The 69,429-nt window shown below is 30.4% G+C and overlaps 7 protein-coding genes and 2 non-coding genes across 13 annotated transcripts; 2 read left to right on the top strand and 7 right to left on the bottom strand.

Moving 5' to 3' along the window:
- The first annotated feature begins 9,450 nt into the window (after positions 1–9,450).
- MOR1 (ARM repeat superfamily protein) lies at positions 9,451–28,286 on the top strand. Of its 3 annotated transcripts, none has more exons than XM_028078819.2 (54): positions 9,452–9,833; positions 10,009–10,114; positions 10,228–10,351; positions 11,516–11,595; positions 11,678–11,855; positions 11,955–12,019; positions 12,685–12,767; positions 12,881–12,966; positions 13,083–13,196; positions 13,854–13,973; positions 14,434–14,536; positions 15,032–15,168; positions 15,507–15,572; positions 15,667–15,784; positions 15,964–16,004; positions 16,365–16,436; positions 16,535–16,642; positions 16,748–16,853; positions 16,942–17,054; positions 17,164–17,251; positions 17,337–17,437; positions 18,155–18,262; positions 18,353–18,458; positions 18,526–18,605; positions 18,683–18,832; positions 18,954–19,029; positions 19,124–19,248; positions 19,343–19,453; positions 19,526–19,675; positions 19,782–19,856; positions 19,943–20,024; positions 20,100–20,209; positions 20,288–20,386; positions 20,482–20,556; positions 20,643–20,738; positions 20,830–20,931; positions 21,038–21,139; positions 21,314–21,496; positions 21,570–21,681; positions 21,952–22,028; positions 22,105–22,184; positions 23,550–23,609; positions 23,749–23,851; positions 24,036–24,158; positions 24,236–24,313; positions 24,402–24,560; positions 24,665–24,823; positions 25,501–25,598; positions 25,685–25,841; positions 25,923–26,039; positions 26,812–26,907; positions 27,026–27,097; positions 27,209–27,491; positions 27,579–28,286. In XM_028078819.2, exons 1-54 carry the CDS (start codon positions 9,674–9,676, stop codon positions 27,851–27,853), a joined length of 6,048 nt encoding a protein of 2,015 aa, XP_027934620.1. In that variant the 5' UTR covers positions 9,452–9,673; the 3' UTR covers positions 27,854–28,286. The 3 variants fall into 3 exon arrangements, with proteins under 3 accessions (XP_027934618.1, XP_027934620.1, XP_027934619.1); XM_028078818.2 differs by having other exon boundaries at positions 23,725–23,851; XM_028078817.2 differs by having other exon boundaries at positions 9,451–9,833; positions 19,943–20,209; positions 23,725–23,851.
- Positions 28,287–29,207: 921 nt separating this feature from the next.
- On the bottom strand, positions 29,208–32,291 carry LOC114190383 (vacuolar acid trehalase). Its single transcript, XM_028079237.2, has 8 exons — positions 32,073–32,291; positions 31,734–31,807; positions 31,379–31,420; positions 30,896–30,937; positions 30,327–30,410; positions 29,819–29,906; positions 29,597–29,694; positions 29,208–29,515 (listed from the first exon to the last, which is right to left on the bottom strand). The coding sequence occupies exons 1-8, from the start codon at positions 32,227–32,229 to the stop codon at positions 29,498–29,500; spliced, it is 603 nt and encodes a 200-aa protein (XP_027935038.1). The 5' UTR covers positions 32,230–32,291; the 3' UTR covers positions 29,208–29,497.
- Positions 32,292–32,928: 637 nt separating this feature from the next.
- Positions 32,929–37,127, bottom strand: LOC114192073 (serine carboxypeptidase-like). Its single transcript, XM_028081647.2, has 9 exons — positions 36,794–37,127; positions 36,107–36,275; positions 35,888–36,007; positions 35,489–35,632; positions 35,238–35,391; positions 34,272–34,363; positions 33,695–33,953; positions 33,471–33,604; positions 32,929–33,287 (listed from the first exon to the last, which is right to left on the bottom strand). The coding sequence occupies exons 1-9, from the start codon at positions 37,084–37,086 to the stop codon at positions 33,159–33,161; spliced, it is 1,494 nt and encodes a 497-aa protein (XP_027937448.1). The 5' UTR covers positions 37,087–37,127; the 3' UTR covers positions 32,929–33,158.
- Positions 37,128–41,161: 4,034 nt separating this feature from the next.
- LOC114189735 (zinc finger protein) lies at positions 41,162–47,120 on the bottom strand. Of its 3 annotated transcripts, XM_028078404.2 has the most exons (6): positions 46,886–47,120; positions 44,924–45,000; positions 44,682–44,774; positions 44,105–44,192; positions 42,226–42,292; positions 41,162–41,426 (listed from the first exon to the last, which is right to left on the bottom strand). In XM_028078404.2, exons 2-6 carry the CDS (start codon positions 44,955–44,957, stop codon positions 41,331–41,333), a joined length of 378 nt encoding a protein of 125 aa, XP_027934205.1. In that variant the 5' UTR covers positions 44,958–45,000; positions 46,886–47,120; the 3' UTR covers positions 41,162–41,330. The 3 variants fall into 3 exon arrangements, with proteins under 3 accessions (XP_027934205.1, XP_085521243.1, XP_027934203.1); XM_085665117.1 differs by having other exon boundaries at positions 41,162–41,568; positions 44,682–45,000; positions 46,886–47,119; XM_028078402.2 differs by having other exon boundaries at positions 44,682–45,000; positions 46,886–47,115.
- Positions 47,121–51,062: 3,942 nt separating this feature from the next.
- On the bottom strand, positions 51,063–51,135 carry TRNAE-CUC (transfer RNA glutamic acid (anticodon CUC)). The gene has a single exon. It is a non-coding gene; the product is annotated as a tRNA-Glu (tRNA).
- A 578-nt stretch (positions 51,136–51,713) lies between these two features.
- Positions 51,714–51,786, top strand: TRNAE-CUC (transfer RNA glutamic acid (anticodon CUC)). Its single transcript has one exon. It is a non-coding gene; the product is annotated as a tRNA-Glu (tRNA).
- An 86-nt stretch (positions 51,787–51,872) lies between these two features.
- Positions 51,873–54,078, bottom strand: LOC114190430 (Papain family cysteine protease). Its single transcript, XM_028079308.2, has 4 exons — positions 53,470–54,078; positions 52,921–53,040; positions 52,460–52,703; positions 51,873–52,373 (listed from the first exon to the last, which is right to left on the bottom strand). Exons 1-4 carry the CDS (start codon positions 54,061–54,063, stop codon positions 52,072–52,074), a joined length of 1,260 nt encoding a protein of 419 aa, XP_027935109.1. The 5' UTR covers positions 54,064–54,078; the 3' UTR covers positions 51,873–52,071.
- Positions 54,079–57,398: 3,320 nt separating this feature from the next.
- Positions 57,399–58,502, bottom strand: LOC114192214 (uncharacterized). Its single transcript, XM_028081858.2, has 2 exons — positions 57,789–58,502; positions 57,399–57,617 (listed from the first exon to the last, which is right to left on the bottom strand). The coding sequence occupies exon 1, from the start codon at positions 58,445–58,447 to the stop codon at positions 57,815–57,817; it is 633 nt and encodes a 210-aa protein (XP_027937659.1). The 5' UTR covers positions 58,448–58,502; the 3' UTR covers positions 57,399–57,617; positions 57,789–57,814.
- A 7,587-nt stretch (positions 58,503–66,089) lies between these two features.
- LOC114192215 (uncharacterized) lies at positions 66,090–67,064 on the bottom strand. The gene is made up of 2 exons (XM_085675461.1): positions 66,462–67,064; positions 66,090–66,338 (listed from the first exon to the last, which is right to left on the bottom strand). The coding sequence occupies exon 1, from the start codon at positions 67,023–67,025 to the stop codon at positions 66,480–66,482; it is 546 nt and encodes a 181-aa protein (XP_085531587.1). The 5' UTR covers positions 67,026–67,064; the 3' UTR covers positions 66,090–66,338; positions 66,462–66,479.
- Positions 67,065–69,429: the final 2,365 nt, after the last annotated feature.

Raw genomic sequence — 69,429 nt, 5'->3', positions numbered from 1 at the left:
CATATATACTATCTGCTTTGTTTGATTACAATATAACATTTTATTGAGTGGTGTACAAACTATTAAATGGGATGTTACAATATTAAACATGAATTATTATAGGACTAAAAGAGAGTTCTCAAATAAAGTGAATTTTAGTTAAAAATATATAACATTAATTATATAGTATGTAATTTTTATCTTTGTTTTAATTTCAAATAAAAAAATATTTTGAAAAGCAAATTTCTTCATTCAGTGAGACATGTATGTACTACATCTTTTCGAAACTTCTACATTTGTTGCCATGTAATTTGTTGTGCAATCTTCTCATGCAAATTTTATGAAGAAACCAGAAAAGGTTAGTTGATGTTGTATCGTTTCCTGCAATGATAAAACTCGAGGAAATGTCTCTAAGGTACTTACTTAGGATCACTTTCTTTCAATTCTACAACGTTGACAAGTTTGTTGTGAAGGAACTTTCCCAAAAAAACCCATTAACTAATGCAAAATGTTTGTTGTGTTAACTAGTGATTATGAAACTTTTTCAGAAATTAATTAATGATAGGGAGAATGACAACGTCCTTGTTGTACACTGCATCAGTGAAAAACTTTTCTACATTTTGATCGGTCTAAAATTGTTCGGTTTAGACCAAACCTCTGAAACATTTTTAAATCATACTATTTTAAAAGGGACAATAATATTTTCCTCTCTTATTTTAAAATATTAACTAAATATTTTTTTATAAAATAAAATCATAATTGATAAAACATCATGTTATAAAGTATTTAATGTTAGAAATATAATGTTTTTTTCATTTTATTTTTCTCATGTTAAATATCCGTAAAGGGATTGTATGTAATTATGTACTTCATAAATATATCATGAAATTAAGGATAAAAAATAAGAGTTAATATACATCTTTTAGATTATTTGATAACTAAATACATGTTAGTAATATAAAACGAAAAAAGGTACGAGAACACGGAGACGATATTAAAACTGTATTAAAATTAGATTGGATAGTCATCCTTATTTTGAATTAATAAAATCAAATTTTACTAATACTCATACATATATTAAGTTAAAATCAATATAAAAATTTCCCGTGTCAAAATTATGACGAGTTCAAAAAATAAGTTTAAATACTTGATAAGTTTAAATAAAATATTTAATGCATAAAATCGAATAAAGTAAAAATATTGTTACCTTTTCAAGTTACGTGATTATATCTAATTATAGAAATTTAATACACAAGTATTCATGATTTTATTGGCTGTTTTCAAATAACAATGCAAGAGATAATTGCAATTCCTTAAAATGAGTCTTTATAGTTAATTTTAATATATTAATGTTAATATTTTACCTATACAGTATAAAAAAATTAAATAAATCGGTGAATTAGTTTATCACTCTCCTAATGGATAGATGAGCAAATTTGGATTGTTCCTTTACTCTTTCTTTATAACATATTAATTAGCACTAAATTTGATATTTTGAAATATATTAAAAAAATATTTAAAGTATTAACATTCAAAAATTCAATAAAAAATCTGGATTCGTAGATGAGCCACATTGAACTGAACAAACTAGATTATTGAATTTGCTGCGGAGTAAACAAGGTCGACCAATTGTATTATATTTAACTTGAATTTTTATGTATTTGTATTCCTTTTGTTGGATATCTTATTTTCTCTCCTAATTATTGTCATGATTATTTAACAGTCCAGCCTGAGTTTTTCTATTGATCTACTTGTCTTTTCTTCTTTTCAAAGTCTTCCTTTATTTCTCTCTTCTATATTTTATGACAATTTATATTTTAAAATACAAAAAAATAGAGTATGTCATAAATATGCAGGTCCCTTTATCATTGAATAATAGGAGAAAGTAATATTTTAAAAGCAATTATTATACTCATAAAACAGGTGAAAAATAAGTTAAAAAATACACAATAGAAAAGAAAACAACTATTAAATATCACATGATTAAACTGTTTTGGATTTTCAAATACATTTAATTTTATAAACCATTTAATAAAAAAACGATACTTTAACATTTAAACAATATTTTTGTGTATAGTAGTGAAATTTTGATATCTTGTACTTGATTATGTTTCTTTTAGTTTCTTGATTCGTGTCAATTCTTTATTGTGATATCTTTTCCTTTTTATATTCTATGTATTTATTCAATTTATGTATTAGCGACAGCGGTATAATAAATGTGAGAAGTAACAATACAATAATACACCTAAGGAATAAAGAGCACAAACAAATTAAGGATTGCATGCTTCTTATATACCAGTTAGTTACAACAAATTAAAAGTATCATGCCATTTTGTTTAACTTTTAACAGTGTAAAACGTTTTACGCTAACAGATATTTTTGGTTAGAGTGTGTTTGATTGCTAAAACCCATCGTTAATAACATTTATACATATTTCTATAAAGTAAAGGGTAATATATTATTTTTATTAAACTATTCAATTTGTTATGATATCGAATAATCCCATATCAAGAAACATAATTTCTAGTTACAATTATAATATGTTTGACTGATAAAAAATCATGGAGTTTTTAACATTTATGATTAAACGATTAGTTAGAACAGTGTGTGTGTGTGTGTAAGTTTAAATTTTGGAAGTAGGTATGGGATAGCTTTTTGAAACAGGGGAAAGGGTTGCTTTCTCGTGAGAAGATAACACTAGGTTTTCAAACTGACAGCTCCAGGTGACAAAAAGGAAACTACAAAACACAAACACATTACCATCATCTTATCACATCATATTCTTTATAAATTATTATCATTAAATATCACCATTTTCTGTATACATTTTAACATGAACTAGCGTAACACAAGCGCTATCACGCCTGTGTGTATATATTTTTTAAATATACGTGATATTATATTAGTAGGTGATAATATGATAATGTTATTAAGTTAATATATATATATATATATATATATTAGAATTATATTTATTAAAAATAAAGTGAAATATATCAGAACAGATAAAAGAATAACCATTAATAAATAAAGAAGAAGCAGAGACATCTGATTTTATAAAATTTTTGTAAAAGTAACGGTCAATTTTAAAAAATTTAAAAAATTGTTATATTTAAAGGGTAAAATCGGTATTTTAAAAAGTGGACACAAAAAGGGGAATCCCCTTTATATATTGTTATAGATATTAATCAAATATTCCATCTTATGATAATATAATAATACACGGAGGAGACGGAATATTACTGGTGCATGATGATAATTCAGCATTTTTGGTGTAGTCTCTTCATTTTAAAAAAAAATTCCATTCATGGGATCTAGTTTAGGGGATATTTGAAAGAAGTTAAGTAATGATTATTATTAAAATAATAAAATGATTTAAAACAAGTTTGGTGTCTCTCTCGGCGCTCCATAATATAGACCCGTTGGCGACCCTTTCACTCACTCACTAACTCCATCCAAATGTAAATTTCATAAAACCGGCCCAACTAAAGTACCACCAAAATCATTCATACCCTTTCTCGTCCCACGCTCCTTCTTTTGCGAGTACACTCACGTCATCCACCACTCCCTCCAAAACTTTATCTACCGCTAATTAAATTATTTTTTATATTATTTTTATTTTAAATATATGTTTCTTATTTTTTGTCCTGTCACTGTCAGCTACCTTGCATAGTTTTATTTTATCTTTTGTTATTGACATTTTTATGTGTTTTTATTAAAATCATTAAATGTTGTTTTGGTTTCTATTTTTGTCATTTTTTCATTATTTTATTTTAATATTTTTAATTTTTGTTAATTAGTTTTTTTTTTCTGATGACATCTAAATAGTTATAATATTTGAAAGTATATGTCACATGTCAATGTCACGTACTAGTTTATATATATATATATATATATATTTTTTTTTTAAATAAAAAATTTATTCATATGTCAAGTTAACATCATATCATTGTATAACTGTGTCATTATTTTTTGTTCAATTTAGTCATATATTCTTTATTTTTATTCAATTCAATCATATTTTTTGTTAAAATAAAACAATTTTGTCTCTTCCAATATTTTTGTTAAAATTGACATTTTTATTAAATATTTTTTAAATTAAATTATTAATTATTAGACTTAATTATAAAATCAATATAATTATTGGATTCAATTATTAAATAAAATATAATTATTATAATATTAATAAAATATGACTATTAAATGTTTTCTTCTAATAATTGTATTCTAAATGTAAAGACTTGGAAAATTACTTTTCAGAAGTCAGTATGGTTTAAAAATGGTGAAATCGATTATTTTAATATAAGAATATGAAAAGGTCGTAGTAGAAAATATAATTCTTATATAAGAGTTTCATTATTTTAAAAATATTATCTATCTACAAACCCACTCTTATAGAGTTATTTGACTTCTCTCTAAGAGTTATTTCTCTTTGGCTAATAATCTGATTGAAGAACCGAGATCATAAGAGTGATCATCGCGACGAGCTCTTCAATTTGGATCAATTAGTTTCTCAGTTCATGTAAGTTAGTTTTCTACCTTTTTATCATTCCAAAATGTTTTGCCCTTGCATGCAGCCTTTTTTTCGGTTGCATGTCATGTTTAAATCATTAATATGAGTCTTGATCGTATCTTATGTAGTTTCTATGTGTGGATATTTTTATGTGTAGATAGAGCATGTCGTGAAGTCATAGGTGTTTTACATTTATAAAATTGTCTAAGCTAGATAATATGTAAGGGAAACTAATTGCACTGCTTTTAAGTTATAAACATATTTGAATTGCTAATTGCATGATTGTACTATGATTTGTTGGCATGATTGAATTATGTAATGAGTTTTACTTGTTGAATTGATGCTTAAATCCTTAAATTTACATGATTTGGGTTGTATGATTAGTACTACAAATAAGATAAATTGAGTTGATAAATGTTGTGAAATTTTATCTGGTATATTTTAGCATCCATGAAAGTTCATAAGTTGTTTAAACTTAATTGCGAATGCATAATTATGTAGAATCGTGTTATGCAAAATTATGTAGACTAGCTGGTCGAGGGATAGCTCGCTCAGCCCCAAAGTCAAAGGCTTAATAACTTGGGAGTCACTAAGCAAGGTTTCACTCGCTGAGCGAACATAAAGTCAATGACTAACTAATTTACCATCATTGACTATTTAAACGTCATTAACAAAAAATCTGAAATTGACGATAATTATAATTTAAGTAAACACCGAAATAAATGAAATCAAATTAAACAAACATAACAAAAATAGAGAAGAAAATAATATTTAAACCTTATTAAAAACATCTATAGTTTGACCTTTTAAATTTAACGAAATGTTGAAAGAAAAAACATTTTTATTCTAATAAACTAATCGAACTTAAAATTATACTCATATTTTTTTTAAGAAATAGTGTAATTGTTCGACAAAACTAAAGATTTTTAAAAAACTACATAAGCAAGTTTTAAATATTAAAGATAACTAAGTTGTTTTTCAAAAAATTGATTTATAGTTTTATACAAAAGTGACGTTTTTTTCTGCTAACTTCTCACTTTATTTATTATATATATATAATTTATATATGGCTTAAATAGTCATTTGGTCATAGTTTTGGACGACTTTTTTCACATTGATCCTATTTTTGAAAAAGTTTTCAGTTTGGTCCTACCTTTCTTAATTTGTTTTCAATCAACTCTTTTTCGTTAACTCCGTCTAAATCGTTAACGGAACAGTGTCAGCGTGGTGATTTTGTGTGACGTGGATACTGTTCAGTGACGTGTCCGTTTGCACTGTGCTGACCATTTAATTGAAATTGCAGATTCATTTTAGGGTTTAAGTTGGATTAAATTGGGTTTAGGGTTGTTTATGTCGAATTGGGGATTTGGGGTCGAATTGAGGATTTTGTCGTCGCGCTTTGAAATTCTGGAATTTTGCCTTTGAGATCAATTTCTGGCATCCAATTTCGCCAGTCATCTTTGTACAATCGTTGCGGAGGGAAAAAACGTTTTCATCGCGGAGGTATGTCCTGCTTTAGGATTTTATTTTTGCTCAGTATTGATTGGGTTTAGTGTTAATGATTAGGGTTTTGTTTATGCATCCCAACACATCTTCACCACATCTCTGCAACACAAAAAAACCATGAAGATGAAAGTAAAACACTGGAAGTGAAAGAAACACCCAAAGCCGAACACTGGGAAACAAACCTTAAAGTTCGCACAACCCCAAAATTATTTACCCCAGTTCTTTGTAGTTCTAGCTGTGTGCACCACTGCAATGTCTTCGCAATCGCAAATTGGGGGTGAGTCTGAAACCCTAAAACCACCATGGCAGGAATTGCAAGTTCGGTGAACCCAACTATTGCAAGAAGATGAAGATGCCCCACGGAACATTCGTTTTCAGCTGAACTTTAATGGAACCCTAAACCACAATGAACACAAACCCTAAATTTCAACTTAAAATCTGGGCTATGACAGTGCAAACGGACATGTCACTGAACAGTATCCACGTCACACAAAATCACCACGCTAGCACTGTTCCGTTAACGATTTAGACGAAATTCACGAGAAGGAGTTCATTGAAAACAAATTACGAAAGGTAGGACCAAACTGAAAACTTTTTCAAAAGTAGGATCAAAGTGAAAAAATCGTTCAAAACTAGGATCAAATGACTATTTAAGCCTTTATATATAATAGCTATCATATGTATTTTGTTGTGAATTCGTGATTTCGGCATCTCACTACAATGACAATGTGTTTCATGACAACAAAGGATAATGCAGAAACAAGAAAATAGCATAATCGAATGTGTGTATATATGGACATAAATGCACTGTGTTATTGTTTTTTCGTTGTTTTTTTTTTTTGAAAAACTATTTTAAAATGTCTTGTGTTTTGAATATTGCACATGTAATAATTATATATCTATTTAGAATTGTGTGTTTAATTAACCCATTTGATGACATTTTTTTATTATAATTTGATCATTACCGTATTTAATCAAGATACTACTGCTAGTCTATTGAATAGTAGGTGTTATATATAGAGATTATCAATTATGTAACGATAAAAATTTGGATCATTACACATTTTACTCCTACTAGCGAACATTCATATTTTTTAATTTTCAAAAAATTTAAATAAAGATCAATAATAAATATATAATTAATTTTAAAAATAGATATTAAATATAAAATCAAAAAATAGTACAAACAAAGTTTTTAAAATAATAATTTAGGACAATTTTATTTAAATAACAGTTAAAAATAAATTATTTATAAAATAATTAAAAATAAAATTGATATTATAAAATATAAATAAAAAAATAGAATTTTTTATGTTTTTGTGTAGACAATAAACTAGGTATGACACCGACAAGAATTAAAAAAAATGTTTTTCAAAAGAGGTTCATAATTAATTTATTATTCGTGTGTCCTCATATTTGGTCATATTTAAAAGTTTGTTACCTGCGATTACTTTTGAACAATTTTTTTTTCAACTCGACACATTTTTTCGTATGAACTTTCCCAAGATTTATTTAAATTTAAATATTTATATTTGTAACATTTTTATGGGACTGTGTTATAACAATAATTAATTACCAAAATAATATAGTTTAATTAAAAAGCACACTGATTATATTTTTTATTTCTTTGTACTATTTATGTCTATCTCTCTATATGCTATAAATTTTATTTCCCTTTCGTAACTTTTAAAGGCCAGACAATACAAATTATATAAAAAATTCAAACTGTGATGTTTTGTTTTCTTTCACGACGATTCTTTTCCCCTTCGCTTTTCAAACACAGTCCAAACCTCAGAATTTCAAAACGTTATAAACATAAATAAAACCTATGTGAAATAAACAAGTGTGACCGTATTTATTTAATAAAATTAAAAATTAAAAATATTTTGTTATAGGTCGAGACAAAAATTTTATTAATTAAGTTAAAACATTATAAATATTGTATTTATTATTTTAATTTATTTAACAAAAATAACAATTTCTCTATTTTTTTAAAGTTGTGATTTAATTCTTCACCTCTTTCAAAATATGATAACGTCTTAATGGTGCTGGCAAATAGTAAAAATAATATTCTTCTCATCGAATTTTGTTTAGAGAAAATTACTATTTACCCTTTTTGGAAGATATTGGTTAGACAATAAAAAAGTGCTTTTTATTGTTGAGTTTGCTAGAAAATAATAAAAGACAATTAATACTGATATCTTTAAATTTGTTAATAATTATTTAATATTTTTTTTGAATTTGGTGATAATTTAAATATTATCTAGACAAGAAAGTTAAAAGTAATTAAATTTGATTTTTTTTATTATCTCAAAATACATTTAAAAAATAAAGCAATTTAAAATAAGATAAATTCAAATTCAATGAATTTAAATATTTTTAAAATTGTGAATTTTTTTTATCCAAAGACAAAGTTAGGTTGTTGGCATGTGAGGAATTTGGATGTCTAAGTTGTATATGAGAAATAATAAATCTTTGTATGTGATTATAATAATATTTGTGATCTTTTACGTGTGTTTTGAATTTTCTATACTAATTTAGGATTTATCAAATGTTTAACATAGAGTAGTTATATTTCAATTAAGGAAAAATAGTTAAAATTGATAATAGATGGTATGCATAATGTCTTGATCACTATCATTTTTATGTAGGGAGATTGTATTTATGTAACATTGTTGGATAATTCTATGTTTAGTGTATATTACAAATAATTGATTTATAATTTTGTCATTTAAAAAATGCAGGGTAGTTGTCATTGTAATTTTTTGTTAATGAAAAAATTATTCAAATTGGTTTACATGTATTTATCTTGAGATCTTTCTACGGTAATAAAAATAAAAGTATAACGAAATATTGTTTTAGTTTTATTATTATAACAATTAATTATCAAAACATAAAAATAAAATTATAATAAAATATGTATAATAAATAATTATAAAATATTTTAATTAATTGAAACACTTTTAAGCTCTTATCTGACCTTTTATCACAGGAAAGGTGAAAAAAAATGTATACTAGAAACCGTTGCAAAAACCAATAGGTTATAAATAATTAATCTTATATATATATATATATATAAATTGATATATTAAAATATTATATTTGACTGTTGATTTGAGAAAATAAAGAAAATAAAACTCTTTTTAATGATTAATTATAGAGAACGGAATGAAAATATGAAAGAGGATGGTGATAAGATATAACTGCCAAAAATTTACTAATGCAGAACAACTAAAAACAAACTCTCCTTGTGTGATGCTGATGTGTGACTTGTGAGGGAGATCTCAATTCAAAATTGGCGTTGTGTCCACGCGCGCACGAAAGGAATGTGGGCAAGGAAAAACGTAAATACCAATATACCACCATCCCAGTCCCAAGTGCCCAAGGAAAATCAAATAAATAAATATATAAATAAGAAAAAAAATCCAAAACAAAAACCCCTCTTTCTCTCTCTGTTGTGTTTTTGAAGCAAATATACAAAAAAGCCTTTGCACGCTCATTCACCGTTTCTTCTACATTTCCCCCTTCCCTCTCGCCGGCATTCTCCAGAATCCAAAATACCACCGAAAACACACATAAACAATCACACACTCTATTCTTTCTTCTCTATAGGATTCGGCGGAGATCGATAGGTTTGAGACGTGCGTATTGTAGTTTGATAGGAGAGAAGCAACAATGTCGGAGGAAGAGAAGTTGTTGAAGGAGGCGAAGAAATTGCCGTGGGAGGATCGCCTCTTCCACAAGAATTGGAAGGTGCGCAACGAGGCGAACATCGATTTGGCGTCGCTCTGCGACTCCATCACCGATCCTAAAGACTCTCGCATCCGCGAATTCGGTAAGTGTTTTTTTTTCTCTTCAGATAGGGTTTTTAAGTTTTCGGATTCGTTTCTCGATCTCCCTATGGTGGATCTGGATGCGGTTCTCTGCCGAGTTGTTATTTGCTAAGGTGCATTCTCGTTTGGATCTTGATGCGTGGTTTATTTCCTTGTTTTTCTTTTTGAATTTGTCAGGACATTTTTTCAAGAAGACAGTGGCGGATTCAAATGCGCCGGTACAGGAGAAGGCGCTGGATGCGTTGATTGCGTACTTGAGAGCTGCGGATGCCGACGCCGGCAGGTGAGGATTTCGTTGCTTTTGGTTTTTGGATTTGTAATTTGTTTGCATGTTTTAGTTTAAAAGAAGTTATCGTTCCTATTTACATTTAAATTTGAATTTGAATTTCGGAGTAGGTACGGGAAGGAGGTCTGCGATGCGGTTGTGGCTAAATGTCTGACGGGGAGGCCAAAGACGGTGGAGAAGGCTCAGGCAGTGTTTATGTTATGGGTGGAATTGGAGGCCGTGGATGCGTTTCTGGTACCATTTATTTAGCTTCTTTGCTATTAAACTGCCTTCTCCTTTTTTGTTTGTGAGGGATGGGTTTTTCTTTTGTGTCAAGCCGAGTTGAGATTGGTCATACATTTTTGTTTCAGTAGTGACGTGTGTTCTGTTTATGTCATCATTAATTTAAACTTGTGTTGGCAATGATTGTGGACATGAAAAGAGTCTTCACGAAGTCCTAATCGCAGTGCCTATTTTTTTATGCTTTTTCCAGGTTTTTTGAATGCTGAATTTTATCTTGCTTGCTTTCTGTCAGTTATATTTTTCATGAGCGGACAATGTTTGAAGTTAATGGGTACAATATTGCCTCTCAGTTTGTTTGGTGATGAAGAGACCAAACTTTATGTGTTGACCTAAACAACTTTCTCCCTCTATCTCTCAGTAATTGGTTGTTTTTTGGTGCTGTTTTAACAGTAACCGATACCAGGGCTTTATAGTTAGAGTCTCCTTATTGAAATTGTATTCTTGATGTTTTCCTTTAGTGTTGATTGAATGAATGGTTTACATTCGCAAAATACGGTTTTCTGAATGTCATCATGTCTTATGAAGTAATATTTTGACTTTTACTGGTTAGTGTTATTTTTACTTTTATTAAGGGTTTTTTGGTGAATGGAAAAAATATCATCAACTAATAATTGAAAAAATCCTTTTGAAAAAAAAATGTTATTTAGGGGTCCATTTTCTTTTATATTTTCATGGTTTTATCCTTCAAACTATTTTTTAATTTCATTTAGCTTTGTTTTCCAATTTCTTTGTCACTAATTCTGAAAATGTTTTACATGGTGAATTCTGTTTGGATTTGACCAGTCAATAACATTGCATCTACTAATCATTTCTTCCTCTTAGCTGTTAGTAATTTCAGCGTACACTACGTTACATATGCCCCTCCAATTATTAGGATCTATTGAAATTTTAACTTATATAAAAATAAATTTAAGGTATGGTACGTTAAAAAAGTGAAAATTATTAGTAGTAGGAAAACCTTTTGTAATTTAATTATGTTCTATGGCTCCAAAGATACATTTTAACATTTGTTTTAATTCCAATGTGGTGAATTCTTTGGGGTTTACACATTAATAATAGGTCTACTTGTCATATTATTCCTTTCCAATAATATCTGAAGGCTTTTGGTAATTTTAGGATGCGATGGAGAAAGCAATCAAAAACAAAGTTGCTAAAGCAGTGGTACCTGCAATAGATGTTATGTTTCAAGCTTTAAGGTTTGGGATCTTTGTTGCAAAATTTATTATAGGGGTTTTCTTTTACAGATTTTATAGAATTAATTATTTTCTATGTTGTTAGTGAATTTGGAGCAAAAATTGTGCCTCCAAAAAGAATTTTGAAGATGCTTCCAGAACTCTTTGATCATCAAGATCAAAATGTTCGTGCATCCTCTAAAGGGTTGACCCTCGAGCTTTGCCGTTGGATTGGTAAAGATAGTGTAAAGTCAATTTTGTTTGAGAAAATGAGGGACACAATGGTAAGTTAGAATGGTTTTCTATATTTTGCAGTTTTTTTTTTTTTTATTATTTTCTCCTCCATAAAAAAATCATACACTACCTTTTTCCCATTCCTGTAGAAAAAAGAGCTAGAAGCAGAACTTGTAAATGTTACCGGAACAGCAAAGCCAACCCGTAAAATAAGGTGATGTTTGATTTTAATTCTTTTTGCTTTAAATTTCTTCATACTTACCGGGAGATACATGACTTATGCACATATTCTTTTTACTTCATTTTATTTTGTAATTGTTTTTTTCCTTGTTATGGACTTGTGTATTTGTGTGTTGTTTTAAGTTGCTTTTGGAAGTTTTATTACTAGGTATTGCTTTATTCAGGTGTTAGATTCCTCCAAGTTCCCATTTTTCTGATGTTTCATCAGAACCTTGAAACAGTTTCTAAATCTGAACTAGTTATTTTTTCTATTTGAGTGTGACAAGTGATGTGTTGGAGAGTGAATAATCGAAACTTAAATTCAGAGGGCATCTTACATAAATTTAGTACCACCAAAAAGTATGGAGCATTTTTTAGTTCTACAAAGCATTTTTGTTGGAGCATTTTGGTAATTTTCAAGCAAGAAATTTTGAAGTCAAATATGTGATATATTTCTAGGTCGTAGTTCCTTTACTTCATAAGATTTTACCAGCAACAGATGACATTAACCACTGGTGTATGACCAACTTTCATCAAACACAACATTTTTGGTTATACTACTGGTGTCGATGTTTTTTAGTTGAATATGTTGATGCGAAACATTTATTGGCTTAACCGTCTTAATGTCATCCTAATCAAATATTCCGTCATTGTTTTTAGATCTGAGCAAGACAAGGAACCCGAACAAGAAGCTGTGTCCGAGGTTGTCGGTCCTGGCCCCACTGAAGATTCTGGGAATGATGGTATGCAAAATTTTGTATCTGGGGTATGTTTTTCTTTTTTTTAGACATTGTTGTCTTTCCCCGGTAATACTGATTTATGCCTTTTTTTGGTTGTCAAATGCTTTCATAATCAGCTCCTCAAGAAATTGATGAATATGAACTTGTTGATCCGGTTGATATATTGACTCCTTTGGAGAAGTCAGGATTTTGGGATGGAGTGGTCAGTTATCTGCACTTTGTCTTAGATTGTGCTCAGTAACTACTGTACCTTTACTTTTGTTACATGCTTTGAATCTGCCTAACTTTGCTGTTTACTTTTGTCTCACTAATATTCAGAAAGCCACCAAATGGTCTGAAAGGAAGGAAGCTGTTGCTGAGCTAACAAAGCTTGCATCAACTAAAAGAATTTCTCCTGGTGATTTCTCTGAAGTTTGTCGGACCTTAAAGAAGGTATCTTGTACATGTTTGTGTGTTATAGAAATGATGCCCGTGGCCTTTTCAGTACAAAAGCTTTGACATTGTTTGGATCTATAATATGTTTTCACTCAAATATTTGTTTGTTTCCTAGAGACTTGGGATATCTCATGTGTTGATGAATAGTTGACTTAGAGAAGTTAAAATGATTGGGTCTTGATTTTAGTTTTGCCACTGACACAAATTTAAAAGTGTTGGGGCATAATTTTCAGTTAAAGTTCGTCTACTGAAGAGATACCACTTCTATTATTTTGTGCACTCTTTCAAACTTCTTTCTGTTTATTGCTGGGCAATTTCTTCCAGGTTTTGTGGAGGTTAGGAGTTGCTTATGTAAATGTAAGGTGCAATATTTTTAAACATTTTTGTGCTCAGAGAGGCATTTGCCTGTTTGTATTGTATCATATGACTATGATATGACTATATGGTAAAGGACAAAGGTTGCTTTATATTTGTGAAGTTGGTAATGGTGCATTTTGTAGTTTTCTTACTCTGACGTTTAATTGTTTATGTGAATCATGGCCATTTTTGTGACCAGGGACATAGTTGACTTGATATTGTTTTTTTTAATGTATTTTCTTTGTCACTGATGTATTTTTGGGTGCCAAAAGTTTAACTGGTCGTTTTTGCTTGCAGCTTATTACAGATGTGAATATCGCCGTTGCAGTTGAAGCTGTTCAGGCTATTGGCAATCTTGCTCGTGGATTAAGAACTCATTTTTCTGCCAGTTCTCGCTTTTTATTGCCTGTTTTGCTTGTAAGTACTATCCTACAGCCAAATGTACGAGGGGTTAACAATTGAATGCTTTTTACTTTGCGGTCTATTTTCTTTGTATTCTTCATTGGTTATTTGTTACATGTAGCAGCAGTAGTTAATCTGTATTCATTCCATTTAAATGCTATAAAGTCATTATCTGTTTTCTTTAAATTGGTTTATCTGCAGAAAGGGTTTTGAGAGTGTGATCTTTCTCATTCTGAACTGCTCATCACCTTACATTTCTGTTACTGCTGTGTCTTTTGAAGAAGTCATTGATTTTGGTTAGGAGAAGGTTGATTATCTTCTGTTTTGAATGCTGTTAGAGGTGTTAACATCAGAACTGTGCTTCTAGTTTGCAAGGAAATTCTTGTTAAAGTAAATAGTGAATTGTATTTATACACATATTAATAATGTACTCTTCAAATATTGCTTGTTTATTATGTTTCTTTGTGATGATCAGGAAAAGTTGAAGGAAAAAAAACCTGCTTTGGCTGAGGCTTTGATACAGACTCTTCAAGCGATGCAGAAAGCTGGATGCATCAGCCTCATAGATATCATTGAAGGCATGTTTCACATCCTTGATTTTTTATTCGACTATAGGTTAAATAATTTAGTTACTAGTTTTAAAGAATCTCATCTCTAGCATTCTTTTTTGTACATACTCCCAACTCCTGTGGCCTTACGCTACACTGTTTGGTGCTTTTCCTGGTGAAGTTTATTAGTTCGCAAACTGAAGATTATAATATCTATCTTGCATCACTAACCACAGATGTCAGAACAAAGGATTTGTGGTGTTATTTTCCTCTTAGATTCCGTATCCTCTGCAAGACTTGATGTAAAACACATTCAATATTTTCCTGTTGTTATTTATTTAGCTGTAGATTCATATTGCTTTTTTAACTACTTGTATTAAATACTCCATGATTTAGATTGGTATTTTGTGTATGTAGTTTGTAGTAAGTTATTTTTTGTATTTCTGTATGTTGACCTTAAATAATCTTGTCATTAGTGTTTTATGTTTGCTTCTTCTTGAATGTATTATGTGTAATCTGTTGCAGATGTTAAGACAGCCACAAAAAACAAAGTCCCTCTTGTGCGATCCTTATCCTTGACGTGGGTGACATTTTGTATTGAGACAAGTAACAAGGGTGTTATTACAAAGGTGCACAAGGATTATGTTCCAATCTGTATGGAGGTCAGTTTGCTCTTATCGTTTAATTTTATTTAGTGTGCTTGCTTTGTTTCGTGGTGGATTTTAAAGTGATTTTAGAGACTTCGGCTCAGCAGTTTTAGATATTTTTATTTAAATATCAATTTGATCCCCTTCTTTCCTTGGTTTAGGATCACTCAAAACATGATTTAATAAACTTCTTGACTAAAGTTGTGATTTTTTGGCTGGTGTTTAATTCTCAAGTTCTGAGCTGCTGTCTATTCTAGAATACAATTTATTTCAATTGTCTGTGAAAAATACACTGTAAATGTATGTCTTATATTTGTATATTTTTTGAAAATGCTAAAATTTGGATATTTCAGTGCCTAAATGATGGCACTCCTGAAGTCAGGGATGCTGCCTTTTCAGCATTGGCTGCAATAGCTAAGGTAAAACTCGTTTCAACTACATCTTTTTCTGTGCTTTAGAATATGCTTTTGCTGCTCAGGTTCTGAACGATATTTCCTTCACTCTGTTAAATAGTCTGTTGGCATGAGACCTTTGGAGAGGTCGTTGGAGAAACTTGATGATGTTAGAAGAAAGAAGCTTTCGGAAATGATTTCAGGTTCTGAGGATGCTGTGCCTGGTGGTTCTTCTGCAGGTTTGTAATTTTTATTTATTCTAGAAAAATAAAATTTAGATGTGAAGAGAAAATGCAAGTTTTGGGCTTTTTAAAGACTAGGGCTTTCCTAATTTGAGTCATTCTCTAATTTGTGTTTTTGTTGATGTTTAATGTGTACATACGTTTTTTTATGCTGACACTTGGTAATGACATTCCAGCTTCTGTGCATAATACCCGAGCAAGTGCATCTTCTGCGGAGGTGGGTTTCCTTTTTCTTTTATTTTGTTTTTAACTCAAGAAATATTGATTCAATTTCATTTCATTCATGAGCTGCTCCAAGATTTAGTTGGATTATATGTAGTTTGGAAGTTTTCCCTGCCCAGTTTCCCTTTAATGGATCAATCCATCTCCCTCCCATAGGCTTTGACAACCATTGAAAAAATGTAATTCCAGTTTTTACCTTAAATATCACATGGAATATGAATGCTAAGTTGATAAAATAGGTTTTGGACAGGAATTTGAGAACCATGTTAAATACAAACTTGTGAATGATTTAATTTTAAAGTTGAATGTATATATTGGAGGACGAACATTTATATGTCACTTGATTTGCTTACAGACCTCTGAAAGTGCATTTGTCAAAAGGTCAGCAGCCAGCATGCTTAGTGGAAAGAGGCCTGTTCAGTCAGCTGTAAGATTGTATCTTGCTATTTATTTAATATTTGATGATATTATTATTGTATTTCTGATGAATGCGAGTTGATTTGTTAAATATTTTGCACATTCTAGGCTGTCCCTAAGAAAGGAGCGGCTGTAAAGTCTGGCACAAACAAAAAAACTGATGGAGTTGCACAGGTGAAGGCTTCAAAATCAATTGAACAACCTGAGGATGTTGAGGTAAATTGATGTCTGTCTGTTATCTTTCTCTTTGATCTGAACATTCTTTCTGTTTCTTTGATAACTAATTATATTTATTTAATATGTGTGTCTAACATTATGCAGCCTACTGAGATGAGTCTTGAGGAGATTGAAAGTCGAATAGGTTCTCTTATACAGTCAGATACTATTGCTCTATTGAAAAGTGCTGTTTGGAAAGAGCGTCTAGAAGGTTGGCAGTCTGTTTTCCTTGTAATTGTATGCTGTTGCCTTTATGAAGTGCTTGATAAAATAAGGTCGCTGAAGTTAGATTTTTGCAGCCATTTCTTCACTGAAACAGCAGGTAGAAGGCTTACAGGACCTCAACCAATCAGTAGAAATTTTGATTCATTTACTCTGCACTTTACCTGGATGGGGCGAGAAAAATGTTCAGGTTCCAAAATACTTTCTTTGGAATTTAAAATGTTCTACTCTTGATGGTTTGTTGTGAAACATAGGGAGGAGATTTTAAGAGGGCCCTAAGCTTGTGTTTTCTTGTGCAGGTTCAGCAGCAGGTTATTGAAGTGGTCAATCATATAGGTTCAACTGCAGCTAAATTTCCAAAGAAATGTGCAGTACTTTGTCTTTCAGGTGGGTAGTTTAGCTATTACGGTTAATAAACTGTGTTTACTTTAGGAATGACTGTTCTAATTTGCGACTTGTTTTTCAATTTTAGGACTAAGTGAACGTGTGGCAGATATTAAGACACGTGCACATGCTATGAAATGCCTGAGTACTTTGTGTGAAGCTGTTGGTCCAGGATTCATTTTTGAAAGAGTAAGCATGGTTGCCCTTGATAAGCATATATTTTAGTTGTTAGGCATAAGTGTTCTCCTAGCCTGTAAACCCTTTAAACATGAGTTGTTAGGGCATAAGTGTGGTTTGTTTTTAATATGGTAAATAAAATTATGTTCTATTAGCAACTCCTTTTGTGTTATCACTGCTTTAAAGAATTGAACTGCCTTTTCACTGTTGACTGTCATTGTTTGCACTGTTGTCTGTGACTAGTGTTAACTGTATAAACATGAGGTGAATTTAGTCACTTAAGCGTGTTTTTGTGAAAGATGACTGGCTTAGTAAAATGATATCACATGTATATTTTTTTCCTTTACCAAATTTTGTACTATTTAGTTAATCAAGTTAAGTTATATATTTTATAGTTGAATCTCATAATTTCTAAGTAATCTTAAATAATATAATTTTTTTTAGAAAGAAGACAAAATTTAAGAGTTAAAAATGATGGTTGTGCATAGTTTTAAAATATTGTAAGTTTGTGACTGTAATACTAGTTAAATACCAGCAATTAGCCTGCAGTAGACCAGTCTTAGTGTTGCTGTTTAATTTTTGTAATTAATTCCTGTTATTAAGTTAATGTCCGTATCTGGATTCAATTGAATTTCAGTTTGTTCCCTTTTGGATGCATATTAGTGATTTTGTTTATCTTGCGTATTAAAACAAATGATGTTTGGAAAAATGTGATTTTTTCAATTGTAGCTTTACAAGATCATGAAGGAACATAAGAATCCTAAGGTTCTCAGTGAGGGAATTTTGTGGATGGTTTCTGCTGTCGAGGATTTTGGTGTCTCTCATATTAAGCTTAAGGTGCACTATAGATGTTTTATTTTTGTATTTTTTAGTGTGGAATGTTTTGTTTAAAGTTTATAACTTATTAATGCAAATCTTACTATGCAGGATTTAATTGATTTTCTTAAAGACACTGGGCTGCAGTCAAGTAATGCTGCTACTAGAAATGCATCAATTAAGCTCTTGGGTGTTCTGCATAGATTTGTTGGTCCAGGTAACTTTGTGTTTCATATTTTCTTCTCAATTATGTTTTCAAGGCTCTAAGCTTTTTCTTCTTGCAGACATTAAAGGGTTTCTTACTGATGTAAAGCCTGCACTGCTTAGTGCACTTGATACGGAATATGAGAAGAATCCTTTTGAGGTATGTTGTGTTTGGTGAGGTTAGTTGTGTTGTGTCTTGGTTTTCCTAGTAGTGTCATATAATTTCGACTGCTTCAGGGAGCATCTGTAGTTGCCAAGAGAACTGTCAGGACTTCGGATTCCTCTTCAACTGTTGCTGCTGGTGGACTTGATGGCTTGCCTCGTGAAGACATCAGTGGAAAGATCACTCAAACTCTTCTGAAGAGCTTGGAAAGCTCTGATTGGAAGGTTTGTTTGATAAGAGCTTGCAATTTGCTTTTAATTTTGTATTTATTGTTGTATTGGGATTTCAGTTATTAAATGTTGCACTATTGCTTCTAATTTTTCTGTGTATTTTTACTTACTATAGGTTCGTATGGAGTCTGTTGATGCTGTAAACAAAATATTGGAAGAGGCTAATAAGCGCATTCAAGCTACTGGAACTGGTATTTCACCGACCCTTACCCTATTAAATAAGATGTTCGCTATATTTTCGACTTTGCCAGTCCTTTTATTTGTTCTGAACTGTTTCTTTACCAGGTGAATTGTTTGGAGCTCTTAGGGGACGACTCGTTGATAGCAACAAAAACATCGTCATGGCTACTTTGACAACAATTGGCAATGTTGCATCTGCAATGGGGCAAGCTGTAGAGAAGGCAAGCAAGGTAAGAGGATTCTGTTATGCTTTCATATTTTTTTCCAGTTGGTATTTTTCTTTTGCTGTTTGCTATATTGACTTAATTGCAACGGTTTATCCAGGGTATTCTGTCTGATATATTGAAATGTCTTGGTGACAACAAGAAGCACATGAGAGAATGTGTACTGAATGCTTTAGATTCTTGGCTGGCTGCTGTTCATCTTGATAAAATGGTCTGTCCTTAGCCTATGTTCTGTTGTTCTGTGTCCGTAGTATCAATGTCCTGAGTATGGTTTTTACTTTAGGTTCCTTATATTGCAATTGCTTTGGTGGACTCTAAAATTGGTGCGGATGGGCGTAAGGATCTGTTTGATTGGGTATCTAAGCAACTTTCTGGGTTAAGTAATTTTGCTGAAGCTGCACAACTGCTGAAGCCTGCCTCTTCCGCAATGACAGTACAGTCTGGATACTCAGCTTTCTGATTTTGTGTTTATAACATTTCTCAAATAGTTCTAATTTGCCCTATTCTTTTGAACAAAATTTATGATGGCTTATTGTTAGGATAAATCTTCTGATGTTCGCAAGGCAGCAGAAGCTTGCATTAATGAGATACTGAGAGTTAGTGGACATGAAATGGTATTTGTTTTAAAAAACTGCTTTTTTCTTCCCTTGTTTCCTTAATATTGATGTGATACCCAAGCATCTTTAATTTGTTTTTTCAGATTGAAAAGATACTTAAAGACATTCATGGACCAGCACTCACTCTGGTTCTTGAGAAGTTGAAACCATATGGAGCTTTTCAAGGTATGTTCTCATTCTTCTTTGTTAATCATGGTGAAGTTCTTATTTTTATCTTACTTACACAGTTTTTGTTTTTAGAGTCATTTGCGGTGGCCAAATCGGTTTCAGTGGGTGCACCAGCAAAATTGAAGGGGGGGAAATCAACTGCTAATGGTGTTTCAAAACATGGAAATAGAGCTGCATCTTCGGTAGTTTCTTTTTCCTTTTTATTAAGTACTCTTAGATCTGTTTGGATTTTCTAACTATTTGTTTCATCATCTCAACAGAGAGCTGTGGCAACAAAAGGCACTAAATCTGAACCAATATCTGTTCAAGATATAGCGGTACAGTCTCAAGCTTTGTTAAATATCAAGGATTCAAATAAGGTAATGTTGTTTGGGGTTGGGTTTACAAAACTTTACTTGAGATCTTCAAAGTATGCATGACTGGAGTGTCATCTTCACGATTGTCATACATGCAGGAAGATAGGGAGAGAATGGTGGTTCGAAGGTTAAAGTTTGAGGACCCTCGTCCTGAGCAAATTCAAGATCTCGAGGTGGGACTGTTTATTGAGGAACAAGTATACATAACTCCAACTTTCTATAACTAATGAATTATATTAAAAGCGACTGTAATTTGCAGAATGATATGATGAAGTATTTCCGAGAGGATTTACATAGGAGACTCTTAAGTGCAGATTTTAAGAAGCAAGTTGATGGACTTCAAATGCTGCAGAAGGTGTTGTTCTATAACATTCTCAATAACTTCCATGCTTTTGAAGTGTTTTTTATTTACCGGAACTTGTACAAACTGCAATTGCACTTTTCAGGCCCTTCCTTCCATTGCTAAGGAAGTAATAGAAGTTTTGGACATTCTTCTGAGGTGGTTTGTGTTACAGTTCTGCAAATCAAACACAACATGTCTATTGAAGGTTTCTATTATTTTTGTTTTTGTTGTGATGCCAGTTTCCTTCTTTTCTTCCTTTAGTTTGCAGATGTATGGTGTCAGTTGTAACTTCATTCAATTTAATTGCTCAGGTGCTGGAATTTCTTCCAGAGCTGCTTGACACCTTGAAGGAGGAGGGTTACACTCTGACAGAATCTGAAGTGGCCATGTTTCTTCCATGCCTTGTAGAGAAGGTTAATATTAGCAACTATATTTGTAGAGTGTTATTATTCCCATGAATCTTTCTAATGGTTTAGTTGATTTCAGCTAACTTTTGTTTTAAAATAAGGTACTAGGTTATATTAGTGTGCTTACTTTGGTGTTACAGATGGCAAAGTAGACGTTCATTTCTTATTTTAATGTTGCAGTTAGGGCATAACATTGAGAAAGTACGAGAAAAAATGCGCGAGCTGACCAAACAATTTGTTGCCATATATTCAGCTTCTAAATGTTTACCCTATATATCAGAGGGTTTGCGCTCCAAGAATAACCGAACTCGAATTGAATGTGTTGATCTGGTTGGATTTATTATTGATCATCATGTTGCTGAGGTATTGTATCTATTTTTCTATTATTTTCTACTCTCACTGTTTTCCTTGAATACTACTGACATTATGTGGACAGGTTGGTGGGCAGCTAAAATTATTGCAACAGGTTGCTAGTTTGACAGCAGAACGGGATGGTGAAACTAGGAAAGCAGCATTAAATACACTAGCTACTTGTTATAAGATTCTTGGTATGCCACATCCTTTAGGACCATCTCTCTATTTTTCAACGTTCTTGGGAAATGTTGTGCCTTCTGCCTCGTGATGTAAAGCACATCTGTTGTATTTTGTTGGATTGGGGTGGGTTTTTCCACTAGTGTATAAATTGCATGAGCAGCATATCCTTCTCTATGTGTGAAGTGAACCACTTTTTGGCTCGCTCAACTTAGATGCTGAATTTTTATTCTTTTCTTCTCACCTCTTATAACTTGTGGAGTTATTTTCCAATTTTTGCTATGCAGGTAATGACATCTGGGAATTTGTTGGGACTCTTTCAAACACTCAACACAGCATGTTAGAGGATAGATTCAAGTGGAAGGTCAGTACATCCTTTAGTCATTTGTCTCCGTTTGTTATACGGAGTTCTTGACAATTTCGGTTGTGTACTTTACTAGGTACGGGAGATGGAAAAGAAGAAGGAAGGGAAGCCTGGGGAAGCAAGGGCCATTTTAAGACGTGCAGTAAGGGAAAATGGGTGTGTCCATTCTTTCCAATCTGTTCTGTCAATGCATTTTTTCCTTCTAATTTTTTCTATAATCTCTTGATCCTGATCATCATTTTGAAATGAAAATATAAACATGACTTAATTCCTTTTTGTGGTCATTGGCTTGCTGTTGATATCTATGCTAATTTTATCTATTAAATGAGGCTGGAATCCTATTTGGTGTAGCATAAATATTTTGGGGGAAGGTGCACTATCTCTGATTACGGCTGATGAGATTTTAGGATTTGATAAATTGTTTTGATAAAATCATTGAAAAGATATCTTATTTATATTGAAAATGTTATGATGGATATGCGTGATACAATTCCTTTCAAGGAAGTATAAATGAACATAGTAACTACACAATGACTTTCGCATAGGTCCTATCATGGTTGTTTGAGTTACCTCTTTCATGATTTTACAGTTCTAGTTAAGCAAAACAATTTAACTTTTGTACAAACTCTCAAGTCAATGTGTTTGAACTTAACTGTAAATTTTTCTCCCATTGATCGATCCCACATGTTATATACCTTGACTCAATTTGAAAAAGTTAACTCCTTTGTAAAATGTTTTCATTTTAATGAGAAATTATATATATATATATATATATATATATATATATATATATATATATATATATGTATATTGTACACTTATTTAGTTTGAGCTTATTTAGTACTAATCTACTGCACTTTATTATTCTGAATTTTCTTTTTTGCTTTATGGCTTCAAATGTTGAATTGTTTTATTATAGATATCCATAGTGCTTTTGCACCACGTGTAGGATTAAAAGTGCTTTTGAAAGAAGATTTTTGGAATACATGGATGGTTTGGTTGGTTCAAAGCTTTTCATTAGCGAATAAAATTCTAGTAGATGGGAGTTTTAAGTTGGCATGTTGGTATTGAAACAAGGCAACTTATACGAGCTATGTGGAAGTATAATTTATTTGTGATTTCTAAATGCGATAATTTCAAGATTATGAACTCTTATTTTATGAGAAACATGATGGGTGTATATGGGTGTTAAACTAGATTAACTTATCTTCTAATCAATTCTGGAAAAGCTTAAAGGCTGTTTCTTGTTGTACTTCTTTTTCAACTTGAGCCCTAGTTGTAGACTTTTATTTCTTCCCTTCATATGTCTTATGTAAGAACTCACGTGTGTATACACATACACAAACATGAATAAGCTGAGAGATAATTATGTCTTAAGCATCCTTTCTCATATTTTTCATTCTCAAGTGTGGGATTAGTTAACCTATTTCCTGACCTGGACTGAAGAGTTTCTTTTGCGTGGATTATTAAACAGTTAAATACTTGACAGTGAATATTTCCTGTTATTGATTCCATTACCAGGTCTGATGTTGCAGAGCAAAGTGGAGAGATGTCTAGATCTCTTGCTGGTCCTATATTGAGGTAGGGTAAAGGTTTTACTGATATTCATTCATTTTCTGTTCCTTATTAAGGGGAAATTAACCCTGCCCCAAATTATCCCTATTTTATTATTCCATATCACTCATGTTGATGTCAGAAAAAATTATGGTCAACCTGATAGTAACATAGAGAGACAGTTGATTTCCCGTTCTTCTGCTGTTGCTAATGGGCCCCCAGATTGGAACGAAGCACTTGATATAATTTCTTTTGGTTCTCCTGAACAGGTGAAATAAACTAAATAATTTGCTATACATACATGCATACATATATTATATATATATATATATATATATATATATATATATATAGACACTCACACACACACCCACATCTTTTGAGATCCCCCATTCGCTTTCTGTTCTTTTGAAATTGAAGATTGAACTCTGATTTTCGATTTTCTTGTTGCAGTCTGTTGATGGAATGAAAGTTATTTGTCATGAGTTAAGTCAGGTCTCTAATGACCCAGACGGCATTGTTATGGATGAACTTGTGAAAGACGCAGATAGATTAGTTTCATGCCTTGCAAATAAGGCGAGTTAACTTTCTATACTACTCTCATTCGGGAAATGATTTTCGTGTTTTGATTATTTTTTTATTATTCTAAATAGGTTGCAAGAACCTTTGACTTCAATTTGACTGGGGCCTCGTCACGATCTTGTAAATATGTGCTTAACACTCTCATGCAGGTACTTTTTTTTTGGCGCTAGAATTTGTATCATCTGATGTCTTTTAATATAGCTATTTGTGATTGCTAATTTGTTTTGGGAAATACAGACTTTTCAGAATAAAAGATTAGCACATGCTGTAAATGAGAGCACTCTTGACAGTCTCATTACTGAGCTGCTTCTGTGGCTCTTGGATGACAGGGTTCCTCATATGGAAGATGGAAGTCAATTGTTGAAAGCATTGAATGTGTTGATGCTTAAGATTCTGGTTAGGAACTTTATCTCCCCTCATCTGTTGAACTGCAACGTGAGGCATATTATGCTGATGTATTATAGTGCAGGTTATTTAGTAACTAGTTATTGTCAATACAGGATAATGCAGACCGCACTTCTTCCTTTGTTGTCTTAATCAATCTTTTGCGACCGTTAGATCCATCCAGGTGGCCTTCACCAGCATCAAATGAGCCACTTGCTTCTAGAAATCAGAAGTTTTCTGATCTAGTTGTAAAATGCCTTATCAAGCTTACAAAGGTAACATGTGCAGCCATCGGCAAAATGGTAAAAGATATGAACGTAAAACAAACTATTTTGGTCATCTAAATATAATTGGGCTAATGTAATATAGCTTATTAGCCAAGGTTTCTGGATCGAGTAATTTGTTACTTGCTCTAGGGTCTATCTATAAGGTTATTATATTTCCTGTTTCATTTAAACTTCCACAGGTAGCATGAATCAATGATGAATGTCTTGAATTTAGATTACTTTTGACTTTAAACTTTTACTTATGTTTCTAATTGAGACTACTACACAATTTGTGGTGATAGCATATCTAAGATTGACTACTATGCTTTTTAATATGATAAACTTGTGAAGAAATTTTTACCCTAAATTTTACCATTCACCATTCTATGTCAGTTTTGGTGGCAAAGATTTTTTTTTTAATCTAGTTCATTCCTCTACCCAACCATATAATTGTTATACTATTTTATTTGATCGATGAATTAACAGTATTAGTTTTTGGATGATTATATAATGGGCCCAAATATGTAGTTAATACTTATTAGATATTCAATTATTAACAAACCCATTAACCAATCTATTGGACTTCTATATTACGCACTGTAAACTTATATAATTTGGCTCGAATAGTTATTAATTAAAGTTTTTTAGTCATCACATCATTAACATGTATTTTGTTTGTGCTGCAGGTTCTTCAGAGTACTATATATGATGTTGATCTCGATCGCATTCTTCAAAGTATCCATTTGTACCTGCAAGACTTGGGAATGGAAGAAATTAGAAGAAGGTATTGATTGATTGGTAAAGTTGCTATTTTTTGCTTATAAAATAATTCTTGAATTATTTCTGTTTTCTAATGTTTAATTTGTACAGGGCTGGTGCTGATGACAAACCCTTACGAATGGTAAAAACTGTTTTACATGAACTTGTCAAGCTTCGTGGTGCAGCGATAAAGGGTCATCTCTCAATGGTTCCTATTGATGCAAAACCTCAACCCATCATCCTTGCATACATTGAACTTAATCTTGAGGTATAAACTATAACAAATTAATGTGATTTATTGTTGAAGTAGACCCATTTATACTCTATTTCTCCTACCTTTTATTTTTAGACTTTGGCAGCGGCGAGAATGTTGACTGCATCTGGACCTGGGGGACAAAACCATTGGGGAGATTCAGCAACCAATAATTCAGCCTCTGGGACCCATTCTGCTGATGCCCAGTTAAAGGTATAGTTATGCTTTATTTCTCGGTATCTTGGGTACTAGAACATCATCAGATGTTGTAAACTTGAAATTCTACCTAGAATTGTTATTTGAATTGAAGATTTTATCTAGAATGCAAAGCTACATTCATGTGTACATCATTTGCATAAAAAAGAAAATAACTTTTATCTACATTCTACGAACTTAGATTGAAAAATCATAGTTGTTAATAAGTCATAAAACCCAAATACATTATGGTACAATGCATTAATAAGTAGGACATGGAGAAAAGAAATGTGAGGTGTTTTAAAAAAAAATGGGTAATAAGGCGAGAATGATCTCTGTGAATGTGTCTGCTTGCCTCCCACTTGCCGTACATTCCGTTGGTGAGGCAGCAGAGAAGATTCTCAACTTGTAGGTATTATCCTACTTGAGACTGAGACTTTAAAATATATGAGTAGTGGACTACAGTACCACTCTCCTCCTCTTCTATTTATAATGAAGCAAGTACATATGAAAAGACTACTCTAAGATACTAGACATGATTACATGCAACAGTAGATACGGCAGTAGGTAGTTTCCCACACTCAACACCCTACACATAGGGTTAATGATACAATAGGTAATAATTCTAACAATCCTAAAATTTAATTCGCAATCCTGACAATAACCGATATATCTCAATGTTTCTAATTTATTCTATTTTTTCTTGTGTCAATATCCTATTTTGCTGAAACTTAACTTAAAAGCCTATATTTCACCGCTGACTCCGTTTGTCTTCAAAATTAAATTGCAGCAAGAGTTGGCTGCTATATTTAAGAAGATTGGAGAGAAGCAAACTTGCACGATTGGTCTATATGAGCTATATCGGATTACCCAATTGTACCCTAAGGTAAGAATTAAGGGTAGTAAAGATAACAGAAATAACGATTTATTTTTCTGGTTTAGAGTGAATGTTCAGCCTATACGATTTTTGCTTATTTGATCAAGATTCTTGTGCTTTATCTTAGGTTGACATATTTGCTCAGCTTCAAAATGCTAGTGAGGCCTTTCGAACTTACATTAGAGATGGTCTTGCTCAGGTTGAGATTATTTACTTGTATTACCACATGTTAATTGAGCTTGCGTTTTTGTATTTCTATGACCAATTCGAGGTATTTGTCGATTGGCAATTGAATTTAACATTTTGGCAGATGGAAAAGAATGCTGCAGCTGGAAGAACTCCCTCGAGTTTACCTATGCCTACTCCTCCACCAGCATCTTTAAACATATCTTCCCCTGATTTTGCACCTCTCTCACCTGTAAATGCAAATCCATTGGGTGATGCTAAATTAAATATGAAACCTGACCCAACAAATTTTAATTTACCCCCATCATACAGTGAGGAGAATAGGCCTGTGAATGCCATTACGTCTAGAGCATTAAATTCTGACTATACATTAGGTGACCAAAGAAATGATAGATTTATGACAGGAGGTATTTTAACCTAATTTTAGTTGTTTTGCGCCAATTTTTACATTGAAGAAATGATGTTGACTAGGAGAAGTTACATATGAACTGCAGTAACCAGTGGTACGTTGGATGCAATCAGAGAGAGGATGAAGAGTATGCAATTAGCAGCTGCTGCTGGGAGTACAGAATCTGTCGGTAGACACTTAACAAGTGCAAATGACAACTTGAATCATGGAGTTCCTCCTAGTCAGATTCCTCATACAGCAGAGCATGCCGGAACCGAGAATACTTTGCATGGTGGGGTACTTCCTATGGATGAGAAAGCACTGTCTGGCCTTCAAGCGCGGATGGAAAGATTGAAAAGTGGTTCCCTTGAACCTCTTTGATGGTAAAGAGAAAAAAAATCTCACTAATGTCAGATTTCATTCATGCAGTGGCGTACAGCGTGTCGTCATATAATTTTCAATACGGTATAGATGAATATGTATAATCCTCTTCAAACTACGGAACATTGACGTTGCAGAGCATAGCAGGATTGGTTGCCGTTCATTTACCGCCCTTGCAATTATTTCACCTCATGCATGCTTTGCCCTCTTGCTCGTTGTATATGGTAGTGGAGCTTTGTTTTTCTAACAGGAGTTAATGTAGATTGCGTCAATTTAATGCAATTTTACAGATCATTCCTTACTGACGCTGAGCTTTGCTTGGTGTTATCGCATTAGCTTGTTTCAGCAAATTTTGACACTGGTGTTTCAATTTAATTATGCAAAATGAATTATAGAAGGACATCACGTTCAATGTCCTTGAATTTGTTCATTATTCGTTTGTGCTTGCGAAAGTTGCTGTGCTGTTTCGTACTTAGTATATACTATTTTGAAGTCTACTAATCATCAAAAGTCTGTACTTCGATAATAAGAGTCTAATAGTTGTGAATGAATATTTTTTTAATAAATTAGGCTGCAGTTTTATTTTAAAGTAAATTTAATGAAATGTGCACAACTCAATTATTTTGCATTTGAATGTCATTTTTGAAATATTTTCAAAATAAATCTAAAAGCTTGATTACTCTGACTCTTCCTGTCTTCGAAAAAAATAGTATTCTTAAATCCATTTGTTATGAAGACATTATGTATCATTGAATTGGTGCCTAAGTAAAGAAAGTACTAAAATATTTGACAACCTAGATTGGAGAACATGAAAAGGGATTGGAGAACCTTCTAAATTCATTTTAAGTCCTCTTCGGCTTCACTTTGGATGAAGCTACCTTTGTCTCTTACGAATCTATGTATACAGAAATTGTTATGATAGCTGCCAATAAAGCCAAACTCTTCATGGTCATAACATTTTGATATAACTTTGGTTTTTCTTTAACAATCTAAAATGCATACATCCACAAAAAGAGATTGTAATTATACATTTTAGATTGTATATTTCTATCTGGAACAGAAAAAGAGATTCACCGAACATGCAATGCAAGAGAACAAGCATCCACAAACCACTACCAACCACCAATAAACATTACAAGCTCAGACTCTGATTGGTCACGACACAATAAAACAAACACCCACCAATGCCTAAATTCTGAAGGGTGCATGGAGAACATGGAAGTGCAGGAAGAATTTCCCTATGTTGTGTTTTGAAATTTAATTTAGATTCAAGAAGTCGTTGGTTCAAATATGAATAATTTTGTGGATGAGAAACATGTAATTAGTTCAGAATATTCTCTTAACATGACTAATATACATTTTCAACAACTCTTATTTGTCAAACGTCATCCAAACATTGCTTAAAATTTTGTTCTGCCTTAGGCTCAACTTTCAGTACATATTTACCAAAGAATAAGATTCCATCCATATTTTCAATAAGTTACTAACACAGAATATCCAATTAAGTACTATGTAAAGCAGTTGGAAACAATAACAAGTTTTCTACACTTAAAATCCTGACTTGATTCAGATTTATTAGTGTAGATTCATCAAATCAGGTCGCTTTTCCAATTACTCCCCTGGATTCAGTGGGAATTCAGATGTTCATAACTCTTCTCCAGTCTGCAGTCATAAAATATAGTTTCCGATTGATCATAAGCTCATTGGAAATGATAAAGAATGGTTCTGGAAACAAATACATACCAACATCTCATGGTCTCCCCTTACTTCTTCTATCAATTCCTGTAGGGGTTTATTAGCACTGTTGGGAACAAGTGCAGCAAATGCAGCTGGTTTTAGTCCTGCATAACAAAAACTCCAAAACCATAGTGAACGTCTGAAATGTGCCAAGAATGTTCAGAAAGAAAGACTTCGTCTTCAGCAGACCCTAAGGAACAATTGAAAATGTGATCATAAGTTGGTTACCGGTTTCGGGAAAAGAATCTATGAACATCATCATCTCCTCTCCGCTTAAACCAGACAAGAAACATATCCGGGGAAGTGGCTTGGCTATCTGCAGGGTACAAAATAAAGAACATGCCGAGATTTGAATGTAATTCATAAGTTAAGGATTGCCATGACCGAATGAAATATCAATATGTGCCACCGTAATCCTTCAGTAAAAGGAAGTATTTTTGTCCATGTGAAATGAAAGTCCTTAGTGCATTAGAAGCATGTTTATTAACTTATATAGTGCTGCAAGGTTCAGGATTCTTATGCTCATAAAATTAGAGGTGGTGTGAGTTCTCTAGTTTTGATACAATAAAGTCTACATGAGAAACTGCGAAATGCATGATGAATTTGTGTGAAATGGTAGGCACCAATGACAAAGGAAAAACTTTTTCTTCTGTTATTCATTTTCACTTTGAGTTCAAATTCTCCAGGAGTGCACAGAAAAAGATGTTAGACGAAAGTAATACATAAATATTTATACCTTGATCTCCTCCAAACTCTGTTGTGTTGTATGCATTGCCTCCCAAAGTGAACTTGTAATCATGTCTTCTGTGCAATAGATGACCTGCAATGCAATTCATTATATTCCCTATTTATTTTTTTCAATTCTTTTTGAGATAACTACGGAAATTAAAATTGTTACATAACCTTCAAATTTTAGTTAGCATTGTGAAAAAACCCAGAGGCTAAGCCTTAACCAAATGGTAAGAGGTTCCTCGAAATAGCCTATCCACTTGTGCTGATACGTCTTCTAAAATCTACCTTCTCCATACTCTAACTGGGAACCTTATGCACTATCTCGCCCGTCGTTTATGGGTAAATATTGGTATTCATTTTCTTAGTTTATCTAATGCATCTTTAATTGATTGTGCTATGTTATTTACTCTATCAACATCATAGTAACTTTTCCATCATAATGTTGTTTTCTTGGAAATATATAATGTTGAAGCAATGATCTGTGTGAGAGAGTAGATTTCTTACAGGATAATTACTCCATTGATTTTGGTTTTCAAATAAAATGGCCATGAAAGAGAAGAAATGAGATGTTACCTTCAGGAATTCACCATCTAACTCTTTTAAAAGCTGTTGGATCTGCTCAACATCAGAATGGACATTATACTATTAAATGACATATTTGGAAAGAAAACATGGCCAAGGCAATTTAATGCTAATATATCTAAAGCAAAATATGACTGCATAATCATCGTAAGCAGCTTGGTTATGTTACTATAGTAATTTACTGACAGTTGATAAATTAATGATACATTACAAGGTATGTAGAGGATTTTCAATAGTGGCAACAATATCAATAAAAGGTACTCATCGATGATATTTTGGATCATCAAATTGAAAGCACAAACAATAACCAGACCAAAGGCTGATTAGAAATTCAAGTACACGAATGGCCATTTAAGTAAAGACATAGAAAGTAAAAGAAACAGAAGGCATTGTAAATCTTTCAAGACATGAAACTACCACATTATTCTTTACTAAGACTAGTATATCTTACTACATGGGTGATGGTAAGATCACCTTCAAAGCTTCATCTGCTTCAAAGCCCAACAACAATAAGGCCTGCAAAACAAAAGAAACTTGGGTTTGACTACATGTAAAGTCAGAGCCAGATTACTAAGTTCTGACCCAAGTCAAGATAGAATGAAAAGAGCATCCACAAAACTCACTTGATTCAAATTTTCCAAGCTAAATAAATAGGAAATCAAGGCCTATCAGAGGCACTAGAAGATAACAACTTTTGATTTCCATGAAAAGTTAGTCAATAGGCATTTTGTATGAGTGTGTATGTTGAAAATTATTTTATGGTGGCGGTGATGTGAATAGTTATAATAAGTGATGGAAAACATGTTATTCAAAACTAACCATGACTTACAGGTGGACCATATATAGGATCCTCTGCATTCAAAGGAACGAATTTCGAGTCTTCAACAACCTCATTAGGAAGTCCTGCACTATGGAAAAATATTATATAAAGAATTGTAGTTCGCAGCGCCCCCTGAATAAAAGCTTTTTTTTTTTTCAATATAGAAGTTACATAAGGAAGCTCAGAAGCTCGAAGTCCAAATCTATACTTGGCGATATAGAAAGAAAAAACAAAAAATTAACACCACTTGTGGGTAGGAGTGTTGACATGATTGAAGTTGATTTGAAGAAATGCACGATGCCCCAAATGGGTATGAAGAGAAGACAGTGATAAGATTGTAAATTTTACCTTCAGAGGATGCTCTTCGAATATAATGGCAGAAGTTAGAAGAGTTCGAAGAAGAAGAAGAATAAGACACTGAAACTGGAAAACACGAAGGGGGTGTTGGTAGGTGACAGCGCAACCACGAATTTGCTGATAATCCAATGGAAGTAGCAGATGACATGATTTTTCCTCACTACTTTCCAACTTCTTCCACTATCACTCTTCCACACAGACGGCTGATGATAACAAATATATATATATACACACAGTGATAAGAAATTATTGATATATTGAAGTTAATTTATGATTACAATAATTTAATTTAATTTTTATTAAATTGAATTTAATATATTAGTTATAAATAATAAATTTATTCCAAGAATAATTAAAAGAATATCTCTTTCTCTTCATGTTTGATTTTCTTTTAATTAATCTATTATCTATTATAATGAATAACTCATCTCACTGTTATACTAACTTTAATATATTTAGCATATTCTAATCAGTGAATAGTAATTTAAACTAAATGTATTAATCAACTAAGCTAAATAGATTTATAATTCAAATTGATACTAATTTCTCTCAATTAATTATTCAATTTAAATATATTCCCATATTTCCTTATTTGAACAAATAATTAAAATTCGTGTAAATTATATATAGCACGAAAACTTTTATAAAATGAAAGTAAATTTATATTATTCAAGCATTGAATTTAATTTTTTTTTTTAATTTCCGATGGATGTTTGTGAGCTAGATTCACAGTTTCTCAAAACTGGATGAAATCTTAGCCTTTTCTTTATTTTATATTTAATAATTCATCATATAAAAGAAATGAAAATTTTGCAAGGATCGGATCCGTGTGCCACTCAACAATATGTAAAGCAATGAAAATCCCACGATATGAAGTTTAAAGTGTAAACCATTTACATCTCAACATTTTACTAAATTCTTTGGGTAGTTCTTCGCTTACATCGCACAGCCTTGATTCACTCACTGTCCTTGTAAGGAAATGAGTTCAGTTTGGTGGAAAACAAATGCTGGTTAATTTCCCTCTTTATTGCATCATATTTTTGTATCCTTTTGTAGAACTAACTACAACATAAGTGATTACATCTCTGCAATCAATTTCTTCACATCATCTCCAGATTCTGAAAGTGTTCCCTGAGTCCACCTCTTCAGCATTTCCAAAGCAGCCTTTGGCTGATCCATCGGTACCATGTGACCAGCATCATGAACCTGCATTTTTTTTCACCGACAAAATATCAAAGTGAGTAATCATTTTACCAAGCCACAGGGAAGTTTGTAGGTAAATGAAGTACAACACACATCAAAGAAGCAAGGACAAGTTTGTATTTGCTTTGTGGTACAATCATACACATCTACCATGTTTGTGTGTGGAGGGGGAAGAGAGATACATACCTTTAGGAAACTTAATGGTCCATAGGTCTTCAATAGTCCAGCTTCAGAGTCGTCAACTTTGAAAGGAACTTCGAGTGAGGACACGAATTCTTTCTGGCCTGACCACTCCATGGCGTGAACCCATTTTGAATTACCTAATCATTGAATTCATACCACAAGGAAAAAGAACATTGCACATTGCACTGAAGTCTAATGTGTGAAATTTTAAAGGCATAAGCACTTACCAAGCCAGTTGCAGATGAGATCATATTCCCCAGCGTACACAAGCATATTGATTCCATCCTCAAGAAGGGCAGGAATACCTACTTCAAGATTCCTCATCCAATCCACCAGCATAGCCTGATAAACTGTGGAACTACAAGACACAAAAGCAATATCTCCAACTCCTAGTGCCTCCCGAACAGATTCTAGCTGTAAGAATTTTTCCAAGTTCGAAAAATCATAGCAGAGGCTCCCCTCACACTTCTTCCTGATGTCATAATACTACAACACAAGAATACAGTAGCTGGTCAAAATTTTGAATATGCCGTGTTTTCAAGACTTGGCACAATCTCCATAAATGTCAATACATGAAAATCTGCAAGCTAACAAGCAGAATAAAAAGCTTAAAATTTCTGGTCCAAAATATACTCCGCTGAGAAAGTAATCAGAATCTCTATCAACAAAAAATGCCTGTATTTTGACCATGCTTCATGCTTAATGGGTTCCCACATAGTTCAGTACAGTTAATTATATTCCGCAAACAAGTAAACTCTACAAACATCTAAACTGTACAGAAGAGGAAGCAACTTTTTTACCCACATTGATATCGTCAGCAGCATGTGACAGGATGGAATTGAATATCGTATTACAAACAAAATATGAAGCCGTGCACGCAATTGTTCCATCAGTGCCTGAAAGGATTTTTTTAAGCAAGTGAGAACCAGTTAATTCTTGGTTCAAAGATCAGGATCAAAAAACTTGCTTAAATACCACATGATTGCTGAAAGTTAAAATCCACTAAAATATTATTATATGTTAAATTTTAAAAGTATTTCATACAAGGACAAAACTTACATAAAGTGACATAAGTACTGTGGCTGTTGGTCTCCCATTAAATCCATTGCATACTATCATAGTAAAACTCTAAATATGATTGGAGAACTTCCTTCCAATAATTCATAATAAAAAAGTAGTATGCACCTTAAACAAACAACAACAAAGCCCTTATCCCACTAGGTGAGATTGGAAAAAAGTAATATGCATTTACTGTCAAGATAGTTATTACATACTTCTAAAAATGATATGATTATCCAGTTTAAATTATTGTAGGATAAGTTGTGGACAACACAATTCTAAAGCACAATTTTATATAACTAATTTATGGAAGTCTTTAGCAACTATAAAGGACGATAAACATTTGCTAGGTACTAATTTATGTAATTATTCATATAAATCACATTTTACCAATGCATGCTATTGCATATTATTAGTTTGTTACAATAGAAAGATATACTTCAAAAAGGCAAATGTAGTTTCCTCAATAATTACTTTTGAAATCAACTTAAATTCACCAAAGACCAAAGCTAAGCTTGATATATTAATAAAGCAACTTGAGTTCAGATTCACATTTAGAACTCAGCATTCATTAAAATAAATAAATACATGAATACTTATGGCATTGCTCTCTTTTTAATTCAATTATAGCCTTAGCTTCTAAATTACAAATTATAAGAAACACAAAATCCACTGAAAGCAGAGCATGGAACAAAATCACATGTGAATTACCACATAGTTTTATTGCCAATTCGCAGGCTGGGACCATCAATTTGTTGATGCGATCATAGTCAGTCTTCTGAATTATGCCCATGTCCAGTGCATAATCTGCGTACGCTTTATACTGAATCGCAGGATCAGTAAGCCCATTACCAATGGCAAATCCCTGTTTAACCACTTCCAGTTAGCCAAGCAAGTCTACTCACCTTTCAGCATATATCAAAAAGTTAAGAAAGAATAGCTCACATATCAATGTAACAGACCTTTAGGTTTATATGAATTCCTTCTTTAGCTTTGTTTCCCCTATGGACTCGAGCTGCAAAAGCTGGAATATAATGTCCAGCATAAGATTCACCGGTAATGAAAAAGTCATTCTCTGCATACTCAGGATGTTCAGCAAAGAAGGCCTGTAAGGTAAACAGAAAACTTTGCTAAGACAAGACAATGCTTAGTTTAGAAAGGTGTTTAAATCAAAATCCAAGGTAACGATACATTGCTTAGTTTTGGTCTTCTATGAAGAGCCATTAAGAAATGTTAGAGAATAAAAAGATAGGAGATACAGCTTCTGTTCCAGAAAAGAAAAATAAATACAAGTCAGGAAACCAAATAAGAAGACACTGCATTAATGCTGTATAACGAGTATTTTGAGCGAACACAAGTACCTGTAAAAAGTCATACAAGTCATTGCTCACACCTTCTTCATCGTGACGAATGTCACGATTGTCCGTACTGTAACTAAAGCCAGTTCCAGTTGGTTGGTCAACATAGAGAAGATTGGACACCTGAAAGGTCACCAGGCAATTTATCAAGACCTCACACAAGATAATCATAGGAACATAAAAAAGGCGCAGTTGAAAGGCAACAAATGATATGAGGATTACCTTGTCCCAACCATAATCATTCCACAAAAGGGACATATTGTTAGCAATCTTAAAAGGGCCATTTTCATAAAACAAAGCCAATTCACTGCTACAGCCAGGCCCCCCAGTCAACCAAATCACAACAGGATCCTTCTTGCTGTTCCGTGATTCAAAGAAAAAGTAGAACATCCTGCGCCATTCAACCCAAACCCAAAAATAAATAACAAATGCATACCAAGGATTTGCAGCATTTACCCCTCAACAATCATATTTCACCGACACAAAGGAATAAAAATTATTTAACTCAACCATTTTCTTTTCCCCTATTCATCCTAATATAAAGTGCTCTAAAAAATAGTTTATAATTATGTTCCAAAATTAATTTAATAAGCTCTCCAGAGTAGCTTAGAAAATTAATTAGAACTTACACGAAAAGAATTAAAAACTCCAGAATTTAAAATGAATTAAGTTTTCTCCACAGGCTAAAGCCAACCTATATAACATAAGCGTTTATCGCATATATTAAATAAGTCGTTTAGCCAAACTTAATGTTTTTCTTGTTTTTTACCTGAAAAGAAACATAAGGTTAAACAACAAATGATACTATCAACAATAAAGCTGGGATTTCACCATTTAACTCAACATCAACGTAATGTACAATGAAAACACATACATTCGATCAATTAAAAAAAAAACAAACAAACAAACCTGGCTGCATGAGAATGGGCAATAGGATAGTAACCAGCGGAATGAGTCAAATTGTCGAGTGAAACGCCAGACAGTGGAGGCAACAAGTTTGGGAATCTGAGCGGTTTCTCGACGAGTTTGTTGGCGTGAAAATTAGGGTCGCGAACGATGTTGACATCTTGTGAAGGGGAAAGGTTAAGGTCTCTGATCTTAGAAGAAAAATCAAATACGAGATCCGCGCCGGAGAGAGAAGGAAGGGTTAGGAGAAGGAGAAGAGGGCACAGCGTGAAGAAGCAGCGGTTACAGTCTCCCATTTTCTTTCCCACACTTTGTTCTGCCAAACCCAAATTCAGGATTGTAATAGAAAGTGCTTGCGTGCTATGAAAGTTTCGTTTTGAATGACACGTGGGATCATACAACCATACTTTACAACCACCTTTCTTTAAACGTGCCAAACTCCACATGCATCTTATCTTTCCACTACATTAAAATTGTATAATTTTATTATTTTTATGAGAAATTAATCAAAACATGTAAAAAAAATATTAATATATATATATATATATAACTATATAAAAGTAATATTAAAAAAATATGTATAAGTTTTTTAAAATTATTTAATTATTTTAAAATAAAAAAGTATATCTTTATAATGTTATGGATAAATATAAATATAAATCATATAAACAATACGTACTGTTAATTCAATAGGTCGGTGCTGACTATTAATTTAAGTGATGTTTCCAATGCTACATCATGTTTAAATAATATATGAATAAATTCACTTCCATTGATAGAAATCTTGAGCAAGTTATATTTTTTTTTTTTATTTCTACTTCATTTTTGTTTTAAAATTAAATTAAGTTTAATAAAAAAAATTGTTTAACTATTACATAAATCACTGTTTTTTTTTTGTTACATGCATTCATCAATTGAATTATCAACTATTTTATTGGACTTATAATAAGATAAATAAAAAATATTAATAACTTTTTTTTTTCAACGCATATTTTATTATTAGCTTTAAAAACTATAAAATTTTCACATGTTTCATTTCCCATCTAATCTGTCTGTTCATAGTTTTATAGCTTTTAAAAAATTTGATGAATGATAAAAAGAACATATTAGAAAATGTCTTGAATAAAAACGTATTACATTATCTCTTATTCATAACTTCAAAGTAAATTTATGAACAGAAATTTTTTATTATGTTTTAGTTGAAAACGTCACCTGCTATTCCGGATGGTTTGAAAGGTTAAATAATATAACTTCTTTCTATCGTGTATGGAACTTCAAAGCAATCGTTTTAATTTAATGCATTTTTGTTTGATTAATATCTAATCGTGCTTTACCTTACTAATTGTCTTCGTTTAAGTTAAGTCAATGCCGATATTGACGTAACTTATATTTGCTGATGGCGTAACTTAATCATTGTCATGGCACTGCAATTTGAGAAATTTTCTCTCTTCAGCAATGGAATGTGCACCATTTATTTGGAGTTAACGGAGTAATTATAGTGTAGATACTCTTCAAACATGTGGATATATTTTTACTATAATAATAAAACAGTTAATGTAAGTAAAAATAATTAGTAAGATTAAAGATAGCTAGGATTAAAATAGTAAAAATACATACTAAAAAAGCAGTTATGAAAATTAATTGTTTTTATTATTTGTTATAAATAGCAAAGGTTCATAGTTTATTACTTTACTCCCACAACAGTGATTTTTTATACTGATACAATCTGCTATTCTAATCAGATCTTCCTTGTTGTGAAAGTAGTAAAATGGTTTTCAAGTTTAGATGGAAAAATATAGAGATGTCAAAATGGGTAACCCGGCCCGATTCTGTTCAACCTACCACGGGTTGATGATTTAGTGAGACAATCCAATTTGGTTCACTTTTTAACGAGTCAAAAAAAATCGAACCCGACCCGGCTCACCACGGGTTGGTGAGTTAAACGGGTTAGCTCAAGGGTTCACTTAATTAAAAAAAAATTATTTTTTTTATTTTTTTTTCAGTCAAAACTTAATTGTAATTCTAATTAAAATCTAAATAAATTTTAATACAATCCAAATACAAACCAAAATAAAAAAAATACAAATTATTTATGTGTTGGATAAAAAAATAACTTAACATGACCCAAATGTAAAGCTCAACTTAATAAAAAAAATAAAACACTTGTGTGACCCTTTTATCTGCGGATTGGTGAGCCAACCCGACTCACCATGGGTTCAACCCGGATGAGCCGGGTTCTAAATGAGCCGGGTCAAAAATCAACTTTTATTGAAATTTGTAAAAAAAATTTAACCCAACCTAACCCAAACCTGTGGTGAGCTGGGTTGGCTCGCGGGTTTCAACTTATTTTGACAGCTCTAGAAAAATAAAATACCTGAATTTATCCATAGCTTTGTGTTTTACTAAAATTAGTTTTAAAGCGAATTGGTTTGTGTTTGATAATAAAAATTGTGTTCAGAATGTATTGTTAACACTTTTTAAATAAATGTATTGGAAAACAGCAATGGGAGCGGATTAATAAAGTAACACTAGAAATATAAATGTATTGTTTTTTAAATTATTAAAACGTCTAATTTATTAATTAATCTAAAAAATATTATAATAATTTTATTTTTTATCTTGTTTTAAAACCAACTATTTAATTATTTTTTATAATTATTTAATATTTATTTGAGTCTTTGTTTTATACAAGAAAAAAAAAAAGCAAAGAAACAGACAAACAAGTAAAGTGGCTGGTTTTAATAACCGTGTAACAAACTCCTCATGTGAAGTTGTGACATATAGTGGAGAATAATATTGTTAGATACACTTAATCCAACGTACATGTATCATGTAAAATCAGGGTGGTAACGTGGATCAGGATGGTCCGGTTCGGCTCGTCTCGCATTTTTAACCAGTTTTGTATAAATGTGAATTTGTAAACCAGTTTGCCTATACTTTTTTTAACAAAAAAATTATATGATAAAGTTTTTAATGTTCAACGTATTGAAATTTTTTAATAAGTTTACAAAATTAAACAAAAACATTAAAAAGTTGATGATAAATTGATAATTCAACATGTTTATCATATTCATATTCGTACTCTGACATACACGATATATTATTCAAATTTTAACATATTAAAAAATATATAATATTTGTTGTTTTTAAAAATTTAAAACATTCATGCAGAAGTTCAGAAGAAAAATAATTAACATACACAAAATGTAATTTTATTTTATGTTGGTCAGTAAGTCTATCCACACAGATAGATTGGACTTTTATGAACCAACAGACTCAATATTCTAATTTGTCCTATATTTTTTTGACAGATAAAGATCAACCCAAACAAACTATAAACTTCTATTGACCAAGACACTTAATATCCGTTCCATACTTTTTTTTCGCGGGCCGATAGATCGGTCCGCCCACCCAGACCGATATTATAACTTCTATATAAATTGCCAAGTGATCCAAACTTAGTCGGTACCTCATAGAAAGGTTTTGGAGAGAAGGCCTTTGTAAAGAAATATGCTATCTGGTTGGTAGCAGCCGCATCAATCCAACTTGTGACTTCTCTTGAACTAAATGAGAGTTATATCAAGGTGTTCCGTACATTCATGAAACACCGGAACGCTTTGATTATCATGAACATTCCACGTGCAAGTCTTAGAATAAATAAACAATCCACTGTAATTCATAAGTAGTTTCAGATAAAGTACGCATGAAGATTTCAAGACTGCACTTTACTTTTTGCTCCGCCAAGAAATAAGAAATGAACCAAGAAGAAAACATTGGCCCGAAATGGATCTATGGGTATCAATACAACCTGTCCGATCTGCATCACAAAAGCCAAACTTCATGTGACAGCTATGAAACGTAGTGAAGAATAATCTTTATCTAAGACACTTACTCCGGCTGTGGATGAATCGTGTAAATATTATTTGGAGAATGAATATGAAAAAGATAAATTCATACTCATCCCGCCTAGTTATCCTCTCTAATTGTGAGTAATGATCCTCACAAAATGTATATATTTAACAATTTTGTTTTCTCCAATAAAAAATGTAATATTGCTTTGATAATTTTTTCCTAAAATAATTGTAAAATGTTATAAAATGTAAATGTAAGAATGACTTGGTATTAATTTTATGATGCTACTACAATAAACAATTACAATTTTCAAATTGCACACACACACACACACATATATATATATATATATATATATATATATATATATATATAATCTTTCTAATCATAACATTATGTATTTTACAAAAGTTTAGATATTATTTTTTTGCTTCCACAAAAAATTAATTATTCCACCAAAAGAAATCCTAGATCTGTCACCGGAAGTCACAATAAAACACAACTGTGGCACGATTTGAATTTAGAAATGAAAAAGTAGCATTGATCAAACCATCTATTTAATACATGGATTTGAACTTGTCTATTTGCTGATGGATCAGGAGATACAAATAATATATTTATTATGGTGGGTGTGTGCATATATAATGAAATTTGTCATTAGATAAATGATGCAAAATAATAATAACCATTAACCATTTCTACATATAAAAGGATTAGATGCTGAGGTTAACGTGGAAAACATAGATGGTCTCCCTCTACGATCATGATCACTGCACGCGGACACCTACAAGAGCAATGGAAGTCATTGCATATTAGAGGCTTTACACAGTTCTTGTTTCATTGGACATTTAACTAAAACTTCCAACAATCTAATCAAAGAAGCCTTCATCATCATGCCAAATATCGACTAAGAAATCTACCATCTCCTGCATAAGTCACCACCAATCCATCAATTTTGTTTCATTACATGGAAGGAATATTATGCAACAAGTCCTTTTAGCTCCAAATGAATTACTATAAAATGTAATAGCTGGTAAAGCTACAAAATGAATGAACAAGTATTGAGATAAAATTACTGATGCAGGTGTAAATTGGTTAAGAAAAAGCAAGAGCATATCCAACACAACAGTCTTATTAAACCTTCTCCTGAGATCTTATTTTACCTTAAGTGGATCTCTACATACTACATTTTTAAAACAATCTTACAGCTTTTGTTCCAATGATAAAATCTTATAAGATTTGCACTTTTATGTTCTTTTGCATTTCAACTTTTTACACCTTGCATTTTACAAGTCTTAAATTCATACCCCTCACGATATCATATCAGCAGTTTCGATGAGAAATTTTACGAAGCCCTAACTCTTAAATTTAAGACTCTAGTTGAGACCTGTGCCTAAGAGATACTTGGAGAAATTGAAGTTCTTTGTGACTCAACAATCAAAACACTGGCAAGAGAGCGTTAACTTGATTGTTAACATTATAGATCAAGCTTGCCATAAATAGACTTTTACATTGTGAGATCCATTTGAGCACATACATTTTTTATGCATTAGATTAGATAATTTCAGGTAAAGGAATCTTACAGGTAAGGGAATTGGCTCCGCAAAAGGTTCGTTAGTTGAAAGCAACTCTTCATAAGACGTTGACCAGCTGACATAAAGATGTTCAAAACTATTAGAGTTGTTTATGAAGCTAAGTCAAAGGAATGGGCAAAACTATTGAAGTGCACGTTTAGGGATTTTACAAAGCAATTGGTAATAAAACACAGATTTTTCGGTGTACATTGTCCCTATTATAGGACTAAACATCCCTAACATCATGTATTGAAGAGGATTTATATGAAAAATATATATTTGTAGACAAAAGAAAGCATAAGAAAACCTTCAAATTCAATAATTTCAGATTTCATGTGGATTCTCAGTTTACAATTTTAATTCTTTTTAATGGTTCCCTTCGAGCAATCTAACCACCGGTATTTAAGTCTGATGCAACTTGGCAAATAAAACCACCTTCTTGGTATAACTCAGGTGGAATCTGACTACCAATTTCTGCATGCATGTTTCTCGTTGTAGTACTAGCTATAGAAGGCATGGAATGCTATATGAATGAATTACTAAAAAACCTAGCCAAATACTGGGTTTGAGTGTAATCAACTATTTGGACTGATATTTAACTCTTGAGATTCTCCCAATTAATAGACAAGTGTGTTTGCAGTTGAACCCTCCTTTGGTGTTTAAGTCTTAATATCATGCTTCTTTTCTTCAATCCTCCCTTTATCAAAGAGCATAAATGAAATTATGCCTTACAACTTTGTTAGTATTTTTTATTTGATTTCCTTTAAGGAGAGGTTGTAGTTTTAGGGACAATGTCCGCAGATAAATCTAAGTTTTGTTACCAATTGGTTTGAAAATTGCTGTAATTAGATTACAGAAATTGTTAATAAATATATAATCAAATGTGATCTATATATATGAATAATTAGATTGTATTTTCATGATTCTGAAAGTTTATAGAAAGGTTGTATATTTCATCAATTCAATCTTTATGAGCGAGATATACAAAAAAAATTCCATAATAGTCTTAAATTTATTTCAATATCAAGTAATAAGTATTTTCATTTCTTTCATGAGTTGCCCTATATACTGTCAGCTATTCCTACATCAGATGCATTTTAATTGTTAACCACTGAACAGCATTTCAGGCATGTAAAAACAAAAGCTACATTTCAGATTAAATTATGTAAACTAAAGTAAAAAATCACGTAAAATTGTGAATGGAATGTCTTAATGATTATTGTAGTAAAACCTATCCCAAAAAATCATCATAATTTTTTTTTATTTTTAGAAACTCTAGTCATGGATATTTGTTTCAGAATTAGTAACAGCTAGTTATGACATTCTAATAATGGGTGATGCTCATATAAGTCAACTTCAACCCACTTTGATGTTTACATCCAATTTAGTAATTTAAAAATCATTACATGTGCCAGAAAAATATTTAAAACTTAATTACACGTGTCATTTTTTGGTTATTTATGAATTAGGGAAAATGCAAATGAATTATTATAGTGTAAGATCAGAAAAAGGGCATCAGCTTAGATGAGTTCTTCTTATGGCAGAAACAGGACATTTAATTCATTGGCAAGGACGGTTTATCAGGTGAGGAATAGGATTCACCCATGGAACGGGTATAAAAAAAGACAAGGAAGAGAATAGTGATTTCCTGTGTCTTAAGAATGAATGAAGAAACTCTAGCCTTTAAATAAAATTGCAAATTATATATAAGAAACTAGAAAAATGTGTATGAAAAAAAACCTCCTAAAGCATTATTATTTCATTTCTTGTTTTTTTTCATGCAAAAAGTAAGATAAAACACCTTCCAAAACTTTCATTATAACTATACTCTAATAACAATGATTGATCATTCTGTGAATGAAAAAAGGGAAGTTGGCTTTAGTTATACCTAATAATTTGATCTTTAGCTATTCTTGGTGGATGTTGAGACCTATCACCAACCCATTTTCTTCTATCCTCATGCCAAGCAATTGCAGCTGCAGATATATATATATATCAATCCATATTAGGCTTTAAGTTACAGCAGAAAAATTAAAAGGTGAACAGAAAATAGAAAAGTATATATAATAATGATTTGAAGAGTTAAATAAATTAAAAAAAAAACTGAAAAATTATGATAAAGCTAGTACTATTTCATTATTTGTTTCTTTAATTCTTTCTAGGTGAGAAAGGTATTTGAAGCTTGTTTTATCTGATTACATATTTGGAGTCCTCGTATATATAGATCGGAAAGATATTTCATGGATCAATCTCCTTCCATATTCCTCAAGTTATGTTATTTCAGCTGATAAACAAAATTATTACATACCATCCTTGTAACTAGCAGCTACCAACAAGCTATATGGGATGACTGGATAGTTTAATACTTTTCAGTGGTAAACTAGAGCAGAATAGATGAACAAACAATGCTAAAGGAAAATGAAAATTTACTTACTAGATTATGAACATTACAATGACAAGCTCACCATGATTAACAAAATTCGATGTTTGCTTCAAATTTTGCTTTCCATTGGAATGAGAACTTCTGTGAGACTTTTCACTGGATCTTTTCACTTCATCTGCAGGTTTAGAATGCTTCAAAGTTTGTTTCCCATTTGAATGGGAACTTTCAGCACAGAACTCCATCATATCCAAATTAAATGACTATTCCCCGCAATAATTATACGGTAAATATTAATACTTGTTTCCTTCAAAAGATTAGAGGTACCTCCAAGCTTCCTTACAGTTATTGCAACTTTCATGTCACAAGGTTTGAAAAGAACTGGTGCTCATGTGTCACTGTTGCTGCATAATGACAAAACAACTTTCAAAGGAAAACAATTGGCAAAGTGTAATTTGTGTTTGTTGTACAACACTAATAAAACAGGAAAAAGAAAAAAAAAATTAAAACAAGGTAAAGTAAAAATGGAAAAAATAGGATGAACTGTAAATTTCACAAAATTTGTACAACATTCATAAATAACTTCCTGCAACAGTAGTTTTCTTCACCCATTGCTTTAAATTTGCACCAACACTCCAAACTTATCTTGCCCCAAACCTCATTTTGTCTGATTGGTTCCACATTATATCTCTTCTATAATGTGGCATCAATTGGCTGAAGATTATGATAATTTGGAGTATTATCAAGGAAACCGAAAACACCTCTGCGTCATATGTTATACAAGTTGTGCACTACACATAGTAATGGTCTTTTACGATAATGCAGAAAGTGAACCTTTCTGAGTCATCAATGGCATGTAACAATTTTTAAACAAGGCAATTCACCCTGTACCTGCTTTGTTTTCCGATTTTAGTCAGTATTGAAATGAACAAATGACAGAATGTGCAGTCTCACAAGTTCAAATATAGCAGATGCATATTAACATTCAATTCAAGTTATTCTAGACACATGAGCATCATTCCCGAAATCCTAAAGTAAAACAACCTGAAAATTACAGTGAATCTAGCATTCCCCCCCACTCTCCGACCTGATACCATACAAAATTAGTTGCACGCTTTTCCTAATATTTCAACTTCAACTGGAATACAACAGTTTGATTCTCGGATCCTGATAAGTAACCCAAAAATTCAGAGACTAACTATTGAAGGGAAGAACCAGGCACCTAAATCTTTCAACGGGTATCCTATAATACTCTAGGTGGGAATTTGTTAGCCCATAATGTAAAACTAATTAAGAATCTTTAAGATTTTAAGATTTATGATTCTCACCGGATAAAACATAATAGAGCATTAACCTTGATCCATGAGAGATCCTGTGAATATGTCTTCAATTTGTAATCCTGTGTGCTCTTCAACCACAGTTACTCAATCTATCTCTTTGCTTTTCTTTACTCTTCTCACACGTTCTTAATGGATTACTGTGAAAAGAATCTTATGGCCAGAGACAAAATCCCAATCTCTTTTATAAACCAACGTCCATCAAGTTAGTTTTTATTTTATCTTATCTTTATTTTATTTTATTATCACTTCCCATAATAATAACCAATAAATCTTTAGATTTTATTAAATCACAATTAGGCTTCAAAAGAGTCACTAATAGAATTAATTAATTAATTCTAACACATAATACCCAAATTCCGATCAAACACAATATCACGAACGAAATATTTATCCATTAATTCATTCCACCTCCCTTCCAGATCTGATATAAAATACATTAGGTAAAGAAAAAGAACACAGATATGCTACTTCTAGATCCCAAATCTTCCTGACTTGAAATACATTAGGTAAACACAGATAAACATTGCTTTTATATAAACAAAAAGGAAACAGAAATTTAGACAAATCAAAAACCGTATTTGGACAACATCCCGCAAATCAATTTTCGCATCATCACTGTATACAGCTCAAAACTTGTGTCGGTTTCAAATGTACAATTAATACAACACAGCTTCATCAAGAAAGCAACATAATCTAGCAATTATGCACGAGAAGAACACAAATTACAAAGCTAACAGCAACAAAAAAGTAAGAGATTCCCTATAATTCCAACTAGGAGACAAAACCAAACAACATTGTCCCTCAATGAGGAATGCATTCAGGAAAAGAAAAAACAACACCAGATCTGAATAAAAAAAGAACCAGCATATGAAACATAAAACAAAAACAAAATAGAAAAAGATGTGAACTTTTGTGTGATATCCTGACAAAGAAAGGAACAGGGCAATACCCTTATGATGTTTTTGAGTGACGGTGGGAGGCGGTGGCTGACCAAAGAGATTAATCGGAGAAGAATCAGAAGCTAAAGAATTTCAAGTTCCGATTTAGAAACGTGGGTCTCAGACTCTACAAGCATTCAGCTACAACAATTAAGAACATGCATTTTCTCCACTATCTACGTTTTCAATTCCTGCTTGCGGACATGTGTCTGTGGCGACTTGCCATCAGTTTTTGTTTTTTGTTTTTTTTACCATTGTTATTATTTATTATGATAAATTCTTAGAATATTCTTTTCACTGAATTTATGATAATTTCTCACAATGTTAAAAATGTTAAAAATGAAAAGCCTTTCTCTTTTGAAATAGTAATTTTATTGCATGTTTTATTGTTTTTTTATTCCTCTCTCAAATTAAAAAAAAAATTATTATAAATAATCAAAATTATCTTATGATACACGGTGGATACAAAATATACCTCATACATTAGATACATATTTTAAAAATAATATAATATATACATGATATACATATATTAAAACATGTAAAGTAATTTTTAAAAATATAATAAATATATAATTATTATTGTTTAAATTCAAATTAAAATAATATATATAAGTGTTATTAATATAAAGATTATAAATTATTATCAGATATTATTTTATAAATTAAATGTTTTATTATCCATAAAATATTATAAAGTACATGTATCCAAATTAAAATATATGCGCATCATAAATTTTTCCTTTAGAGCCTTTAGAAAAATATTTGTTTTCACATGGTAGAGTTTGGAAAAATTATTGCTGTTTATTATTTATACACGTGTAATACAATATGACTACAATGCCCCTCCACCAACCCTTCATGACATGAAGGTGGACAAGAACTGAAAAAACATTTTGAGGGGCTTTTAGTCATTTGAGGTCATAACAATCAGGCAAAAGTTCAGCTCGTAAGAACCACACACGTTTCTTCGTGTCACGTCTTTAAAGTAAAATAAATATATTGAAATGGAGACGATAATTTATATTAGTTTATCTTTTTAAAGTCTGTGTCTATTCAATATAATACAAAATTGTATCATTTCTATAATAATAACTATTCCTTCGACCGGTGCTCTACACAGGTCGTTTTTATGAACGTTAAAATAATGATCTTTCGAATTTGTTATTTTTATATTAAAAATTGAAATAATTAATTTTATCAATTAAAATAATATAAATTTATATAATAGATTTTATATAGATAAAAGTATCTTTTAACTTTCTAAACATAAAATAAATAATTTAAAATTTGTAAGGTCTCTATTAAAAATATTTTAAAAATACAAATTTAAATAAGTGTTTCAATAATTAAATTTTTTATATCATTAACTTTATGTCTTTAAAATTAATAATTTCAGATATTAAAATATTATATATTTATTTAGTATAGAAGATTTTGTTCAGTTAACATAAATGTTACAAAAAATTATCGACAAATAAAGAAAACTCAATGAAATCTCAATTTGTCTTTTGTAAAATTTTTAGATGTTTAATACTATTTTTTTGTTGATTTTTTTATTAATTTTAAAAAATTTACATTTAATTATATTTTAATTTTTAACAGCATTAAAATATAGTTATTTTTATTATTTAATTATCTTTTAACTTTTTATTAGTGGACATTAAATAAAACATTAAACACGGTTGTACCACACTTATGAGTATTTTTGTCATCTAAATAAAATAAAACTATATTAATAATTATTAGGTCAAAATTCATTTAATATCACAATTAACTATGAATTTTAATAAAATTCAATGCATATTAATTATTTTTAATCAGTGCCCTATATAACTAGTTAGCAAGACCTTTGTTGGTAGATACATCGCATGGGTAACAACATAGTTATTTTATATTAATCATCAATGAAAACTAGTTAGGTCGTTATATTAACTAAAATTTATATTTAATAAATATAAAAAATACAAGTAATTGTATAATAATAGCTAATAGGTTTCAACAATAATAAATTAAGAATATAAAATATATTACTTTTAAAATATAAAATATATTTCAACAATTAAAAAGACAAAAACAATCACAATACACTAGTGCAATTTCTTTTTTCTTTTAAATCGACCCTTGTGGTTCGATTGCCCTATTTACCGAAGCTTAATACATGTTGTCGTAATCAAAATCACGATGAAATGACGAACCAAAAATAAATTTTATATTTAGTATCGGTTTTGATAACACTTGAGACAATAGGTTTTTCAATTTTTTTAATTTTTTAATTTTAAATGGTTTTATGTCTTGGTTCTAATAACAACTGAGGTAATAGGTCCTTCAATTTATAAACTTTTTTAACTTTAAATAGTTTTATGCTTTGATTTTTTACAACTGAAACATGATGTGGACCTTTTTTGTCTCGGTACTAAGGTAGAAAGACTACTTTTTTACCTCATTCGTATATACTCATATGTGAAACCAAAATCATAAAGCAAAAATAACCATGACCAAATTTTTTTACTGCACTAGTAATAACGAATATAGCTATCAAAACGAGTAATCTGACTCGACCCACCACAGATCGATCACTTAGTGAGTCAATCTAACCCAACTCACTTATTAGTGAGCCAAAAAAAATTCAAACAAAGCCCGACCCACTACGGGTTGGTGGGTTAAACAGATTAACTCATGAGCTCACTTACTTAAAAATGAAATACAATTTCTTTTTTTTTTTACTTTTTTCATTCAAAACTAAATTATAATTATAATTAAAATCTGAATAAACTGTAATACCGTCCAAATACAACCGTAATCACAAAAATACAAATTATCCATGTGCTAGCTAAAAGAAACAACCTAACTTGATTCATATGCAAAGTCCAACTTAACAAAAAACACTTATATGACCCTTTATTTGCGGGTTGGTGAATCAACCAAACTTATCATAGGTTCAATTCGGGTAGGCCGAGTTCTTAGTGAACCGAATCAAAAGTCAATCCTATTAAAATTTGTGAAAAGTTTTCAACTCAACTTGACCTAAACCAAATATGTAATGGACCGAGTTGACTCACAGGTTCAACCTATTTTGATAATTATAATAACAAATATGCCAAATTAATTAATGTTTATCAGATATATATAGCTAAAGACTCAAGAACAAATTCACAGTCTGTATACTTGAAATTAAAATACAAATATTTTATTTATTATTTAAAATGTTTTTAAAAGATATGACAACATTTTCATGTTAAACAAAAGTGACAATGCTAAATACATACTTCAAAAGACTTTTCAATAATTGAAACTCAGATGCATTAAATATCGGGGTAGAGATACGTAATATATTAATTACAATACTTTTCAACAACTCATTAAACGATGAAATAGAGATTTGAAAAGGATCCAATTTGAATAAAACTTTAAATAATGGTTGAAAATGAAACACATTTGTTATAGAAACGAAAACTTTTCAATGGCCCATCAAACACATTAAATAGCTCTTTTTTTTATTAAAGAATTAATGAATCGACAAAAGATTACGAAAATGTCTTCCAACAATATTTTAATTAATTTTAGATAACAAAATATATTATTTTCACTTTATTTTCTACAGCAAATGCTACTATTTGAAAAATAAAATTCATACATGATAAACTAATGCACATATTCAAACTTTTTCCAAAAGCAATTTGTTTATTTGCTTTGATGAATTTAAATATAATTTTATATTTTAATATATATCTTATTTAAAAAATATATTTTATAAATATAAAAGTCAACTAAAAGTACAAAAATAACATAGAAACAATAAACTAATATATATATATATATATATATATATATATATATATATATATATATTATAAAAAATAAATTAACTAAATCTATATAAGCTTAACTATTATTAATTGGTCTTATATTTTGGACTTTAATTTGTTTTGTTTCCAATATTTATCTTTAGTTCAAGTTCTATTAAATCGATTTAATATTTTCATTACTTTAAAATGACCTGAAAATTATTTGAAAGGTGATTACATTAAATATAATAAATGAACACGTATTATCTCGTGAATAATAATGTTTATTTTAAGTTTAGGATCACACAAATTGTCATCTTAATTAATTTATTTTATGTTAATACGTTTTAAAGTTCATTACAACTTAATTCCATTAAGTCTAATCACATCAAAAATTATATTCCCTTGCCGGGACTTGAACCCGGGTCTCTCGGGTGAGAGCCGAGTATCCTAACCAACTAGACTACAACGGAATGTTGAAATTATTGAAATATTTAATTATTCTAGAAGATTCTAAAATCAAATAATGAAATTTATAAGCTCTAATTTTATTTTTTATTTTTCATTTATAGGAAAAATATACCTAACTCATTTTCTTATAGTTTCTAAAACACATTTCCCTCTCTTATTGATTTAATTAAGTGACAACTTTAAATTTTATGATGTATTATATAAACTCACAACATGGTATCATGAAATATTTTGCTCAAGGTATCATGAAAATAAAAAAAAATTGTTTCAATAATGAAAGCGCAGGGAGATGGAAAAGTTTATTATTTCAGTAGTGCAAGTGCAGCTAGATGAAAATGAAAATAGTGTTGTTGTGAAGTTTATCATCATTGGTAATTGCAGGTTCCATGTATAAGTCCTAGTCTCATACTCATTAGACCACAACTAAGTCCTTAAAGTTATTTCTTTTCATTAATATTCAATTTAATTTAATGAAGTTAACAAATTTTCATTTAATTACGTTACTTTCCCATCCATGTTTGTAACTACACAATTAATATGTTACAAAACACCATTGTGCATCATAACAGTTTTAGCAAAATCTGTTGTAGTCTAGTTGGTTAGGATACTCGGCTCTCACCTGAGAGACCCGGGTTCAAGTCTCGGCAATGGAAGTTTTTTTTGCTTAATTTCCCACATTTCAAAATTGCACAATTCTTGTCATATAGCAGAGAGATAACTCTTAACATGGTATGCTCCGTTTTCATCTTATAAAGATCTTACTTATTATAGATAGTGCACACATTATCATACATCACATTTATATTTCATAACTACAGTAACATGAAAGTTTACTTAAAGAGGGAGGTTAATATAAAGATGCAGCTCACATCACTCATATTGTAGCTAGAGTGAAAATAAATACTTGTGTTTGCATAAGTACGTAGCAGAAGAGGTAGCTAATAGGAAGCATAACTTTGTGTAGGTGTTTGTGTTTGGGCGACCATTGCAGCAGAGACCATTGTGTTCATTCCACACATGGCATGCCCTCGGCAGAGCTTGTAATACCCATCTACTCCCCAGTTCTTCCCCCACGAATTCTTGATGATCCAGTATGGTTTGTTGCCAAGCCTCAGAATTGAGAACCCTTTTGCTCTATATCCCACAAGCAACACACCATGGTTCAGCCAATTCTTGCTGCATATGAGAGGGCATGACACACCGCCAATGTATGTTTGCATAAAAATTGCGTTCAGACCAACTACACATTAAAGTTCATGAATGTTAAGACATACAGATATAGTACTAGCATTAAACATTAAAGATTGTTTTATTACGAGGACTTACTAGCAAGTGGACCGTGCTTCACTAAATATGCAGCAATTTGGTTCTCATCCACAGGAATGTTGGTGAAATTTGTGATCCTAACAGCTACTTTCCCTGAATCAAACTTGCATTCACCTTTCTCCCCTGTGTAGGGGTATGAAGACTCCTCCTCCAACCCACCAGACCCCAGCAAATACTTGTAGGCATTTGTCATAAGACCTCCATTACAGCCATTGTCACATGTGGCCCTTTCTGTTATGTCACACTTGGAAACAGAAATTGAACAAAAAAGTTATCAGGGGCAAAATTTACAAGTGTAAAGGCAAAGTGGATTCATGTAAAGAAAAACCCCAGTTCAGAAATGAATCGGGATGCATAAAGGTTGTGACATTTATGCATTGAAAAGCGCTGAAGAAAGCAAGTTATAAAGAGATATGCATCTAACAATCCTTGAACTTGAACAGAAATATTTTTATAAGTACCTGGCTGTCACAGTCTACGAGCTGTTGTTCACTGAGATTGAGAAGTTTTCCGGTGGCAATAAAATTGGCTCCTTCTATAGATCCCGTGGTGCTGAACGCCCAGCATGATCCACATTTACCCTGTTTTCAAAAAATGGAATATTCATAACACAGATGAATTAAGTTTAGAAAAGACTTTCACTTAAAAAAGGAAAACAGTTATAAACTCTGATCACAAATAATCATAACGTATTGTTAACTTAAGAATCTTCAGGACCTATAAAACCTTTCTTAAGGTTACGCCTGCAAAAAATCTATTGCCAAACCAATTTTTCTTCCCATACACTTTTCTTACCAATTTATTTTTTAATAGTGACATTTTAACTAATTGTTCATAGCTGGAATCAGTTAGCTAAAAATAAAATAAAATATTAAATACTTCAAAGAATTAGTAATTAGTGAAAACAAAAAATATACCACTTCAAAGAATCATAATAATCATGAATTGTAGTTAGTTGAAATGTAATTTTCTTCGTAGAAATTAAAGCTAAACTTATCATATATATGTACCTGCATTTTAACTTCGGTGACAGCCCCTTTCTCTCGCCAATCGAAATCGTCCGGCAGTCCATCCACCTCCAACGGCGGTGCCACTCCGCCGGCGCCATTATTCAACGAGAAGCCGCCATTGACACCGGTGTAGTGCCGTTGAAACTCGTCCTCGGTGAGATCGGAGAACTGCGTGACGCCGTGGATGGCAGTGGGATCGAGCGCCTGGTTCTCTGCCGCTCTCAGCATGTTTAGTGCGAAAATCTCCAAACGCTGTAAATACTCTTCCCTTGTGGAGTAGTTCCTCCCGTAATTCTCCATGAAGACTTTGAACTTCTTCTCCGTTCGCAGAAGTTGGTTGTCCTCGAGCTTCAACTTTCTGGCTATGTCTTGAACCGTGGTTTGGCGAGCAGAAGTTAGGGTTAGAGCGAAGAGGAAGAGTGAAAGACGTACGAAGCACGTGAGGGCATGACCTCGCTTTGCCACCATGTCTGCGCGTGCTACCTCTGCCTTCTCTGCTACTAATTCGGCTCTTCTTCGCGCTTTTATGGTGTTGTATTCAGTAAATATGTAATTACATTTATAGCCTTCGAAGGGTGATATTGGAGAGTACATGGCGGTGTAGGGCAGGGGTATAAGCGTGAATTGAAAACGCATGGAAAGGTGGCAGCATGCAGTGGTGAGGCTCAACATGCAAAGCGACACGTGGGTAAGGCTCAGAGTCTTAAACCTGAGTAAGACCAAAAATAATATTTGTCTAAATTTATACATTATTGTAATGGATCTTTATTCAAAATTTGTTCAATTAGTCATTTTTTGTTGTTTGATTTGGTTTTTATTTCGAAAAGTTATGTTTAATTTTATTATTTTTGGTAGTGTTGTATAAATTGATAATAACAGAGTGTCCAAATTAGACTATAATTATACTATGTGGATTAGACTATTTTAATTATGAATATTTGTGTTTTATTCTAATAAATTTATATTTTAGTTAAATTTATTGAATTTAGTTTCATACTCTACTTCATTATTTTCGATATCGGCTTTTTTGTATTTAAGGGTGTTTTTTGAAAAAAATGTTGTAAAATAGGATCCGTTGATTTTTTTTTTTTAAATTGGGTCAAATCGTTGTTGAGGAGGACGACTTTCAGGGTGAAATTGTTTTCCCCAAGCCGATTTGCTTTTCTTTTAAAAAAAAAATAATATCGTTATTTTTTATAACAACGTCTACTAGTAGAATTGAAAAGTGAAGTCGTACCGTATCATGACGACTTCACTTTTCATTTTTTTTTAACTTTTTAGTTTTAATTTTTTTTTTTTAGTTTTTCACTTTTCCTTATTTTTTTCCTTTTTTTCAATTTAACTGTTTTGATTATTTTTTTTTTAATTTTTAGTTTTCGTTATTTTTTATTAATTTATAAGTTATCAATGTTTTTTAAATTTATAAGTTATTTGTTTTTTTAAAATATATTAATTTAAAGTTAATTTTTATTCTATTGATTTTTTTACTGTTTATTTTTCCAATAAATTTAAATTAAAAAAATAATCAAAATTCATATATTATGAAGAAAAAAATAAATAAAAAACAAAAAAAAAAAATTGGAAAGGTGAAGTCGTTATGCATACCGACGACTTCACTTTTTTTAAAAGAAAAAACGTTATAGTATAGTACGACATCACTTTCGACAAAAAAAAATAAAGAAATCGGTCAGGGGGAAGACGACTTCACCTCCAATGTTACGACTTGACCAATTTTCGCAAAAAAAAAAAATAATGAACCCATTTATACAAATTCAACTTCTAAAGAATCCCAAAATACAAAAAAGCCTTGAGTATCTACTTCATCATGACCTTCACCATGGACTCCTTTATTATCTTCATTTTTTATTTCATGACACTTCACCACTACCACCGTCACCACCACTATTATCGATGCCACCACCTCCATTACCACTCTAAACCCATATTCACCACCATCACGCTAAAATCTATACCACCATGAGTGTTGTTGTTGTTGGTGGGTTTAATGTCGTGGGGGTGGTGGTTTTAGTGAGGTGATGGTGATTGTATTGTGGTTCTAAGTGACTGTTATTTTAATGTGGCAGTGGTAATTGTGGATTTAGTTTGGTGGTGACAGTGGTTCTAATGTGGTTGTGGTAGTGGTAATAGCAACAACAATGGTGGTGGTAATGGTGACAATGATAAAAGATCATGGAATAGAGAATGAAGGTGATGAAATGGATGATGAAACTAAATTGAACAAATTTAATTAAAATGGATACTTATTTAAACAAAACACATATAATCATATAGTTGAAACATTCAATATAATGTGACTTTGTCATTGTTAATTTAAACGTGATCAATAAACATAATGAAATTCAAAATAATTTAGCATAATAAAAATCAAATTGAACATAAAAAAAAATCAAATTAAATAAACTGCATAAAAATATGGACTAAAATAATATTTAAATCTGTATAAAATGTGAATCTACATTTTAACAATAAATATTTTTCCTTTCTATGCTTCGTTTGGCTTGTACCTTCTCGTCAACAGCTTAGACACGAAGTCATGTGAAAAAAAGATTGTTCTTTCAATCTTAAGTTCCTCCGAAAATTGATCAATTTAGAGCATACACAATGAATCGTTTAATTATATTAATATTATTTTATTGTCCTATATAATTTTGATTGGTTTAAAATTAGAGACAATTGTTTATATAATTAATTATTTTTTGAGTTATTTAAATCTTAAAATTAAGCATAAGATAACATATCCATAATTTAAACAACTCATTAATAAAAAAAAAGGTATAGTTAAAACATAGGTTAGTAGCCATGTTGAAATATTGATATTTGATAAGTGAATTCGGACTTTGTTCAATTTTCTTCAGAAATAGATTTATTATTCTCACTTATTTATTAATATTTATTATTTTATCTCTTGAAAGTTTTATTTCAACAATATATAAGTATAATAAATTTTATCTAACAAATTAATTAGATTGAGTTGGACTTAAAAATTTATTTTTAACATGATATCAAAATTATAAATTAAAAAATATTTTTTACAAAACTTTGTTATTTATTATTAAATTATTATCAAATCCTTTATTAATGTCCAATGATAATATTCAAATATTTATATATCTTGATTAAAGATGTGTTAGAAATTTATATCAACTAAAAATAAAATTAATTTATATAAACATAAAATTTATTTTATAAATTGTTTTGTAAAGTTAAATTTAATTTAAAATTTACTTTTTTATAAAAGTGATCGAGTGTATTACAATGGTTAAGCTCTATCACAATTTAGAACCCAAAAATAATGTACTGGATATTTTGTAGATGCCTTGAAAATGTTTATTACACATATATACTTGATATACGTTAAGATCATGGAACACACACACTAGCCAAATCTGCTTAATAATAGTGTGAGGCATGAGACAAATGGCTGGGAATAAAACTCTCCAATGAAAACTTTGTTCAATCTATTGGTTCAAGCTTGAAGGCACAGGAAGGTCAATCAAACAGATTGGGCCAAAAACGCACACAAACACTTTGTCTTTACGTAGTGATTAAAACTATTAATATTTTATAAATCTTATTTTTATTCATCAACTCGTCTGTAACTTAAACTTAAACCAAAATTTTTACTTACAAATAAATGTGTCAGATTAAATTATTACACTCAAGCAGGATTCCAGCGTCAATCAAGGAGATTTTGTTCACGTCAAGAAATCTCTGGATATATATTTTTTTATGATGAAAACATGAGACACTTAACTGAAGGGGGAAACTAAAAGCAATTTTTTTTACTCACGAAAATGTTAACATAGGATACTTATTATTTTACTTTTATTCAAAGTTCAGATTTTTCTGTTAAAATATGCTTCCGAAATCAAATGACTAATAACATTATACATACAATATCCGAGGACTGAGAAGGAATAATTTATTTGGTGAGGTTGATAAAGCAGACTTTGAAAATTACAAAAGATTCAGACAAGTGTAGACACATGCAGAACACAAGCCTCACAACTGTCTAATAATAGAAGAAAAGCATAACGACTGTTGAAGTAAACACAGTTCTCTAAACAATTGATAAACATTTATACTTCTTGGTGACTTTCCCGTCCACGGCTTTCGCATTTAAGATCCTACAAAAAAACACGTATACAGTGTGTGAGTCCACGTCAAGGAAAAGAATTCACAAATCCAACAAGGAAAAGAGAATGTTTGACAGACAGACACAGATCTTTTGTTTGAAATGAAAGATTACTCAACAGTAAAAGAAAAAGACAAGGAAAATGTTGGAAGGATTTGAATACCATGTGGTGTGAAGCGAGAGGGGTGTCTAGTAGTGGTAAGGAGGAGGAGGGGATTTGTAGTAGTAGTGGGGTGGAGGTGGAGAGTAGACCGGAGGAGGAGGAGACTTGTACTTGTAAGGCTTCTTGTGAGGTGATGGTGGAGGAGAGTGGTAAACTGGGTGTGGGTGAGGGTAAGGCTTGTAAACTGGTGGTGGGGGTGGTGGGGAGTGGTAGACTGGGTGTGGGTGAGGGTAGGGGTGTTTGTGCACCGGTGGAGGAGGGGAAGGGTATTTGTATGGCTTCTTAGGAGGGGGTGGAGGAGAGTGGTAAACTGGGTGAGGGTAAGGCTTGTAAACTGGTGGTGGGGGTGGTGGGGAGTGGTACACTGGGTGTGGGTGAGGGTAGGGGTGAGGGTGAGGGTGAGGGTGAGGGTATGTGGGGGCTGGAGGGGGTGGTGATGAGTATTTGTAGGGCTTCTTTGGTGGTGGTGGTGGAGATGGGTAGTGGTAGGGTGGTGGTGGTGAGGGTGATGGTGGTGGTGGAGAAGGGTAGTGGTAGGGTTTCTTGGGAGGTGGAGGAGAGGAGTAGGAGTAGTGGTTGGCGGAGGTTTCAGATGGGAGGCTGAAAAGGATTATGGCAAATGCAAGAGTGATAGTTGCAGAGGCCATTAGAGACCCCATTTTTCTCCAACTCTGTTGTTAACTGGGTTTTGGTTATGCTCTTAAGGGACCTTCTGCATCTCCTTTTATAGTTGTTTCTTTACCATTTAACTCCAACCCTGCATCTTAGTTTACTCTTAGTTCTTCACCTTCTCGGAAACCCACGTTAATTATCATGTAACGCTGTCTCTGAACTAACTATGGGTAAATTATTGACTTTAAGACCTTTTAGAACACAGCTTTCAGACTTGGGTGCTTTTTTTTTTTATACAAAAATTATACGCAGAACTCTGATCAAAATATCAACTATTCATTAAGTAAAACTTGAATTGTGATCATGATGAAAATAACAGCTTAAAGAAATACTTAACCAAAAGCATCTAAGTTTTGTCCTAGATTTGCTAACCGATTCGTATTGACCAATTATAAGATGGTTAAAATTAAAAGTTAAATATGGATAAATTATGAGTTTGAATTGATTTTAGTCATAAATTTTGTATTGTAGAAGTAAAAAAAGTAAATAAGTGCATGGATGCCAGTCTGTGTATTCTGTAGTAGTCAGAAAATGCTGACACAACCTTTATTTTTCATTTTGTGGGGAAGAAAAGACAAACAATCTGATTTAATTATTTATTGTTTCTAACACCCAAACATCACTCAGTTCAACATGCATGATTTTTGGGTATTTGTCTTCCGCCAACTTTTTATTTCTTATATTTTTCTTAAGTTGTTTTTAATTAAAACAATGAGATGGATTAATTGAGCCGTGTCATTTGAGAAACTTAAATAAAAATATGGATAACTTTTTAAAATATTTTATAAAAATATTTTTTTAACTTGCTTTCCCTCTTCGTATATAATTTAAGAATCTTGTACTTGTCTAAACTATTTATTTCATTCTAATAACTGTATGGGGGGAAAAGTATCTCCGCTAAAAAACTATAAGTTTAATCTTTACATGTTTTAACAATTTCAAAATTTTTTATAATTTTAAAAATATTTTTAGAAAAAGTAAATAAAAAGAAACCCAAACATTTTTATAAGCTACACTTCTTTCGACAACTTTACAGAAAAATCAAATAAAGTATATAAAAGTTTTTCTAAAAATATACCAACTAATTTTAAGGAACCCGTCTTAGTTTTTTCCTGAAAGTTCATGGGAAGAAATTTGTTAAGCAATTCCTAAGTTTTTTTTTTTTTTTTTAAATCCATAGATTGTTATTTCACAGTTTGAAAAGAAAAAAACATATTAGAAGCGACTTTGTATGTTACATTTATATAATTTTTCACAATGAGAAATAGAAAAATAATAATATAATTTCAACTACATATTATCACACAATTTAATTCCTAATAACATACTTAAAGAATCTATACGTTTATGAATTGTAATGGATGAATATTTTCAATTTGTTTATATCAGCAAATTAATTAATTATTATTTTACTAAGGTTTTTATATTTTATTTTAATATTCGTAATTATTAAAACGGTTGTGAACTTTGGTAATATGGATGTTTCTTCTATTATCTTTTATTTTAAAATAATCTAAAATTACATATAACAATTTTATTGATACAAATCCATAAAACACCACTACGTAATTCCTAAACACTTGGTTTTAAACACGCACAATAAATAAACATATGCTAATTTGTATATTTATTCGTCAATCTTTTATATAAATATACAATTTTTTGTTTATTACGAGGAGAACAAATTAAATTCATTAAATTTTGACCAAAGTTCAATCTAGAAGTTAATTATAGAAGTTAATTATGTAAATTAAAATAAAAAACTGAACTAAATTAAAAACATGTTCAAAGTCTCACAATAATTAGGAATAAGCAAAAATTATTTTATAACTTCGTTATGTGAGGTTAAATTAATTTTAAAATTCATAATTATGAAATAAAATTTATTCTACCAATTGTTTAACTTATTATTAACAAAATTATTATTTGTTTTACTTATTGTATTATTCCTCTTATACCATTCACTAATATTTAATTTCATGTTTAAGATATATATATATTTTAACACAAAAAAGTTGTAATTAAAATTTTATATCAACTACAAATAAAACTAATTTATAATAAATATATGTAAATCTCATCTTAAAAATCAATTTAATGATATTAAATTTGTTCAAATTTATTAAAAAATATTACATAAAAGCAAATTATACTATTTTAACTTGGTATCTGTGTTTGAATAAATTTGTGTAAGGATAAGTGGGAGGGAAGGCTTCAACTTGGGATATGAGAATCTAAAGTGGAAAAACATGGGAGCTGCATTTTGCTTGCCAGCTCAATGCAGGTCCATATTAACTTTATTATATGTGACTGCATTGACCAAATATATATCAAAATCAAAAGAGATAAATATAAAAGCTTAGAATAAGATTCCACAATGTTAAATCAATCTCACCCAAATTTTCTATTATCGGCATAGTACAAGTTCTTAAATTGTGTATTCTTTTTATTTTAATTCTTGACTATGAATTATACGATAAAAATGGTATTTTATGCTCCATTCCTGAAAGCACCGATTCACGTGCCATTGTTATGCATTTCTACCTATAATAGCTTACTGGAGTAGGCCAAGACTCGTGAGTTATCCGATGTCATCTCTGTTTTCTATTTTTTTTTTTCTCTTTATTCGTAAACTTCACAATTTTCTATGAAATTTAATTAAATTTAATTTTAAGCTTATTTAATTGAAAAAATGTTATTATCTTATCATTTACTATTTTTATTTATAAAAATAATATGATAAAGGAGGGTGAGAAGGTTTACAAAGCAAACAATCATGTGAGAAAATAAATTAACATATTAATAAGATTAAATTATGGTGGTAGGTAATCCTATGAGAAAACATCCGTAAGATCTATCTCAACGGGCTGATATGATAGGATAGGATATATATATATATATATATTAACTCTCTTGTGTCCAATTTATTAGATAAATATTTGTTCTTTATCTGTATTTATATTCGTTTGAATATTCGTTTTGCGAATATCTACATAATTTTTTAGTATTTACAAATATACTCGCGAGTATTTGTAAAAAAAAAATTAATATTTAACAACAAATTTTAATTATAAATTAAAATAAAAATACAATACATAACATTTATAAATTTCAAACAAAGTGCAAATAATCATTTAAATAGTGTTGAATGTTAGTTTACAAATAAATGAAGATTTTTTAAAATCAATTGATGAAAAATAACCCATTCAAAATCAATGTGTTGACGGTTTAATCATTTATTTTATTTTTTATTTAATTTAAATTAGAATATAACATATACCTGTACCTGCCCTGTTAACATACGGGTATAAAAAATACATATACCCGTTATCTACGTATATTCATTCTCAAAATCAATTCCCTATCTGTTGTGAATTTTATTCGCAGATAATCACAAATACAAATTGTTTTGACATCCTTAATCTACATACCTATATACCTCGTTAACTTGATAAAATATTAGATTAAATATGAACTTGTTTCTTAAATTTTGATAAAAAATATTTCTTTTAAACTTTAAATCAATTTGGTTTTTTTATTTTTAAAAATATATATGAATTTAAACTTATTAAATAAATATTGTTAAATTTATTTAATATTTTAAACATATTTTTCAATTATCATTAAAAGCAAAAAATATGTTAAACAATTTTAAAAATATAAATATTATTATAAAAATAAATTTAAAATATTAAATAAATTTAATAAAATTTAGTAAAAAGACTAAACCTATAAATTTATAAATATAAGGAACTAAACTAAAATAAAATTTTAAAAATAAACTAATTTAAATTTTATATGAAAAAAAAAATTAACATTAAATATTTATGCTATATGTACAATTTTTTTTAACTTAATTTAAAAAATAAATTATGAATAGTTAAAAGTAAGGTTATATTACAGTTAAAATTAATTACTGTAGATATAAAAATACATTACATATTTAAAAATATTTATTTATTATAAAGTTTACTTACTATATTTTCTTATTTTCAAATACAAATTATAATTGTAAATTCCTTTATATAAATATAAAAATCTACTATAGTTTCTACTTATGCAACAAAAAGTAAATATTTATTGTGCATAATAGACACGTGAAATTGCTGAATTTTCCCATTTATAAAGTGGTAATGCATGTGCATTTGTTCAATCTGGTGATGAGGGTAGGTTCTAGCTAAACGTCACATCTTACTGTCAGACAAGTTTGATTGAGTAATATTATAATATAGTCACATCTGAATTATTAAAATATTATGTAAATATTTTTTTTTTAACTTTCTTCTTGCAAATTCTTATTGAGTCAACAAAACTAATAATTTCTTATTTGTTTGAATCAAGAGTAAAAATAAATAAATTATTTATATTAAAAGAAGTGAAAATTAATATGATTAAATAAATAAAATAAAAATTTGCTATATATATATATATATTTTTAAAAAGGTGTGAAATAAATTTTTAAAAGTAATTTGATATAAAAATAATTTGAAATATAAATTAGGGTTAAATAAATTTGAAACTAAAATAAAAAATGTTATAAAATCAAAATTATATTAAAATAATATCGTAAAATAAATTATTTTAAAATTTAAAAAGTAAAACAATTAATTGTATCATACTTATTATTTCAATATTTTTATTTTACTTATTTATTTTATTATAGTATTAAAAACAAATATATTAATAAAATATTACGCTATTTTATTTGGTTTATAATTTAAATGTTCTTTATTCTAAATATTAATTTATTTTTATAATATATAGGGGTACACTTATAAAATATTAAATTGATTTACTTTATTTTAAATTGTTTTAAATATTTATTTTATTATAACACTATTTATAAATTATTTTTGTAAATATTTTATTAATATTACTTACAAATTGGTTATATCAAAGATATAATTTGATTATTTGAAAAAAGTTTAATATTTAATATCTTTTAAATTTTTTGCTTTTGTGTTTCGTCTTCCATATTTTTCTTCAAATACATCTCAATAAACAAAAAATAAAAATAAAAAAATAATCCATCCTAAATAAAAGAGAGGGTTGATATAAAACATTTTGTTGTGTCTGAGTTGTTAGGTCTTGATTTTTATCTACTTGTTATAATTAGAGTCGTGTGAACTAGATAACACGATAAGTAAAAGAAACATTTATAAAAGAAGTTAAACATGCAAACCAACATTAATAAAAGAAGTTACACTACAAATTTTAGTAAAATGACAGTACCAACATTAGTAATATTGATTGTTTTCAAAATCCAAAATCAAAACTAAGATTGAAACAAAATGTATTTTTTCTAATTAATCTTGTGAAAGTTTTTGACTTATTTCTCAATTTCAATAGCTTTTTTGGGTTTTAGATTTTGGATCTTAGACTAAGAGGTCTAGTTTTCTTGATCTTATATCTGAAAATGGGATATTTGCTAGGATATTTTGATGTTCCAGTCGGTATGTATAGATAATAATATAATCATAGAATAAGTAATAATATATGTCTTTAATAATAAGCACTTATCTATATGTCTTTAATAATAAGCAAAATAAATTAGAAGAGAATAAGATGAAAACAAAAGAAATAAAAGAGAAGGAGACGAGAGAAAAAGAAATAAAAGAGGAGTTGGCAAGAAGAGAATATAAAAAGGAGTAGATGAGAGTAAAAAAATAAAGAGGAGGAGTTGAAAGAAAAAGAAATTCAAGAAATATATATAAAAAAAAAGGAGAAAAAAAAAAGTAACCACCAAAATAGTGAAGAAAAATATAATAATAAAGATGATGTTTATTATGGATATATTATTGTTTTATCTATTGAGCAATATGAGAAAAAACTTTTAATGGGATAATCGATCAATAATGAGTGCATGATTCTACATCAACCAGAAAACTAATAAAAGAATAATATTTGATTATGTTTCTATTGGAAGGAATTTTACTCACACGACACGGGGTTGAAATTGTTCTGTATTTTTCTTTGTAATTTATATCTTTCAATTAAATATAATAATTAAATTATTCATATTATGATAATTAAATACAATATTAGTAGGTATTAAAGAGTATTTATTGGAAATTAATTTGAAATATGAAGAGTATCCTCTAATTCAGATGTATTTTCTTATATTATAAATATATATTTTTATAGAGGATGAATTAGATAAGACTCTCTAAATCTTAAATTAATTATTGATTAGTATTTTTTTAACACTTATTAATATCACATTTAATTCATATTATATAAATAATTTTTTTATTCAATCAAGCTAAAAATTACAAAAAGAAAAACTCAGAAAACCCCTCAAAATTATATCATCTCCCTAGTTCTTGTGGAGCATGGCTGTTACTCATTTTATTTGTTTTCTCTTCATTTCATATGACGTACATTTGACTTACCTTCCTTGGCGAGTGTCAACTATATGGTGGTAAATGTTCCGTTATCAATGCACTCGCGAATGCTCAATTAATTTAATTATTTGTGTTATCTCATAATTCATACTATGCTTTGCAACATGTTTGGTGACTTCGTTTTCTTTAAAAATTTTCCTAATAATGTGTTGGAAAAAATATTTAAAGAGTAATTACCTTTTATAAAAAAAAAATATAGTAAAATGTGTTTTTTAAAACAACAGGAAAGAAACTAACATTCTAAATTTTTGTAAAAATATTTAGAATAAAAATTAAACAAATAACGAACTGCCAAAAAAATAATCATCAATTAAGATAAGTTAAAAAATCGTTAATATTAATATGTTTTAATTATTAAAAATTTCATATTAAAATATTTTTTTTTTTGTATTTTGGTAGTGATTAATATACTTTTGTCTAAATAGGTAAATCAAAATTCAATAAATTGAAATTACTTTATAAAAAAAAGTATAAAAAAACAACAATTTAAAATAAAATAAATTTAAAAATATTAAATTCAAATATTTTTAAAATTAAATTGCCCCTCAAAACTTAAGAATCAAATGTTATTAATAAATACTTATTGGAAGTGTCTCGGTTTTGTATAATTTATACGGAAAGACATAAGTTATTACATAATTTAGCACTATAATTTCGGTTAACATCTCTATAAATAATGACATGGAATAATAATAAAAAAAAAACTCTTATCTTTCGATACAATACAGTCATATGAAATTTATTTCATATCCTTAATTGATTAAAGACAAATTTAATTTAATCTCATACAAAAACGATATTTTTTTTAAAATAAATCTATTTTTTAAAACTTTAAAAATAACTAAACATATTCACATTTGATCGCCATAACTATCATCGCATTGAATATAAAAATAGTAATTTATCATTATCAACATGCCTTCACTACCACAATCAATATCACCATCAGGAGCCTCACACTCATACTCCATTATGATTTATGGATATCTACACAACATAAACACTTAAGGTGGTGTTATTTTGACACCACCAAATAAAATACATTCACATGACACAATTTTTAACTAAAATTCTAACATACATTATTATATTAATTAAAGTAGAAGTAAGAGAAAAAATGTGAGTATCAAACAATCTTTTTTCAAACACTTAATTAACACATATTGTTGTTTTTGTCGTATCATTAATAATATTAGTACTTTTTCGTCACAGTACGAAGAGAATGTTGGTGAAATATATATTCTTTATATTGCTTTGCCAGCCTAATACGCGAACAGACAACCTTCAAAAATTACAGTGCATGGCCAAAATGAAGTAAATGCATGGAGGGAACAGTACCTTACTAAAAATAGAAAAAGAAAATCCATTCTGAACAATAATTAAACACCAATGAAAATATATGAAAAGTTCCATCTTTTATTCCATTACATTTTGGAAGTGCTCCCTTCAGTTCATGGCTTCCTCTGCTCAGATCCTAGAAAAAGACGTGCAGGGCTGTATCAGTTCATGTCTAAAACAAAATCAAAACATCACAGAGACTAAAGAATGCTTGATATATATAACATGCAGAGGTATACAGAGAAGAGAAATATTTTACCATAATATTAATGGGGAATTATTTGTGTGGTGGAGGAGGGGAAGGGTATTTGTATGGCTTAGGAGGTGGCGGAGGAGAGTGGTAAACTGGGTGAGGGGAAGGTGGCTTATTGTGCGGTGGAGGTGGAGGAGATGGATATTTGTACGGCTTCTTGTGTGGTGGTGGCGGTGGCGGTGGAGAGTGGTAAACTGGGTAAGGCTTCTTCGGCACCGGAGGAGGGGGAGAAGGGTATTTGTAGGGTTTCTTTTTGGGTGGTGGTGGTGGTGGTGGAGGAGTGGACTTGTATGGTTTATTTGGCGGTGGAGGAGAGTGGTGGAGTGGATGAGGAGGTGGTGGGTGGTGGTGCACTATTTGAGATGGTGGTGGTGGATTGGGATGGTGATAGGGTTTCTTGTGAGGTGGTGGTGGAGACACATACTGGTTTCCTGAAATTTGAAATGGGAGACTGAAAAATATTATGGCCAATGCAAGAATGAGAGAAGCAGAAGCCATTAGAAACCCTATTTTCCTTTTGGTTTTGGTTATAGGGTTATGTTGAGAACCCCATTTTATAGCTCTAAGCATCTTCCTAAACTTTAATTGTTTTCCTTTAAACACAGTACATGCATGCATGAATTACCATTTTGTTATTGGTTTTTTAGGAGCAAGTGTCCCAAAGCGTTTTGGAACGGTTGCGACCCTAAGTGTTTTTGGAACGTTGGATTTTGATTTCATAGGCTGCGTGCTAATTAAGAATGAAACCACGTTTATTTTTCTCTACTTCCCAAAACTTATATAGCATCGTATGTTTAATTAACCTTGATTCCAAGTTTATAGCGTTGACAAATTTCATTCCCGAATTTATTTATTTTATATTTTCTTTTACTTTTTTTCATGCCTAATTTTAATTTTTTTACGTCTGGCCGTCTGGTTTAAACGAAACCAAACCATTTACATTGTATTCGGATGTAAAGATTTATTGTTAAGAGGAAATAAGGAGGCATGATTTGAGGGTCATTTGAAGGTCACAGACATGTTAGTTGGAGATGAGAGAAAGAAAGAAATCGTCAGATTGTTTGATTTTCTCATCTCTCATCTCATGAGCATATTTGAGGGTAATTAATAATAAAATATCTATCCTTAACTTATTTATACTTAATGGTAAAATACCATTTAATTATCATTAAGTGTTATAATCGCTACAATGTTTTTATTATCTTTGCAATTATATATAAATTAATAACCCCAATTATCACTAATAATCTTGCATAATTATTATTTTTTTTATCAACAAGAACAAATATATTAATAAGAGTAATAGAGTTGTTTCAACTCAAATACAATAAACAAAGAAGGAAGAATAAGAAAAAAAATCAATAACAAATCTAAACAATACATATTTCTCTCCCATAATTGTTGCCCACCAAATTGTAAGAAAAAAACATAACCAAAAAAGATGACTTGGACATGAACTTGATCTATCACTCTTGTTGTTCAGTTTGAATCCTACAAAGAATCGTAAACAAAAAATCACATACTAGTATAGATTCCCTAATCAGAAAAAAAAAAAGTCATCTCAACAAAACTATTCCTGCATAACTATGATAATGATGTAAAAATAAGACTTTTAAAATTACACTAACAACAGTAATTAATGTCCAAAATTTTTATAATTTTTATAATTTTTTTAATAGGTAAATATACTATTTTTATTATTATTATTTTCAATTTAGTCATTTAAATCTTTTTAATATTGTAGATTATATTCAACATCAAGGACAATGTGACAATTTTGTTTTTATTTTAATTGAACTTAATTTTTAATTTATTTTATCAATCAAATCACTCACAAATTTTCATAAATTTTATTTTTAAATCTATTCATTTTTACCTCCAAATTCCTTAAAAATAACAACACAAATTTCATCCTCTAATTCATTCAAATTTATCACCTAAATATCTCATATCAGTTATGATAAGATAATTTTTTAGAATAAAATTGTTTCTCACATTCGATAGAGAAAAGTTGAGCATGTAAACAAGATTCATAAAATTATTTTAAAATTTTTAAGTTAAAAGTTACATTATTTTTTGTGAATTAATTAAACTCTTGTTTTATTATTGTAGAATATTTTGTGTGAATATTTTCGAAATAATCATAGTTTCTTTATGTTCTTAGCATTCTACATGTTATTGATTGCGTTGCAGTATACATTATTTATCAAGTGAGTTTGTAGTTCTGTTTTGTAGTTCTTACATTAAAAATGAATAGAATTTGTAAGATATCAAATAACTGTCTGGCATTGTTTCTTCCTAGGGAAAGTTTTAAGAGAACTTGTAAGCGTTTTCAAATCCGTTTTACACAACAAATGCGTTGACCAGTTAGATTTCAGACATTGCAAAATAAATGTTACATGTTTACATATAGGCCATTTATAGATAAGTTATTCAATTTTAATTTTTATAGTTGGTTGTGATTTTATTTTAATTTTAGAGTCCAATAAGTGTCCTCGCATTTGATATCAAACATTGAATAAATTTTCATTTGCAGATTTCAATTTTACTTTTAGACCTATGACACAAAAGTACATACATTACAACATTATTTCTAATTAAAAATGTTTAGGAAATTGAAATGTCTCAATCTGTGTAGAGATTGAACTCTATATAATTTAATACTGGGATAAGAAATATGATATCGTCGTAAGTGTAATTGTTTGCCATATATATAGATATTATACTTTCACAGTACATAAAATAATCATTTAATAGTTAATTATATTAATACTTATTATATATTTTATTTTTAAAATGAAATTATTAAAGTATTATAATATTATTAAAACAAAATTATGAAATTGATCTCTATTTAGTAAAAATATGAATATATATATATATATATATATATATATATATATATATATATATATATATATATATATATATATATATATATATAATATTTATTTGGATGTAAAGAAACTGACCT

The sequence above is a fragment of the Vigna unguiculata genome, chromosome 7 (assembly GCF_037176805.1).
Source record: "Vigna unguiculata cultivar grain cowpea cultivar isolate G323 ecotype 2 chromosome 7, ASM3717680v1, whole genome shotgun sequence".
NCBI lineage: Eukaryota > Viridiplantae > Streptophyta > Magnoliopsida > Fabales > Fabaceae > Vigna > Vigna unguiculata.
The sequence above is the reverse complement of the archived record's forward strand: the minus strand, read 5'-3'. Positions and strand labels throughout refer to the sequence as shown.

Bases quoted from the DNA above. Each gene is read 5' to 3' on its own strand.
- LOC114189735 (XM_028078402.2), bottom strand. From the start codon at position 44,844: ATGATGGAGTTCTGTGCTGAAAGTTCCCATTCAAATGGGAAACAAACT. The intron at 44,193-44,681 runs GTGAGCTTGTCA...ATATATCTGCAG, and splicing joins ATCGAATTTTGTTAATCATG to CTGCAATTGCTTGGCATGAG. The intron at 42,293-44,104 runs GTATAACTAAAG...TCTTTATGTCAG, and splicing joins GCTAAAGATCAAATTATTAG to CTGGTCAACGTCTTATGAAG.
- LOC114192073 (XM_028081647.2), bottom strand. From the start codon at position 37,086: ATGGGAGACTGTAACCGCTGCTTCTTCACGCTGTGCCCTCTTCTCCTT. The intron at 36,008-36,106 runs GTAATCCTCATA...GTGACCTTTCAG, and splicing joins ATGATTATGGTTGGGACAAG to GTGTCCAATCTTCTCTATGT. The intron at 34,364-35,237 runs GTAATTCACATG...AAATCCTTTCAG, and splicing joins ATTGGCAATAAAACTATGTG to GCACTGATGGAACAATTGCG.
- MOR1 (XM_028078817.2), top strand. From the start codon at position 9,674: ATGTCGGAGGAAGAGAAGTTGTTGAAGGAGGCGAAGAAATTGCCGTGG. The intron at 12,768-12,880 runs GTATGCAAAATT...TTTCATAATCAG, and splicing joins TGAAGATTCTGGGAATGATG to CTCCTCAAGAAATTGATGAA. The intron at 21,682-21,951 runs GTATGCCACATC...TTTGCTATGCAG, and splicing joins TACTTGTTATAAGATTCTTG to GTAATGACATCTGGGAATTT.
- LOC114192215 (XM_085675461.1), bottom strand. From the start codon at position 67,025: ATGCTTAGAGCTATAAAATGGGGTTCTCAACATAACCCTATAACCAAA.
- LOC114192214 (XM_028081858.2), bottom strand. From the start codon at position 58,447: ATGGGGTCTCTAATGGCCTCTGCAACTATCACTCTTGCATTTGCCATA.
- LOC114190383 (XM_028079237.2), bottom strand. From the start codon at position 32,229: ATGTCATCTGCTACTTCCATTGGATTATCAGCAAATTCGTGGTTGCGC. The intron at 29,907-30,326 runs GTATAAATATTT...TGTACCCTGCAG, and splicing joins AGAGTTTGGAGGAGATCAAG to ATAGCCAAGCCACTTCCCCG. The intron at 29,695-29,818 runs GTAACCAACTTA...TTTGTTATGCAG, and splicing joins AGATTCTTTTCCCGAAACCG to GACTAAAACCAGCTGCATTT.
- LOC114190430 (XM_028079308.2), bottom strand. From the start codon at position 54,063: ATGTACTCTCCAATATCACCCTTCGAAGGCTATAAATGTAATTACATA. The intron at 53,041-53,469 runs GTACATATATAT...TTTTGAAAACAG, and splicing joins TCACCGAAGTTAAAATGCAG to GGTAAATGTGGATCATGCTG. The intron at 52,704-52,920 runs GTACTTATAAAA...TCTGTTTCCAAG, and splicing joins TCGTAGACTGTGACAGCCAG to TGTGACATAACAGAAAGGGC.